Raw genomic sequence first — 72,089 nt, 5'->3', positions numbered from 1 at the left:
CAAAAATCCGATTGGATGCTACATCACACTTTTCAATTTTATTCAATGCAAATAATATGTTATTGTCCATCACTGGCTTGTACACAGTTCCAAATCCCCTAGAACCAATGATGCCAGTGTCATCAAGCATCTCTCTCTTTTTTATAATATGCTTGAATGTGTATGGAAAATCTCCATGCGGTGTAACAAGCTACATTTTGAAAGAGACGTTTTCGTCTATCAAAATCTAGTGTTTGGAAAATTTCCAGAGAAGTAAATGGTTTGTGAATATCACTCCTTAAAGATTTCCTAGAACATAAAAAATGATCAAAGAGAAATTTTTTGTTGATATATCTATAAATATATATATCATTTCAAATTTACAAAGTGAATACCTGTTTGGCTCTTGGGAAGTTGCTCCATATTTCTATATTCCTTTTCCTCTTTGACTTCTTTCTTAGATAAAAATCAGATCCAGAAGAACATAAGGAGAACAAAAAGAGCCACTCCCATTGTAACCATTCCTCCAATCAGATCCATTCAAGTATCGTGCCAATGTCCTGGCATGCTCTGCTGAAATCCAATGGGTTCCATATTATCAGTCTTAAATTTTATTCATAAACATAATGCTTTTACAACATTTATTCCTTTCATTAGGGAGATTTTATTAGATTAGTAGAAAGAATACAAAATTCAAATTACCTAAATGAAATAAATGCATATAATCAGCCTTAAAGTCTATTTATAAACACACTACTTTTACAACATTTTTTCCTTGCATTATGAAGATTTTATTAGATTAATAGAAATAATGCATAATTCAAATCACCTAAATGAAATACATGCATAAAGTATCACTTAAGAATGGTATTTTGGAGATTTTCCTTGTTCAACATCCATAACATTATCCTCATCATCAGACTTGGGTACTAATGTAGGGAACTCAAGCATATTCTTACAAAGCTTTTCATCTTGCAGGACACATAAATCTAGGTTACCTATAAATATGCATATGCTAGTGCCTAGAAGGTACCTTTTTATGCACAAAAGGAGTTAAAGATATTATTTTATCTAATGAAAGTTTATCATGTATGGCCTTTTTGGAACCAGCCTTTTTGGGTGGTACTAGGGGAAGTTGAATTGCTATACATGTTCAGATACTTCATCCTTATATAGAGAGACCAGAGCCTCCAAGAGACCCCTTATCAAATTAGGAGCCGTGTCAACTGTCTTCAAAGACTTCATCTTCACCATCCTTATATTTTTTCCAAGACCAGAGAGTTAGCAATGAGCAACAATTTTTTTATTCTTGTGTAGGGACTTGAAGAAGTGTGCTCATTAATTTCAGTTTTATGTCATGGAAGGTGCCTCAAGCGAAGGAAGGCATGCTCTTATCACACCGTATTGCCGCTATCAAAATTGATATTATATTTTTACAGTTAGTCAAAGTTATTGATGTTAGATTTAGATTATTATTGCATAGTTGGCACAAAGGAAATTGTCAATATACTACCCCGAGGAAGGGCCAAAAGTGGTAGTTCCTAGAGAAGCCCCTTGGATTGATTCCTTGTTTATCAAAAGTGTGGAGAATTTGTTTGCTAGATGTTACTCAATGAACATTATGTTTGCTAGAAACTAGAACCATATGAGTCTTTTGTTTTTTTTTTATAGTCAAAATAATACTGATAGAAGAATTCAATAGTGGGAATGGATGTCCCAATCCTTAGCAATGCCCAAATGAATTGTTGGTGAAAAGTTTTAACATTATTGAGTGGGGTGATATTTGAGTTGGTGTTTAGGCTATCACTCCCTGGCAAATAGAAATGAAAAGTCATATACACTATATTGTGCAAGTATTTATTCTAGGAAATCTCTAGAAGCAGGTGGTTGGTCAAATGGAGAAACCTAGATTTTTTCATGCAATCACAATTGAGATTGGATACATACACGTGGACCAAGTACACTTCAAATCATAGGGCATTCTGGTGGGGTTCCACCTTATTATTTTACCTTTATTCCTTGTTTCCCACTTCAGAGTTGTGTGTTCATGCATCCTAAATTAGAACTTGCATGGCCCACTTTACTGCATTTTCTGCATTCTAGTGTAGTTCACAATCAAATTTTAGCCACTTTTCTTAGCTTATTGCCTTGGTTTTTGGAATTTCCCTGTAAATTCACTTCTTCCAGGATGGTTCATGTCTTTATGCCTCTGTCACGTGCATCAGAATGTGGTTGTTAGCAACTTCCTGTGATTCATGCAGACAACGAAGATATTGGATTTTTGTGCACAATAAGTGTCATGTTTGATTTCATAAAAAGCTTCCCTTTTGGGGGATTCCGTAGTCATTTTAAGGAAATACTTCTCTTACATTCCGGCAGATCTTCTTTGAACTCTATAATGTATTCTTACAAACTCTTGACTGTTGGCTTCTCTTAAATCTGATTTCTCTGTTGCTCTCCCACTTTGCAAGTACTCTATTTTGGCATTGGAGGATAAAAATCAATGTTCTAATGCATATAATAAATATGAATAAACTCGGGCTCATGTGTAGAAGGAAGGCCAACATACCTGGAGCTAAGTATCCAAGTGTGCCTGCAACAATGGTGGTTACATGTGTTTTTCCATCTTCCAAGAGCTTTGCAAGACCTCAGTTTGATACATGTGCCTCCGACCTTTCATCAATGAGTATATTGCTAGACTTTATGTCATGGTGGACAATTCTAGGGTCATAGTCATGATGCAAGTAAGCTAGGCCTCAACCTGCTCCAAGTGCTATATTCAATCAGGCCATCTAGTTTAAATGTGGAGTAGGTGGTTTGCAGTTTGAACAAAATCAGAAACCTTATAAGCAGGCATACATCATGGTTGCAAACTATGGCATCAATAAAAATATTCATCTAATTTTCAAAGTACTAACCATGGATAAATTCATCTAAGCTTCCCATGAGTAAGAAATCATAGATAAGAATTTTAGTTGATGGAGATTTACAATAACCCTGCAAATTAATAATATTCCTGTGTTTAATGCTTCCAAAAATCTCCAACTCCCTCTCAAATATCCGATTGGATGCTACACCACACTTCTATTTTTTATTTTTTTTACTGCAAATAAGTTGTTATTGTCCATCACCAACTTATACACAGTTCCAAATCCCCTAGAACCAATTATGTCAGTGTCATCAAGCATCTCTATATTTTTTATAATATCCTCGAATGTGTATGGAAAAAATCCATGCAATGTAACAAGTTGCGTTTTGAAAAAGACATTTTCACCTATCAAAATCTAGTGTTCGGAAATTTTCTAGAGAAGTAAATGGTTTGTGAATATTACTCCTTAAATCTTTCCTAGAACATAAAAAATGATCAAAGAGAACAATTTTGTTGGTATATATATAAATATATATATCATTTCAAATTTGTAAAGTGAATACTTGTTTGGTTCTTGGGCAGTTGCTCCATCTTTCTATATTCCTTTTCCTCTTTGACTCCTTTCTTAGATAAAAATCAGACCCATAAGAACACAAGAAGAACAAAAGGAGACACTCCCATTTTAACTATTGCTCCAAGCACGAGTCCATTCAAGTACCGTGCCAATGTCCTAACATGCTCTACTGAAATCCAATGGGTTCCATATTATCAGTCTTAATGTTTCTTCATAAACATAATGGTTTTACAACATTTCTTCCTTCCTTGCATTAGGAATATTTTATTAGATTAGTATAAAGAATACAAAATTAAAATTACCTAAATGAAAAAAATGCATATAAACATAAGGAGAACAAAAAGAGCCACTCCCATTGTAACCACTGCTCCAATCAGGAGTCAATTCAAGTACCGTGCCAATGTCCTAGCATGCTATGCTGAAATCCAATGGGTTCCATATAATCAGTCTTAAAGTTTATTCATAAACATAATGCTTTTACAACATTTCTTCCTTCCTTGCATTATGAAGATTTTATTGGATTAATAGAAACAATGCATAATTCAAATCACCTAAATGAAATACATGCATAAAGTATCACTTAAGAATGGTATTTTGGAGATTTTCCTTGTTCAACATCCATGACATTGTCATCATCATCCGACTTGGGTACTAAGGCAGGGAACTCAAGCTTGACTTACAAATCTTTTCAACTTGCAAGCCACATAAATTCAGGTTACCTATAAATCTGCATATGCCAATGCCCAGAAGGTACCCTTTTATGCACAAAAGGAGCTAAATATATTATTTTATCTAATGACAGTTTATCATGTATGGCCTTTTTGGAACCAACCTTTTTGGGTGGTACTGGGGGAAGTTGAATTGTTATACATGTTCAGATACTTCATCCTTATATAGAGATACCAGAGCCTCCAAGAGACCCCTTATCAAATCAGGAGCCTTGTCAACTGTCTTCAGATACTTCATCTGCACCATACTTATATTGTTTCCAAGGCCAGAGAGTCAACCATGAGCAACAAATTTTTGATTCTTGTGCATGAACTTGATGAAGTGTGCTCATGAATTTCAGTTTTATGTCATGGAAGGTGCCTCAAGGGAAGCAAGACATGCTCTTATCACATAATATCACCGCTATCAAAATTGATATTGTATTTTTAAATTTATTGATGTTTTCTTTAGATCGTTATTGCATAGTTGTCACAGAGGAAATTGTCAATATACTACCATGAGGAAGGGCCAAAAATGGTAGATCCTAGAGAAGTCCCTTAGATTGTTTCCTCATTTATCAATAATGTGCATAATTCGTTTGCTAGATGTTACTCAATGACCATTATGTTTGTTAATAGCTATAACCATACGAGGCTTTTTTTTATACTCAAAATAATACTGATAGAGTTCTATTCAATAGTGGGAATGGATGTCCCAATTCTTAGCAATGCCCAAATGAATTGTTGGTGAATTTTTTTAACATTATAGAGTAGGGTGATATTTGAGTTGGTGGTCGGGCTATCACTCCTTGGAAAATATAAATGAAATTTCATATACACTATATTGTGCAAGTGTTTATTCTGGGAAATCTCTAGAAGTAGGTGGTTGGTTAAATGGAGAAACCTAGATTTTTTCATGCAAACACAATTGAGATTGGATAGATACACGTGGAACAAGTACAACTGAAATCACATGGCATTCTAGTGGGGTTCCACCTTATTAGTTTACCTTTTAGCCCTTGTTTCCCATTTGAGAGCTGTGTGTTCATGCATCCTAAGTTAGGCCTTGCAGGGTCCACTTTACTGCATTTTTAAAATTCTAGTGCACTTCACAATCAAATTTTAGCCCCTTTTCTCAGTTTCTTGCCTTGGTTTTTGGAATTTCCCTATAAAGTCACTTCTTCCAGGATGGTTCATGTCTCTATGCCTTTGTCATGTGCATCAGAATGTGGTTGTTAGTAGCTTCCTGTGATTCATGCAGACAACAAAGATATTGGATTTTTGTGCACAAGAAGTGTCATGTTTGATTTCATAAAAAACTTCCCTTTTGGGGGATTCCTTAGTCATTTTAAGGACATACTTCTCTTACATTCCTATAGATCTTCTTTGAACTCTATTATCTATTCTTACAAACTCTTGATTGTTGGCTTCTCTTAAATCTGATTTCTCTCTTGCTCTCCCACTTTGCAAGTACTATATTTTGAAATTAGAGGATAAAAATCAATGTTCTAATGCATATAATAAATATGAATAAACTCGAGCTCATGTGTAAAAGGAAGGAAAACATACCTGGAGTTAAGTATCCAAGTGTGCCCGCAAGAATGGTGGTTACATGTGTTTTTTCATCTTCCAAAAGCTTTGCAAGACCTAAGTCTGATACATGTGCCAACTTTTTATCAGTGAGTATATTGCTAGACTTTATGTCAGGGTGGAAAATTCTAGGGTCACAGTCATGATGCAAGTAAGCTAGGCCTCGACCTGCTCCAAGTGCTATATTCAATAAGGCCATCTAGTTAAATGTGGAGTAGGTGGTTTGCAGTCTGAGCAAGATCAAAAACCTTATAAGCAGGCATACATCATGGTTGAAAACTATGGAATCAATAAAAATATTCATCCAATTTTCAAAGTACTAACCATGGATAAATTCATCTAAGCTTCCCATGAGTAAGAGATCATAGATAAGCTTTTTAGATGGTGGAGGTATATGATAACCCAACAAAATAACAATATTCTTGTGTTTAATGCCTCCCAAAATATCCAACTCCCTCTCAAATATCTGATTGGATGCTACACCACAATTCTCAATTTTATTCATAGCAAATAAGCTGTTATTGTCGAGCAATAGCTTGTACATAGTTCCAAAATCCCTAAGAACCAATGATGTCAGTGTCATCAAGCATCTCTATATTTTTTTATAATATCCTCGAATGTGTATGGAAAATCTCCATGTAATGTAACAAGCTGCATTTTGAAAGAGGCATTTTCATCTATCACAATCTAGTGTTTGGAAAATTGCTAGAGAAGTAAACTGTTTGTGAATATCACTCCTTAAATCTTTCCTAGAACATAAAAAATGATCAAAGAGAACAATATAGTTGATATCTATCTATCTATCTATCTATCTATATATATATAATGTCAAATTTGCAAAGTGAATACTTGTTTGGTTCTTGGGCAGTTGCTCCATCTTTCTATATTCCTTTTCCTCTTTGACTCCTTTCTTAGATAAAAATCAGACCCACAAGAACACAAGGAGAATAGAAAGAGCCACTCCCATTGTAACCATTGCTCCAATTAGGAGTCCATTCAAGTACTGTGCCAATGTCCTAGCATGCTCTATTGAAATCCAATGGGTTCATATTATCAATCTTAAAGTATATTTATAAACATAATGCTTTTATAACATTTCTTCCTTGCATTATGAATATTTTCTTAGATTAGTAGAAAGAATACAAAATTCAAATTACCTAAATGAAATAAATGAATATAATCAATCTTAAAGTCTATTTATAAACATGCTACTTTTACAACATTTCTTCCTTCCTTGCATTATGAAGATTTTATTGGATTAATAGAAAGAATGCATAATTCAAATCACCTAAATGAAATACATGCATAAAGTATCACTTAAGAATGGTATTTTGGAGATTTTCCTTGTTCAACATCCATGACATTGTCATCATCATCAGACTTGGGTACTAATGTAGGGAACTCAAGCATATTCTTACAAAGCTTTTCAACTTGCAGGCGACATAATCTAGGTTACCTATAAATTTTCATATGTCAGTGCCCTAAAGGTACCTTTTTATGCAAAAAAAGAGCTAAAGATATTATTTTATCTAATGGCAGTTTATCATGTATGGCCTTTTTGGAACCATCCTTTTTGGGTGTTACTGGAGGAAGTTGAATTGTTGTACATGTTCAGACACTTCATCCTTATATAGAGAGGCCAGAGCCTCCAAGAGACCCCTTATCAAATCAGGATCCTTGTTAACTGTCTTTAGATACTTCATCTGAACCATCCTTATATTGTTTCCAAGGCGAGAGAGTCATCCATGAGAAACAAATTTGTGATTCTTGTGCAGGGACTTGATGAAGTGTGCTCATGAATTTCATTTTTATGTCATGGAAGGTGCCTCAAGGGAAGGAATGCATGCTCTTATCACACATTACCCCTGCTATCCACTATATTGTGCAAGTATTTATTCTGGGAAATTTCTGGAAGTAGGTGATTGGTCAAATGGAGGAACCTAGATTTTTTCATGCAATCACAATTGAGATTGGAGACATACACGTGGACCAAGTACACTTGAAATCACAGGGAATTTTGGTGGGTTTCCACCTTATTAGTTTACCTTTTAGTCCTTGTTTCCCACTTCAGAGCTGTGTGTTCATGCATCCTAAATTAGGCCTTGTGGGGTCCACTTTATTGCATTTTCTGAATTCTAGTGCAGTTTGCAATCAAATTTTAGCCCCTTTTCTCAGCTTCTTGCCTTGTTTTTTGGAATTTCCCTGTAAATTCACTTCTTCCAGGATGGTTCATGTCTCTATGCCTCTGTCACATGCATCAAAATGTGGTTTTTAGAAACTTCTTGTGATTCACGCAGGCAACAAAGATATTGGATTTTTGTGCACAAGAAGTGTCATGTTTGATTTAATAAAAAGATTCCCTTTTGGGGGATTCCTTAGTCATTTTAAGTACATACTTCTCTTATGCCCTTGCAAATATTCTTTGAACTCTAATAGTTATTCTTACAAACTCTTGACTGTTGGCTTCTCTTAAATCCGATTTCTCTATTGCTCTTTCACTTTGCCCTTGTTTGTCAGACAAGGGACCCACCTCTGTGCAATAATTTGACTACTAATGTTTATGCAGGTGTGCATACTCTACCCCTTTCGTAACATGTTCTTAACTATTAGGAAACAAAAGTGGAAGACAAGCCGCAGATGGCAACAAAAGACACACAATAGAATGTCAAAAACTACAAGACAAAACATTAGACAATGAGCAACTTGGTAGGAAACTGAAACAAATAATAGGAAAAGGGGAGTAGAAGCTGATAACTTTGAAGTATTAATAAAAGGTAAAAAAAAAAACACAATGATCACAGTGGCACATGCCAGGAAGAGAAATACCAACAATGGCACAACAAAAAAGGATCCCTATGATATGTGAATCACAAAATAAGCTTGATTAGGCTGCCATGTCTCCAAGTTCAATGACAAAATCCCAGCTCCATATACAACAATATCTCTTGCAAGAAGAAGAAATGTTTCTGGCTTTGGCTCTCACAATAGTCTGCCATAGATCCCATTAACTCTAATTGTGTCATTTTCAGTCCCTAGAGACTGTGTCTCAACCAGTGCTAATGTTTAACTTCATTCATTCAGGGTGGTGTTTGGTGTTCACAGGATTCTTCATAGCAGAAGTTTTATAGTGGTGGTAGTTATCCCCCTTAAGCAAGAGACACAAATGTATAGTTTTCCTCTAACAGGCATCTATCAGTTCAACTTTGTTATCTCACTAATCCTATCCTACTTGTATTATTTCTATATTGGCATATCTTCCTGTAGTATCCCAGTTTACTAGTGTTCCACATCAGCCTGTAAGTGTCTAGCAATTGAAAATTAAGCACTCTAGTATTCTAGAAGGTTGTAAGAAGGAGTGGACTAAGTCCTTCCTATTTTAGAGTGGTTTAATGAGAAAATGCATAATGGGGTCAATGAATGGAGGTCCAATGATTTGAGGGCTAGGGGCAGATGTTTTGCTCAGGAAAAACATTAAACACAACAATACAAAGCAAAATATTCTTACCCTTGTCTTGGAATGGTTGAGGAAGTTAGAAATGAGGACAAAACATGTAATGACATTAGAGAAATTTCAAGATAAAATTTATTATCTGAGGAACCACAACCTAATCAGCAGACTCATAAGGTTCTCACCATCTGAAAAAACTCTCAGATTGTAAATATCAACACAATGGGCTACAGAGGGTAATATCGATCTAAACCTATGCACACAAGGTTTTTATCCATGCTTAGATACATTGAGAGTTGGCTTAGATATCCATGTTTTCTCATATTAGCATACATGTTATATAACGAAGAATACTCTCCATCAAAATTCTTGAATTCTATAATCACATGCAATTTTGATGTTTTGGAGAATGATCTACTTTCTCTCCTAAATTCCTACAAATAATTGATTTCCCCCCTAAGCAACCATTTTGAGATCTTGGAAACATTATGTCCAGTATCACGTTACATATGTGTAATAAGCAAATATAAATACAATATTTCACATATAACATTCACAAAGAATGCAAACAAACTCTTACAACTGTCTATCCCATTGAAGGATTTGAATATTAACAACAACCACTTTAGAGGCCATGAATATGATATTAAATTAGGTATTTGATAAAGCACTAAAAATTTTCAATTACCTGACTATTGCTGCCATGTTTTGTGCAACTTGTTGGCTACATGTACTACAACCAATATAGAAACATGAAAGTACTACTTGCCAATTCAATTACCTCCCTTGTGGATTCACCGATTGGGAAAAAAACAACACTTGGAGTTACATCATCCAAATCCCCACTTGCCAAACTATGGCCTCCAATGCTTGTCATAGTGTTGGGTCCATCAATAGCATAAGTTTCTATGTTGTTTGAGTTGTAGTTATGAGAGATTTCCACAAAGTTATTTGTGTTGTCATCAACTAGTTTATTCTCTATTGCAGTTTCTTGGAGCTGCAAAGCAAATTCTAGGTTCCAAAGCACATCTCCCATAGCTGGTTGTTAAATTGGCAACTAGGGCCAAACTCCATGTGGGTCATCTTATTTATGGCAAATGATATTTTTATTGGATCCCTCTCGTCGAGAGGTGTAGGATTGATCTAAAGATCATCTGATTCTGATAAGTATTTATGGAGATATGAATTTATTTTAATTATGGATTTATTATCTAGCCGACCAACAACTTATGTAGGCTCAAGAAGCCCAAACGTCATGTCTATTCAACCTATACGTTTTGGTATAAATATAAGAGGATTTGATGTCATTTAGACACACTCTCAAGGTGATCTCCTCTCCACGTCTTGGGTTTTTGGAGAAGGAGAATCACTAAGAATACGCTGGAGCCCTAGCTGCAAATGATGCCCTAATCCTACGCAGGTCAAGAAGACATCTATCCGCTGGCAAATGATTTGTTGTTAATCTATATACGTTGTTCAGGAAGATACATGGTGAAACCCTAACACAACAAGGAGGCCTTACGCAGTTAATACATGGAGAGTATAACGCAGTCATGCTGTTATGAATAATGCAGTCTTGGCAATGACTATACATATACGCTGGCAATGATTATGGATACGCAAGTAATAGAAACACAGTTTTGGCAATGTCAAGAATGTGCCGCAGTCATAAGGAACAACTGAATAGCGTAGGCCTGTTCATGGTGAGACCTATACGCTATGCATGGAATCATATGTATGTAAACGCTGTCAAATGTATGGAGCGCAGAATGTTAGTCACATATATGTATTATATGGAATGCAGTCACATATATGTATGGAACGCAGTCACACAAATGTATGGAACGCAGAACGTCAGTCACATATATGTATTATATGGAACGCAGTCACATATATGTATGGAACGCAGTCACATGATGGAACGCAGTCATATGTATACGCTGTGTATGGAATACAGTCATATCCCTGAGCAAACCCTATACGGAAAATAATGGGACTGTGTGGAGTATTGCGTGGATATGTATATAATGAAGCAACAGAAGGGTATTATGAGCAGCATGATGGGCAACATTATCAACAACATAATGATAATACACATCTGTAAGGATAGCAACATGATGATGATGCATATTAGTATGGGCAGCATTATAAGATCATGAACATGAAGGGCAACATGTAGATCATGGACAGCATGATGTATGGGCAACGTGATGTATGAGATCATGAGCAGCATGATGATGCATGATGCAGCATGATGGTGCTACACGGTAAGGTGCAGCAAATGGACGAGATGCAACACGATGATAGGTGAAGGAGTCACCTTGGAGAATCAGTTGAAGCAGAATGTCTTCAACTGATCTCATCATTATACAAAATGATCTATGCTAGATCTAGATAAGTCAAAGTGTTGACTTCTGTTGTAAATGTACTACCTCTCTCTCTCTCTCTCTCTCTCTCTTTCTCTGCTGAACTTTGAAGAACATAAAAGAAGAATTGATCAAGGGTTTCCCCACACATTGTGGGGTTTGTCCCTAGCTAGCGCCACATCTTGTGTCCTCTTGTCTTGGCTTGTCTTCTGCGATTTATATTTATGTTCTATCTGCAATATACTTTATGCTGATGTGATTACTAACATGGAAAAGAAATTAAATAAATTGCTCTAGCATAGAACATACCTAAAACTAACACTGGTCTTTCAACCCCTTGCTCCAAAAGACACTTTTCAGCTGCCCAGTGCCTCCCCATACTTCTCAAGGGAATCAATAATTATTTTACCTTTCAAATAAGGATCTATAATTTGTTCTAGAATTCCCTTTCTCTGGTAATGCAGTGCCCATTAAGCAATGTTTACCTATTCTCTAAGAAGAGAAGGATTAATAGCAGGTCGAGCACACAACACCTCAAACAACACAATGCCAAATGAATAATATTTTGTGTCCAAGTATCCAGAGCTACCTTTGACCATAGTGCTAACATGAGTATGGCCAAGAGTTGGGCCCATTTTTGATAATCCAAAATTTGAAACTTTTGCAACTAATTTTTCATCAAGAAGTATATTTGTGGTCTTGACATCTCGATGTATGATGGTCTGAGAAGCCCATGAGTGAAGATAATGAAGACCTCAAGAAGCCCCAATATACATTTCTAATATTTGCTTCCATGACAAAGGAGTCAAATTGTTGTTACCATACAAGTGTCCTTGTAGTGGTCCCTTGGCCATGTAATCATAAACTAAAATCATCTCACAATTTTCCTCATAGTAACCAATAAGAAACACCAAATGGTGATGCCTGAGCTTAGAAAGCATCTCTATTTTTACTTGGTATTCATGGATACCTCATTTTTCTAGCGGGTTTCCTCTCCTAACTGCAACCTTTACACCACCACCATCAATCTCTCCTTCATAAACTTTCCCAAAACCACCAACACCAAGAATCCGTGACTCATCAAAGTTTTTGGTAGCCTCTTGTATCTTTGCAATGGTCAAATGTCTGCAAAAAATGGAAGGTGAAAATGACACTTAGCTCCTAGTACCACTCTTTCCAAAAGTAGTTGAAACTTTGCTCCCAATGGTGTGTGAGTTACCACCATAGAGTGGTATGGGAAACCATCTAGGGTTCTTGTCACCAACTGACCCACTACAATGTTGACGAACAAAGTAGTAGAGAGCAAGAAGAAGCACTAGTGTAGCAGTCCCTCCAAGTACCATGTCAAGTACTTTAAGGTATTTGTAGTCAAAAGTATCTAATTTGAAAATTACTAAATTGAACAATTCCAAAACGCATGTCAAAACAACATGGCCTTTAATAGAATAACTCCTTGAAAAATTCATATATTAATGTGTAAAAATAGTTCTCAAAACACGCTTGAATTTAGAAAGATACATCCTTGAGTATAGATCAAATAAATTCTCATCACCCTTGTCATGATGCACTCTTTGAGAAATCAAATTCCAAATAGTTCATGGGTACAATGCTTCTTCTCATTAGCTTATTCACTATTAGGAACTCCAAACTTAGCTCCAACAAAAATTTTTGGGTTCCATCCTAAGCCTATGTTGCGTAGTCTAAGATTAATTCTGGGTGTTTGGGTTCTTTGTTACAATTCATCTAGGCCTCTATCAGGTACTCTCCTTGTCCTCCACTCTATCTTCACAAGTTGTGATCAACTAGTCTTCCTTCATCACAAATTTACCTATCTGAGCAGCTGTTTGTCTTCCTTCAATAATGGCCCAAACAACAAGTGATTGTCCATGTCTATAGTCACCAACAACAAAAACACCATCAATACTCATTGCAAAATCACCAAAGTTGGCTTTGAAATTTGACTTGTTATCCCTTTCCATATCAAGCTTCTCTGCAATAATCTATCAAACCAAATAAAAAACTGAAATTAGAGTGAGGAGGTAAATGGAGGAATTCTAGAAAATATGGTGTGTATGTCCAGTATCTTTTATGCACGGAATATAAATGTTGAAAATATGTGTATTCAATGTTATGGATTGGGAAGGTTGCAACATCACTGAATTACTCAATTTTCTGAAGAAGAAAACATAGTCTAGCAATGACTATTGTCAACTAAATTTAGATTGGACCTGAATCATTAGATTGTGCTTTTTTCAAGCGAAAAAAAAAAATAATTTTATTAAAAAATCATTAGATTGTGCTTATCAATCAAAATTTAAAGTTTTATATCACCTCAACAGCAACTTTGTTGCTTAGAAAAATATAGCTTACATGTTCTGGTCCAAGAAATCCCATTGCTAAGAAAACAAGTTATGCTTCTATAATCTCCTTTGTGCCCTCCATCTCTTTCAATGGAACTTTCCACTCTCATCCTTTTCCCATTTGACCTTGATCAATTCAAGCCCTTTAACATTTCCATTGTCATCAGCTATAAACCTTTTTTTCAACACTTCATATGACCTGGGATCTTTACTGAACTTGGTAATAGCTTCTTGGTGCCCATAATCTACTCGGAAAAACTTAGGCCACTACCAAAAAGTGAACAAAGACCCATAATCATGGAATTGTAGTAGGGTACAACATGCTAGAAAATAATAGATAACTAATTTTTATTTATATGAAGATGAACAAAGAAAAACCTGAGGCCAAGGATTTCGAGGAGCACAAGAATTGGGGGGTTGTGGAAGGAGCTCCAAATTCACAACATTGTTGCATCCATGTCTTATGGTTGTTTCTATACAATCAATTATAGTGTCTCCTCCTCCAATGATAACCACCCTTCTCCCTTTTGCAGAAATAAGCTTTCCATCTTGCAATCCACTGTCCAACAAACTCTTGGTATTTGAATGAAGGAACTCCATAGAAAAATATATTCCCATTAATTTACATCTAGGAACAGGAAGATCCCTGCTCTATATATATATAGATTACACTATACAATAAGGAACTCAACTCCTATGGGAAAAATCTAAATTGAAATCAAATATAGAAGTGTACCTTGGTTTTGTTGCACCACATGCCCAAAGCAGAGCATCATTTTCAACGCGAAGCTTCTCCACAGAGAAAAGAGAGTCAACTGCAACATTTGCATTCACAAAAAAATTAACACCTTCCTCTACCATCAGAACAACACGTCGTTGGACAACATCAAGTTTATAATTTTCCATATTAGGAACTCCATACATCATCATACCTCCAATTCGATCAGCACATTCATAAACAATGACAGAGTGCCCAAATTTATTAAGTTGATCAGAAACAACCAAACCAAATGGCCCACTACCCATTATAGAAACTTTCTTCCTGCACCCAATGACCAATTTATATCAAGATCTAGTTCACCACATCATAGACAACATACAATTTATTTTCAAAATGATAAGCATCATAAGAATGGAATTAAGAATTATAAATGAAAGACACATACCCTGTCCTCTTCTCAGGTGGACGTGGAACCATCCAAACTTCTTCAAAAGCTTTAACAATGATGACACATTCAATACTTTTAATAGATACTATATTTTCAATGATTCCTAGTACACATGCACCTTCACAAGGGGTAGGGCATACACGTCCAGTGAATTTAGGAAAATTATTTGTTTCCAACAACTGGTCAAATGCTTCTTGCCAATGCCCTTGGTGCACTAATTCATTCCACTCAGGTATTTTGTTCCCAAGAGGACATCTATTGTTATCTTGCATGGAGGAAAAGGCCCAAGGAACACAAATTCCTGCATTTCCCATCTCACAATGATTGACATCCCCATCAAACATAAGATAGTCAATAACAATCAAAAGGGATAGTGTTATTGAAATTTAAAAAGAATCTCATGCATAACATGGAGAAACCATGTTCTAAATTATTTTCAATATGTACCTGTATGGATTCTGCATTGCCTTTCTGCACACCCACTTCCTAAACTACACTGTCTGCATATGGGCTTCCATTCTTACCCCATAATCCAGCATGAGTTGAACACTTTTCTCAATACTTTTATCTATATCAAATATCCACCACTTTGAAATTGAATTGAATGTAGTCAAGCAATCCAAAATGTTTGACATAGTTGTGGAAGTAGTCCAATACCTTAGAGTGAGAGGGGAATTGGATAGTTACATGGCTTGGGAATTGAAAATCAGTGAATTCAAAGGCAGGGTGAGGGGTCTGTAGCTTTGTTGAAGAAAATGTTTCTCTCCACACGCCTCCTATTCTTGGTTTTGCTTCAAAGACTATGATATTCAGATTTAGACTTCGTAAATATTTGGTTGCAAGGAGACCACTCATCCCTGTTCCTATGATACAAACCCTTATCTTCCCAAATCCATTCTCATTCTCAGTCTCACCTTCACTAAACAAATTATCATTCCAGGTAGCCATGACTAATGGCTGACTAATGTTAGCACTTCACAAAGCTACAAAGCCATAATACCAGATAACTTGTGATATATCTAATTACAATTACCCAACCTTCCCTTGACGTACATCTCATAGTGACGTTGTTTTATATCTATATCCGCTCACAACAACCACAATTTTCATATTCTCTTATATCTCATTAAATTGCACAATAAAAAAATAACTTATTTACTTGAGTACTTTAAAACTAATTTGCCTTGGAGCAACATAGTCTGTCATGGTCTGGGAAACAAAATCTTCTAAGTATTTTGTTTCATTACAGAGAAAAATTCTTGTAGTTTAAACCAGGTATTGGATAATCTATTCACACTTCAAAAGAAAACTATGAAGTTGTCCATCATCAAGAGGACATGTGAGGATGGAAAAGGTAATGTATTAACATCCATTTTGAACATATTTTTTAAATAAATGATAAAATATAAAGAATGGAAATTCTTGTAAAGGAAAAGTACAACTGTAGGTAGCTTAATCATGTTCATTTTCAATGATTTTTTTTATTAAAAGCACAAATAAAATATCAATCACTGTTTATGTTATAAAGGAAAAGTACATTAAGTCAATATATATCAGGCACTAAAATATATAAAAATTCAAGTACTAAAATACATAATTTTATATGCAACTGATTATTCACAAATTCATAAAAAACGATCATTGATCCAGTACTATTTAATGATAACAATCTAGCACTATCCAATACTCTCAACAACAACAACAACAACAACAACAACATCAACAACATGTTTATGAAAAGAACAAGAAGACCATCTAGATCGATGAATTTTCAAAATACGTCTTCGACCATTGAGTGAAACTCTTTTCCTTCTCCTTCAAATGAACACATCCATCTATTTTATCTTCATACAGAAGGGAGATGTTACTTGTGACATTAATGACATTTACATTTTCATCTTCAGGACCAAGTGTCACTCCATGGATGATAGAAAGTGATTGAATTCGTCCAATGCCAGCAATAGCACTATCATATGGATCTAATATGTTCACTTTGTCACCTACCTAGAGTAGGTCATGCCCTATCGGAGTTAATGGGCACTGTCAAAAACAAAAAAGTATACATAGATATTAGGAAAAAAATAATTACAATTAAATTGCAAAAACATACATAGATATTGAATTAACAAAATAATGTACACTCACTGAGTCAATATCTAAAATACTAGCAAGATTTGGCACCGATTGGGAATGTTCAAGTGCATCAATTTTGTCATATTTTAGAACTCTTGAGGTAATACTTTTTCCTTTAACATCCTATATGTGATTTCATTATGCACAAATCAAATATTACATTAAAACACAATAACATAGCAGAAAATTGTAAATATAATACTAAAACATTAAAATCTGAATAACACTAAAACAAAAACATATAGGTCTTGTAGATATTTTCAAAAAATGTTATTTAATTAGTACATACCTTCACATGTTAATGGCCCTTGTTTGAGTCATTTATCATTCTTGCACTACCTATATTTACAATTTATTCCCATGATTGATAGACATTGCCAATAAAAGAAGGCTTCATGAGTGAAGGGAAATGGAACCAAAACATTAACATATTACAAATTCAAGTGAAGCACTGGTTGCAAGGGAATTATAATTAGCTTACCTCATCTAAAGCATTGTTAAATTCCTTCTTTTTCCATGCAACAACAAGAGGTTTAATGGAGGAGGTTATCGTTGACATTGTCTTTTCCAAACTAGTTATACATTTCATTACATGATTATAATCCTCACTATGGTTTTCAACAGTAGATGAAGCTCCTCTTTTTCTACTCTCAACTTCAATAGATGGCAGAGAAATTTTTATTGTATTTTTTGACATATAATTATGTTTGGAATAAGTCTGCCATATACTGAGCCATTTCACTCATCACTGGTTCTCTATTAGTTCCTTCAACCGACAAATCATTTTCAACGCACAATTAGTTAGATATTCAGAAAAATAAAAATACATAATACGATGTACAATATTCAACAAAAAAATTGTATACTTACAAATATGTGTTGTTTGACTCGCAACCCACCCCGACCCAAAAAATATCTACCTTTCACATGCTCTCTTTTTTTTTTTCACTCTTATACTCTTTGCCAAATACTCTTCAACACACATACTTTCCTTCAAATCTTCCCATTGTTTGGGAGTCAAGCTACTTTCCCTATCTTTTAGATCCAATATTAATTTTCTACATTTATGCCTAAAACTATTCATCAAAATTCTCATTTTGTGCTTGTCATATTTAATGGAAATCCTTCCACCAATAGTCTCAATTTTTTTTTCATGTGTTGGATCACTTGATCAACATTTCTTGGATATTTATCTGCAAAGTTGGATTTGGTAACATCCAAATGAGACCTTATTATTGTGCCCAACTCTATGGCCCACTTGGACGCATTTGGTTTAGGAGGCTCACCATCTTTTACCTCAATCTAGTAAGCCTTCTTCCCTTCTAATTTTCTTTCTTTGGCTTCCCTTTCTGTGGACCTATATAGGCTTTGACTAATTATTTGTCTTTTGACTAAAGCTGATACATCTTCAAAACCAAGACTAGGTGATGAAAAACCACTCATACTTGTGGATAAAGAAGGTGCAGTAGTTCCTAGAACCTTGCTTGGAGGATATGTAATTGGTGTGATTTCTGTGAAGAAGGCTGAACTAGTTTCTCATTGTCCACAATAGGTGTGGCACTAGGTAGCACACAAATCTCCTCAGATGTGCCTTCAAATATTCTCTTTAACTTTAAATAAAGTTCTTGCAACTCTGCTTCTCCAAAATATGCCAATTTTTCACAAACACCTTGGACATGATCATATGATATATCAAGAAGTTGATCATTAGTATCATCAAATTCATCTCCATGTATTGAACTACCAAGGCGTTTGCTTCTACGAGTTGGCAACGATATGTCTTTGCTTGCTTTTTGTTTCTTCTCATTTTCTGTGGAATCCAAGTTTTCCCTATAAAACAAAAAACTTATCAAATTATAATTGAAAGCATATATGGCCTACATCATCAAATATATTATATACAAATTTCATTAAATATGCATAGAAGTGAAAAGTGATGAGGAGTAACTACTTATTCACCAAACCAAGAGATGAAAAATATTCTTCATTTTTTGTGATGCATTCTTTACAAACGCACTCGTATTCTATCAAATTTTCATCATTGTTGAGATCATTTTTACGTTTCAACCCCTTCTTCATAGTAGTTATGTCCTACGTTTCACATTTAAAGAAAAAATATTAGTGTATGGACAAACACCGACTATAAAATATATCTATTCTAGGATCATGTATTATGATCAATGAAAATGAATTAACCTTAAACCAATAAATTCAGAAACAGCTAATGAGAATGAATCAACATCATGATAACTTCAAAAACTAACCAAAATGGGAGTTGTTCCTATTATATTATCAAAACCCTTTCTTCAACACACTACTACTATCATAACATCAGTGGAGACTTGTTAAAATGAATTGAGGTAATTCTAGCACCTCATAGCTATGGTGAACCCTATTAAACTATGGCAGTTAGTATTTCCACTTAAATAACCTTGAATTTGAATATTTATAAATTAAAATCCCAACTTGTATTGTAATCCCTCGTAAAAAACTCTTAATTTATGGCAGTTCAAATAGAAAGAAAAATAAGACATGAACAAGAGCATATTATGTTGATTCTTATTGTGGTTATTGCCTTTGAACTATGTTGCCAACATGTTGGTAGAAGGGACACTTCAATCAACATCAACACCCTATCTAGAAGTATGGATAATAAACAAAAATATAGGAAAATGTTAAAATCATGCATAATTTCTATTTTTTTAAATGCAAAATTTTTTGTAACATTTGCATAGAATTATCACATAATAGAAACATAGCATATTGCAATTGGGAATGTAGATTGGTTGTCTTAGCCATTGTAACGTTATTGAACCTATTATATGTGTGCTAGTGTTAGTACCGTACAACTTAGGTGAAGAGCTCCTGAACCATATTAAGACTTTGAGCCCTTAGTAAACAAAGACTTACATTGATCTTTGAGGTTTGCAAGCTGAAAATCAAATATCCCTCAATAAAAAGATACACATTCCCCAATTAACAACTAAAATAACATTAGAAGCTTCTATTTTTACAAGTTGACTTTCATAATCCAACCCTTAAAATAAAAAATTACAAGTTTTTCCTAGGGAAAAAAACCAACAATAAAAGTTAGAATAAATATTAAAGTTAGCATAACTTCATGTAAGAAATTTCATTGATGGATCTAGTAACCCTCTTTAAGATAAATTGAATCACTTCATGCTACAATAGAGTTACTAGAATGAGACAAAATTCAAATAAATTAAAAAATAAAAGACAAATTTCACACAGAGTTTAATACAACCATTTGGCTAATCCCATGGCCAAAACAATAAAATCCATTTGCATAGTGAAAATTTATGCCATAAAGTCAAGGTGATAAATCATCATCGTGATAATTTGCATGGTCATCAAGATCACAATCCTGATCACTTGTGTATACATTTGCTTGATTTTCTTCATTGTCCTCATACATTATATTGTCCTGACCATGCATTATGTTTTCTATCTTGGTCTCTTCATTGGGAATCAAAGTTTCATCTTCAAATACTCTATTGCTATCTTCAGTTTCTTCCTCCAATGTTTCTTGTAAACTATTACATTGCCCATCAACCATTATATCAACATATTCCATGAATTTCCTTTTTGAGAGGGGCTCTATTTGAATGAAATACAACCATCTTGATCTTGTTACATCATCAATTAAAAACGACTGGTTATTTTGAATATGGGAAACATATGGCTCATTGGTCTTCAGTAAAATTTGGCGTGTATTTGCACGTACAAGTCCATACTCATCACATTGTATTGCAGATAGATTGATCCATTTACATTTTAATAATATAGGATTAGTTTCACCTTAATCGGCTTGAATAATTTCTTGTATAAATCCAACATACAAGTTCTTTTCAGTGTTGTGATGAAATTCAACACTAACAATACAATCACAATTTGCCTTTCCTATGTCCCTTTCTTCCACTCTTAAATGAGTACCATATGCCCACATCTCACTGAAATAAGAAGCCCATATACCTGGAGGTAGTGAAAGCTCAATTTCCTCCTTCAGCGTATCTTGACCTTCTTGTCGTGCATCATTAATTGCATCAACAATCCAATCATCAAATTTTTGGAAAAGAACGATCTCCAATATTCAAATCTTGAAGTGTATGCTTTCGAGATGGATGCATCCATGTTTGAATCTCTTCTTCATATTTTCTACATAGAATATGAACAATAAGAGTGATAATAATTTAGCTATTAAATGAAATTAAATAAGTAAATTATCATGTAAATAATATTTTATCTACGCCACTTATCGAATGATGATGTGTTTTGAAGAACATAGGCATGTATAGCAATTCTTTCCTCATTTGATAGCTTGAAGCGACGTCCATTTCCTTCTAATACTGCACTTGCAACTCTCTGGTCATCATCATCATCCCATACATGCTGATTGACATTGCTAAAATCCTTCATATATTCTGTGCAAAATCCTATGGCCTCGTGCATTAAATATCCCTCACACATGCTACCTTCTCATTTTTCCTTATTACGAACAATTTTTTTTGAAACTTTTATGTATCGTTCTATAGGATACATCCATCTTGTTCTTATTGGGTCACAATGCTCTAGTTCATGTTCTAGATGTATAAGAAGATGCATAGAAATATTGAATATTGCTGGTGGAAATTCTCGTTCCAATAAGCAAAGGACTTCAACAACCTCTCCCCTCAAATTATCAAAGTTTGAAGGATATATCACATGCAAAATCATTCTTTTTAATATTATGCCCAACCTTATAATTGCCAATCTTGGTCCCTTTTCCAAAATTGATATGATTGCAATAGGTAAAATATCCTCAATTATGACATGATAGTCATGGGTCTTGAGGCTTCTTAAGGTATTATTGTCTGTTTGGCATCTAAAATTACCACTTACATATCCAATAGGAAATCAAGTTCGAGACATCAACTTTAAGAATTGTGCACGTTGATCATTTGTCCACACATAAGGAGAAATAGGTTTTCTGAATTTCCCATTACCATATTTTTCAACCCAAAGATTTCGACGAATATTTAGTTGTTGAAGGTCTAGGCGTGATGACACTGTATCATTTGCAACAAAAACAGTTTCTATAATAGCAAAAAATATGTTTTTCTTAGTATGCATAAAGTAAAAAATATGTCTAATGGTTATATGCTTAAAGTATGGAAATTTATAGAATATGCACACTCTTTTTACACCACTATCATTAAGTGGATCATTTTTACTACCACAAATGCCACCATTTTCAATAAATTGCATTCCTTTTTCTCCATTCTCAATAATGTAATCACTTGTTATTGTCGGTGGTGCTTCATGATTCTCTTCCTTACCATTGAAACATGACTTTTGTCAACAATATGGATGCTCCATTTTGAGGTAAGCATGATGTCCACAATAAATAAACTTGTGCAAACTACTTGAGTGCCTCACAACACCCTTAAAGATGCAAGCCGAACATCCATGGTATCCATGAACATTGAGACCAATCAAAGTGCCATATGCAGGAAGATTGTGGATTGTAAACAATAAAGAAGCTAGTAAAGTGAATTGAATTGAATTACCATCCCTTAAAAATTGAATTTCTTCAATTCCTTTCCACAATTCCACTAGCGCGTCAAATAATGGCTCTAAATAAACATCAACTATATCTAAAGTCATACTTTCTTTACCTGGTATAATCAATGACAACATCAAGAAAAATGGCTTGGCTGCTAACCATGGAGGCAAGTTATAATTTATTAAAAACACTGGCCAAGTTGACCATTTAGTGCTTTGATATGAGAAAGGGTTCACCCCATCTAGAGCTAAACCCAAACTTATATTGTGAGGATCTTGGGCAAAATCAAGTGATTTGTTGTCAAATTCCTTCAAAATATTAGAATCGGCCACAAATCATTATTTTCCATCGGTGCTCTTATTTTAGGCATGCCATTGCATTAGCTCGGCAATGTCTTGAAATTTGTACATTCGAAGCAACTTTGGGATTAGTGGAAAGTGATGAAGAGCCCTTCTCGGAGTTGAATTTGATTTCAACCTTGGTCTAGACCTCCGTTGTTCACATTTTGGACATTCAACCTCACTTGCAATATTTTTGTGAAATAATACACAACCATTCACACATGTGTGAATGTTTTCATACCCTAAGCCTAGCTTAGTGATTTTCACTTTACATGCTCTTTGTTTTGTTGGCAATGTGGAGTCGGGTGGTAACAACCGGTGTAAAAATGCCAATAACTCATCAACACTCTCATTTTTCCAACCATGCACCACTTGCAAGTTTATAATTAAAAGGATTGTTGTTAAATGACTTAAATTGTAAATACCATACGTAGGTTTTAAATCACCCTCCATCAACTTCTGCCATTCATCCTTGAAACCCTCATTCAACATTCTATCAACTTCAATCCCTTCATCAAAGGTTCCTACCTTTTCATTTGTGTTTTTTTCCTCTTCATCTATGTCTAGTGCCTCTACATCTCTCATGTTATGCAATTCTATCCTATCTGGATAACAATTTTGAGGGAAAGGGCTTATACCGCTATGCCCATATTTTAGCATATGTTGAAAAATCACACTTCTTTTTCTCATCTTCCCACCACGACAATCATTACATGGACATGCATATTTAAGCAAGATCTTCTCATCAACTATTCTCTCATCATGTGCATGGTATTCATCCGTTGTCAAAATTGGGCGTTGACTCATCTTCAATTTTCTACATTCAAAGATGAAACTGATATGTTAACTCTTTACTTTCAACTCTTTTTAGAACTTTGTTTGTAAAAGAGAAGTTTCAGCTCCCATTTGAGCACAAATGTCAATTGTGCAAACTTTTTAGAAACAACATATAGGAAGAGAAGACTACACATTTTTTACCAGTGTGAACACACCCATACACAACAATCACACAATCAAACAACAAAAGAAAGTCATATTTGAGAGAAAGCATGTGGATCAACACTTGTTTGAGGATTTTTTTTTTTTTTTTTTTTTTTTTGTATTTACACCTTTTGAATTCAGATCTATCAACATGATAATGAAATGTTTTGGTTAATATATTAGCATTCTTAAGGGCACATCCCTTGCATCCATTTTTAAACACTCATTAAAACAGTGAGGAGAAGAACACACCAATGGGAGTTGCCTTAGCAACAAATAAGATACATCACTCAGTTGCAAGGGAGGAACTGATGTAGTGGTAGTTACATCTATGCACTCTCTCCTTTAGAGCATATTTTTGACATCTTCCAAGTGTTCATTCCTAGAAAATGAGGACACTCCACTTGAGGGAGTCTCTTACCTATTCATGGCAGCATGACGAGTTACAAATTATCACCTTTTTTTTCACTTAAAGGGAATACATTATGTTTTTCGCCACTTGCATGGAGGGCACATAGTGAAGTATTTATACCACATTCTCTCCTTATTCCTAGCATGCAAGAGGGCACATCATTTGGAGATTTACATTATTTTTCTAAGCTTGAATAAGTTCACCCTAGTAGAAAATATGCCTTTGGAGTCATATTTGCTATTCCTATCTTCATCTATAATTATGAGACTGGTATTTGATACTCATTCAATACCTTCACAAATTGTAATAATATTACCTAGGATAAAATATCTCTTAATAAACTCCATCTGATCAAGGAAAAAGGTTCAGGCTGCCCTACTCTTGATTATAAGACACCTTAAAAAGTGTGATAGGTCGACAATTTCTCACTATGTTTATCTTGTTGTCTATCTTGAAACTTGTGTAGTTTATCTTGTTGTTGAAGTGAGACACCTTGTATGTGTCTCAAACAATTGATTTGTCTACAATATACTCAAAATTACCCCACATTTCCTTAAATGGCTGTGTGACTATTCAACGAGGAAATTTTCCTCCAAGTACCATTATGGCATAATCATATAGAAAAAAATAGTCATATGATGTAAATGCACAGACAATCCCAAACCTTCCTCTCAAAGAAGCAACACGGTTTTGTGGATACAAGTTAGATGAGATTGGAAAGCATCCAATATTGTCAAATCCATGCTTTTCTGAAAATAATTTGATGACCAAGAAGCCACAAAAAAATAATGTTGATGTTAGTTGGCCCCCAACAGCTTGGACTAGAGTTGTAACATCTAGAGATGAGTCATAGAAACATTTAGCAAATTCAGACATAGCTCAAGATGGTGTGAGACTAGACAAATATTTATTGTTATAGACAACACTCATATATCTCATCCAAACATTTTGAAGTGGATTGATGAAAAACGTGTAACAAAGATGGATTTGATGTTTCACTTGTTTTAGTCATTTTTGTTTACTAATAATTTTTCTCAAGTCAATGAGCTGGCTGGAAAAGGGCCTTATATTATAGAAACTAAGATAAAATCATGTTTCTGGTTAAAATACAAATATGGGAATTCCTTTGAAACCTTTCCACACACCCATTTCTTCATAGGAACTCATAGGGAAACCCTCTAAATTTCTTAAAGACAATAATGCATTGCACTCTCGTAGCTTTGTAGATGAAAACATAATTAAGCTTTAAGTTAATTCAAATCTATCTTATCTTGTCAATTTTGAGGAGGCTCTCGTCTATGACTCAGATGGTTCTAACAAAGAGCAAGGTACAATTCCCCATGCACATTTGTCCACAAGCCATTGTAGCAAAAATCATGAAAGTATGAACATCTTAAGACATAAACTACTCAAGGCATGTATGGTCATATGTGAAGAAGATATTGGACAATTAGAAGAAGGTTGTTCTTTAGTAGCCCTACAAACACAAGATTTATTAAACCTACTTAAAATTGATAAAAGGAGTGTCGAGAACGCTCAAATTTCAGACCTACAACAACAATCACCATTCAATAATCAAGAAATGCATAAATTATTGAGTTGGAAATTAAACCTCATAAGCCTTATTTCATGCATTTTGAAGGTGCTCATATTTATGATTCAGATGAAGATCAGGCTACAAGTACATACCTTAGACAACCATAAGAAGAAAACTATGCCTAGAAAATAAAGGTAAGAAGCTTTCAACAATTTGACCATATGCATTTCCTTTCATAGAGAAATCAATATTTTTTCAAAAATCCCAAAGCTGAAGTATCAAGTAATAATGATGGCTACCTTGTAGAAGAAGATATTTTCAGCTGGCACAAGGAATTCTATATTAAATTTTTTCATGATACATTTCACCAAGTTGTTACAAAAGTCCAAGAATATGTTGAAGCTTCTAATCAAGATTATCTTTTCTCTCATGCTTTTTGTGACCCTGTAGAAAATTATATGTACTATTTGAGAAGCCTGGAGATAAGACTCTTCTTACAACCAATTTCTTTTTCTGGTTATGTATCGAATCATGTTAATCAATTTCTTTTTCCAAATTTTAAAACAAACTCCAACTAGAAAACTAGGGGGAGGAGCAAAAGGAAAATATTTTTTGGAAGTAGAGGAAGAAGTTAGCCATGGCCTTCAATCTTGTTAGCACATGACATGGAAGCTCTATCTAGATTGTTAAGAATATTCTCATGTTTTGACTGCTCTTCTGCCACTAACTTTATCTCCAACATTGTTTCACCAGAAATTAATGTCCAATGTGCTAATAGTTTCTATTCTTACAAAGATATCGTCTTATGATTAAACAATTATCATTTCTAAGATAACAATCATGAGTTTTATAGATGGGTTGTTGTGCTAGAAGTTTCTATTCTTGAATCTGTCGGAACCCTACATAGTCAAAGTTTCCTCATGCACATACCTACAACTGAAATTACTTTTGTTGGTTTCAGAATTTTAAACTGCTGCCATCTCGCGCTTTCATTTTTTGTTGCAACCTTCCTGCTTACTTGAGCTTTCTAGATTTTAACAATAAAGTTTGGATTATTTTCCTAAATGGGTTTAGGTTTCTCATTAGGCTTAGTTTCTTGTGTTAATATTTTCTTACAGTTTGAGTCCCTTGAACGTTTATGATGAAAATATTTATCAATAAAATCATAGGCATAAATAAATATAATCTCAGTGGTACTCTCATGTGGCAGTTCAACTTCAACTACTTATAGTGGATTTTCATTTTCTTCCAAGCTATTCCTTACACCGTGTATGTATGTATATAAAGAAGATGATAAACTTGAGGCATCAGATACGAAATGAAATAATTCTATATCCAAGCTACATTCCAATTCCAGGTACTAAACCCATGGTTTTTCATTATGGGATTGAGTTTGGTGTTGGCAATTGGAAATTTGACAATTTTGTTTGGAGAGACACAAATATGACAAATGTGTGTTTGAAGTTGTTTCCAGAACTACCTAATACTTCTACACTGACATCAACAGATGACAACAACTTGATAAGGGACAAAATAAGCATTGAGTGTGTTAGGACATTAAATGAGGCTCCGCGTTTACATCATGTAAGAAGGAATTGTCCTGATTTTAATTCTGAACAGATCTTTGATAAAAATATTGTACATTTCAAAACTCCACTAGCTTTATTTGATCAAGGCCAGATTAAAAACAATTTTTTTGAAGATTTGAAACAAATCTTGTTGGATAAAACAGAGTCTTGTGACAATGTAAATCATGATAAAAGTGATGAAATTCTAAAGATAACAAAGGAAAATAATAAAAACTTTATTGTTAAAATATGGAAATATCGACAAAAAAAATTATCTGGAAAGATCAAGTAAGTAGGAAGGTTGCAACAAAAATGAAAGCAGGAGATGACAGTTGTTTAAAATTATGCAACCAGCAAAAACTGTTTCAGTTGTAGGTAACATGGTATAACAGGGTTCCTTACACTGCGTATGTATGTATATAAAGAAGATGATAAACTTGAGGTAGCAGATATGAAATGTCATAATGCTATATCTGGGCCACATTCTGATTCCAAGTACTAAATCCAGGGTTTTTCATTATGGGATTGAGTTTGGTGTTGGAAATTGAAAATTTGACAAGGTTGTTTGGAGAGACACAAATATGACAAATGTGTGCTGTAATTTGTTTCCAGAACCACCTAATACTTCTACACTGACATCAATAGATGACAACAACTTGAGAAGGGAAAAAATAAGCATCTAATGTGTTAGGACATTAAATGAGGCTCCATGTTTACATCATGTAAGAAGGAATTGTCCTGATTTGCATTCTAAACAGATCTTTGACAAAAATATTGTACATGTCCAAACTCCACCAATTCTATTTGATCAGGATTAGATTAAAAACAAAATTTTGAATATTTGAAACAAATCCCGTTGGATAAAACAGAGTCTTACGATAATGTAAATCATGTGTAAAGTGATGAAATTCTGAAGATAACAAAGGAAAAGAATAAAAAATTTATTGTTAAAATATGAAAAGATCGATAAATATATATATATATATATATATATATATATATATATATCTGGAAAGATCAAGTAAGCAGGAAGGTTGCAGCAAAAAATGAAAGCGGGAGATGGCACCAATTTAAAATTCTTCAACCAACAAAAGTTGTTTCAGTTGTAGGTATGTGCATGAGGCAACTTTGACTCTGTAGTGTGACCACAGGTTCAGAGCTATTTTTATTTAAGGGTTTGAGTTTGAAGGTCCAATGTTCAAACAATACCTATGTGCAAAAATATGGATTTAGTTAGTATCTGATTGAGTGTTAATGAATAGACATTATTGTTAGGATATTTGCACACTTAGGAGTTGGCTAAGATCAACCTGCTCTAATATTTTTTAGATAAAGTGTGCTTCTCGAACAATTATCACATAAGCATGGTGAGAAAAGTAGTACATCGTGAGTGGGCCTAACAATTGAGAACATTTCTTCCATCCTGGAGATCAAAGGTTTGAATCCAGAGGGAATAGGGTCTGTAAACCACCATAGACTGAGCAAAAAAAAATCACCCCATGAAGGTTTGGCTGAGGCATTGGAGATAGAGATTGATTGCCAAAATTATGTGCAGGACTTGGATTACGGGAGATACCATTCAGGTGCATGCGTTGTCACTGGTATGGACATCTTGCCAATGATTTCCTTCTGAAATTTTCCAAGACAGAATGACGAAGGGGTCCCTTCTCCCAAAAACAAGGTTATCTCTGGAACAAACATTAGTAACTTATGTTGGATTTTGTTCTGGAGAAAATATTTATACCTTCATGAAGCAAAATTGAAAATATTTCAATTTCTAAATTCATTCAGACTAAAGGAATTGATGGAGTTGAAAAGCTTTCAATTCTCAATGCATTCAAACCAAAGGAATCAATGGTATAAATCTTGAGTTTCCATATGATGATGCAGCTTCGTATAAAGTCATAGAAGGATATAACTCTTTGCCCAATCCTACAAAACCCACTCTACTCTACATTCATTGCTAGTCGATCTCTTAGAAAAAGAAAATAAAAAAACTCGGGCGATACCTTAGCAAAAGAAAATCAGAAAGCGTAGAGCGAACACTGATCCAAGGGATCAGTAAAGTGTTCAAAAGTGCTCGAAACCTACACTAGAGTGTAGATATCGGTGAATTGAATCCAATGCAACTTGAATCGTTGAAAATTGATATCGTATGCTCTCGATATCGCGTTTTGATCGTTTTCCCAAACGGGTAAAAAAATTTCAAGTTTGACAGGATGATTGTACATTTTTGGGCCAATGGCAAGCTTCCACTTGGTCACTTCAGATTGGTTCAAAATTTCTTGAATCTATTTGGTTTGAATATTTTAGTATTATATGGGTTGACTAGGATTTTATGGGTCTAATGGTTGGAAGCCACGTGGGCCAATGGATGGTTGCCACATGGCCTCCTAGTGGCATTTAAAAATTTGTTTAAGGGCCGAAGGAACCGCATCATGGTCGAACACCAGATCTATGTCCAAGCATCAAGGCACATTACTACTACACCACAAGATGTGACTTAACCATATAAGTCCCCGTGTTATATTTGAATGGTGAGAAAAATGTGTATGGGGTTGGGTCAGGGCTAAGCCCCAGCCCCGATCCCCGTGCCCATAGAACCATGGGGTGGGACCAAGGGCCAAGGCTGAGGGTCCAACCCTTAAGCACGGGAAGGGGGGCCATCCCCAGGCCACATGGTCATTAATGTGACCATACCCTATAACAAAAGGGTGTGCGTGTGCGTGTGGATTTAGGCCCAAGATCTGGGTTTTATGCGCCCATTTTAACTGGTGGCTAGTTCGTTGGGGGCCCGGCTGACGGGGGCAGGCGGTTAGGCCTAGCCTCTGGGCACGTGGACCACATACGACCAAAATTTTTGGAAACAGGGGGTTAGAGGACATTTAAAGCATCTAACAATTTGCACCATCAGGCGTGATTGTAGGCGAAATTTGAGCTCTGGTTCTTGGTTTGGGGTGCTCAAGCTAGGTTTGGGGTGGATTGTAGAACCGTTAGCTATGGAAAATTGGAAAAACTTGGAAGAAGCATAAATATCTCAGTTTTTGGCCAAATGAGGTGCAAAAAGAGCCCAGATGGGGGTTTTTGATAGTTTTGAAGCCATTGGAGACATAATATTTACATTCTAAGCACTGTAAATCCATTTAAACACAAATTTGAGAACTTAATGAAAGAGGCCCATCATTGGAAGCTAGACCAAGAGATGTAGCCCAGGAGAGGGGTGAACTCCTTTATCATTTTTGTTGTTATGTGTTTATGATATGGTATATTGTATCAATTTTATGCTTATAAGTAAGTTTAAAAACTACAATTTTATGTGTTTTGCAAAGTGATATATTGCCTACAATACATAAAACTTTACTTGCAATTTTTACTATCACCTTCAAGTTTACATTATAGATCATTTTGGTATCAAAGCTCAAGGTTATTGTGAAGGTTTGATGTTTTTTGCAAGCATTTTTGTGATGCTTACAAGGTTGAAGCTTAAAGGGGGAGAATGAGAACTTGTGGAGCCAATATCTCAAATGTTTCAAGGAGAACAAACACACCTCAAGCTTAAATAGTCATGGAACATGAAGAAAGTCCTGAAGGGATGTTTGAAGATGAAAAAAATTTAAGAAAATATTTCTTTGAGATGTATGAAATGGTAAAGGTTCTTTATGAAGAGAGGATTTCAAGGTTGTATGGAGAGAGCTCAAAACCTCCAAAATGAGATGGAGGAAAAGGAGACAAGCATCCAAAAGGGATGGGAGGGAATGGTGACAAACCACCACCTTCCCCTCCATCCTCATCCTTATATTCATCCTCATCTTCTTCTACTTCTTCAACCCTTTCAAAAACACCTCCAAATTACCCAAAGGGAAATGGTAAAACTCCTTTGATAAATCTCGACATAAAGTTTGGATTGCCTATGTATAATGGGTAGGTAAATGCTAAGAAATTGGATAATTGGGTTCATCAGATTGAAGTGTATTATAGGATACAAAGAATCAAGGATGATCAGACCAAAATTCATTTTGCTTCTATTAGATTGGAAGGTGCAACACTTATTTGGTGGGAGGAAAAAACTCAAGAGGACATGAAGAAACATGGTAAGGTTTTATCCTCTTGGAATGATTTTGTTGTTGCAATAAGAAGGCAATTTTATTCATTAGCATACATGCAAAAAGCTATTATGGATTGGAAAAACTTTAGGCAAGTTAAAGGTCAAAATGTGCAAATATATACTCAAGAATTTAGAAAAAGAGCTTTGATTTTGGGTATAGATTTATCCTCTCAAGACACTCTACTCAAATACATTGGAGGATTGCATAGTTATTTGAGACATGTAATTCTCATGTTTAACCCTACAAAACTAGATGAAGTTTGTGTACAGACAACTCATTTAGAAGAAAGAGGGAAGAATGTTCCTCAAGAGGGCATCAAAAATCCATTTAAGAGTGAGACCAAGGAAAGGGGAAATTCAAAGGAAAATGAAAAAATAATGCTTCAGTCAAGAGAGAGGGAGAAAAACTCGCATGTAGGCATTGTTCAAAAGAATGTCATGATGAAGACCACCATTGGAAACTTCATCCTGAAATGAGACCCAAAACATTTAACAACAAAGGGAAACAAAAGATTGCTGCAACTACACACCATGATTTAGGATCCGATTCTGGGGATGAAGCAAAGATCACAACCATGGGATTCAAAGGTAATGACTTTATTGCAAGTACTAGTTCTTCAAGCAGCCTCAATGAAACTCAACATGAAAAATAAAGAATAAAGCTTTTCCACATTAGTGTCATTTCAAAACATAACAAGATAGATACATTATTTGATAGTCGATCACAAGAAAAACTTATTTCAAAAGACATTGTTAATAAATTGAATTTGGAAACCACTCCACATCCTAAACCTTATGCTTTAGGATGGATATGTGACAATTCAAAATTGCATGTGATAAAAAGGTGTAAATTGAGATTTGCCATCAATACAAGTTTTATAGATGAGGTATAGCTTGATGTCATTCCACTTGAAATTGTGGTATTGTTTTGGGAATCCCATATCTATATGATAAGGGAGCCATCTTTCATCGCCATGAGAACAAATATCGCTTGTTTAAGGATGGGGTTGAGTACATTGTTAGAGCATATAGCAAGAAGTTGAATTTATCACTTGTGAATTCTAAACAAATGAAGAGGCTTGTTAATGCTAGTAAGAACTTTGTACTCTTGATGATTAAACCAAAAGAGAACGTTGAAAATGAAGCCTTCAAAGGATGTGATGCAAAGTTTTAATTTGATTTATATGAGGCTGTTAACACCTATGATGAGATGTTTTAGGAAACCAAAGGATTGCCTCCTAAACGAGGAATCCAACATGAGATCCAATTGCAACAAGATTGTCCTCTTCCAAACATTGGCATGTACAAGATGTTAGTCATGGAGAATGCAGAAATCAAGAAACAAATCCAAGAGTTGCTTGATAAAAGGGTCATAAAACTAAGCACATCACCATGTGGGTCACATATTGTTTTAGTACCAAAGAAAGATGGTACATGGTGCATGTGTGTATATTTTAAAGCCTTGAACAAGATTACAGTAAAAAATTGTTACCCTCTTCCTTGAATTGATGATTTTCTTGATCAGTTGAAAGATGTTGTGTATTTCACTAAGTTGGACTTGAGAAGTGGCTATCATTAGATTAGGATTGCTGAAGGAGACATATGGAAGAAAACCTTCAAAACAAATCAAGATTTGTTTGAATGGTTAGTTATGCCTTTTTGTCTTTGTAATGCTCCTGCAACATTCATGAGAGTTATGAATGCTGTCTTAAGGCCTCTTCTTGATGATTTTGTGATTTTCTAGTTAGATGACATATTGATATTCAGTAAAACCCGTGAAGAACATGTCTAACATGCTAGGAAACTCTTAGCTGTCTTAAAGAAAGAAAAGTTGTTTCTAAAGATGTCTAAATGTGAATTTGGAAAGACCTCATTAGTGTATTTGGGACATATTGTTGGAGGGGGTGAATTTTGAGGCTCCATCCTAGGGTCCTCTAACAAAAACTAAATTTCTCTAATTTTAAATACAATGAAACGGAAAATAACTTATTTCTAACTAAAAATTTAATCGATGATAATTTATCATTAAAATTTATTTCCCACAATTAAATAGTATGCATTTCATTTCAATCCCTTACATGAGTAATCTATAAACATAGGAATACCTGTTCCGATAGCCTAGTTGAGATGCCCCTGAGTTCCTAATCCTACTGGGATGCTCCTCTTGACTACCGACTGGATTTACCTCCCAGCCAACTAGGAAGTATTTCCTAGCCCAGGAAACCTCCACAAATTCCCTAGCCCTCCAAGCCCAAGTTCAACTAGATGTAGTGTGTCCAAGTTAAACAAATACTCTCCTTCTCTCCCTTCTCTTTTCTCCACCTTCCTCTCAAAACAAAATCCTCCAAAACCACAACCACAACCAAAACCAAAACCAAGACCAAGGATCCCCTCTTCTCCCATCATCCTTCCCCTTTTATGCCCCCTTCTCTTCTCCACCTCAACCACCTATCATTAATGTCATAACTACCCACTAATCCTTACATTTGACTTATCTTCTCCCAAGTAAATTTGAGAGGACATTTTGGAGATGAGATATGATTATATAATTTGGTAATTAATTGGAGAGGACCATGTCTTCTCCCAGGTAAATTTGAGAGGACATTTTGGAGATGAGAAATGAATATATAATTTGGTAATTAATTGGAGAGGACCATGTCTTCTCCCAAGTAAATTTGAGAGGAAAATTTGGGGATGAGATATGAATATATAATTTGGTACTTAATTGGAGAGGACCATGTCTTCCCCCAAGTAAATTTGAGAGGACATTTTGGGGATGAGATATGAATATATAATTTGGTAATTAATTGGGGAGGACCATCTCTTCTCCCAAGTAAATTTGAGAGGACATTTTGGGGATATGGATATTTAAATTGGAATTTATGGAAGGAGACCATATCCTATCAAAATTTAAATTTGAGGAGGTACGTTGGGAATTGAATAATAACAAGATTTATATCAATAATAAATTTACAATTTCACCAATGTAGGTATGTACCAATATTTCTTGATAATTATAAGTCAATATTTTAAGGAAATTTAAACACTAGTAAAATTTGCATGATAAGATTAAGTAGGGCATTACATACACTCCTCCTTCAGAAAACTTCATCCTGAAGTTAGAGTGTAAAAGATACAAGGAGTTCGAAGCAGTTTGGCAATAAGGCATAACAAAATAGAGAGAGAGTTATAGTAGTAAAATTTGATAAGTCAGACAATGACATCGCGTTCCATCAAGAGTCTCCAACTGATCTATATCCTCCTATCCTTCCTGACCTACTTCCATTCCCACCCTATCCATCCTCTACTGCTATATACGGTGGCATCGACTATACCAATCTAACCACTAATAAAACCAATATGGCAGAAGCGTTGACTATATCGACCTAACTTCCCGAGAAGCAACTGGCAATCTGTTAGGCCCCTATACTACTAGTGTAACCCCTTATTGTTATTAGTATAACCCACTTATTATATTGATGTACCCATGTAGTGCCCATATTGTTACTATTATGCCACATAGAAGCCCACCATTGTTACTGTTGTGCCCTACAATATTATTGTTATGTAGGCTTTGATTGTATTGGGACCACTTAGACTCCTATATATAGAAAGGAGGTATTTCATTTGTATCATCCAAGAATTGTTCATTTATGTAATGTAAAGGAGGTTGCCCCCTCGAAGAGGCTGAATTCTAAGGCGTTGATCTCTCTTTTCTATCTTTTCTTGAGCTGGTTTCATAACATTTGGTATCAGAGCTTTGAATTCTAGGGTTTCGCTGCTCCAAACAGGTCATCGTGGAATTTTCGCTATAACTTTTTTTCTGTGCCGTTTCAGAAGTCGCAAAAGAAACCCATTTGAGAAGAATTGGCGCTGAACCTTGGGTTCGAATTTCAGATCTTTTCGCGCGATATTTTCGGAGATATGATCTGTGGAAGTTTGTCTTTTTGCAGACTCCTGAATTACACTCAAAACAGGTGACCTGGGGAAAATCGTCATAACTTTCTTTCTGAGCATCTGATTGAAATTTCGTAAGAAGGTACAGAAAGAGGACGGACTGTAGTTTCGGTTTATATATTTTGCAGAGTCAAAGGTTGAAACAGTGACACGTGGCAATTCATACAAGTTCGCTCTACTGAACTAGTCTATAATCAGGTCACTGCGGGAGATTGTGCATAACGTTTTCTTGGAGAATCCAATTTGGATCAGACTTGTGGCATTGGAGAGAGGACACAGAGGGCTACTACAGGTCACAAGTTCAGAACTTAAAGATCCGAAAGTACAGAGTTACAGTCGTTTCAAGGTAGAGCTCCTAAAATCAAGAAAAAGCAAGATGAGGAAGTTTGATGGCAAGGATCCGGTAAACTGGATACTTCAGATGGAGCAATATTTTGATATACATGGTGTACAAGTGTTACAAAAGGTATGTATTGCATCTTCATATTTAGAACCAGATCAATTTTTATGGTACAAAGGGCTTTGTTCTCGTAAAAAACTTGTTACGTGGTCAATTTTCACGGAGGAAATGATAGCACATTATGAGGATATAAAGAGCAACACCTTCTTTAGAGCAACACCACAACAATTGGAAAGAGTAAAAGGGCTTTGTGACATAATGGAAAGCAAAATTATGGAAACCAGGAAGCATACCCCTCACAACTATAAAGATGGAAGTGTTGTTTCTCCCAGCTTTCCACAACCTACAAGGGTTACACCACAACAATTGGAAGAAAAAAGAGAAAAAGGGCTTTGTTACAATTGTGATAGCAAATGCACTAAAGGTCATAGGTGTGCTGAGAAGAAATTATTTTACATAGAATATGAAGAGGAGGAAGAAAAGGATCAAGAAACATCAAAAGAAGAGGATATACGTCAGGACACCACCCCAGAGAAAGAAGAAATGAATCAGACCATATCTTGTAAAGCATTGGCAAGAATTACCACTCCTCAAACTCTCAAGATAGAAGGACATATCAAGAAGAAAAAGGTGCAAGAAGTGAAAGATCACATTGAGAAAGAAGAAATGAATCCAACCATATCTTGCAATTCAATGGATGAAATTACCACTCCTCAAACTATCAAGATAGAAGGACACATCAAGAAGAAAAATGTTCAAGAAGTGAAAGATCACATCAAGCATCAAGAAATGAATCCGACCATATCTTGTAAAGGACTGGAAGAAATTACCACTCCTCAAAAGATAGAAGGACATATCAAGAAGAAAAAGGTTCAAGTAGAGAAAGATCATATCGAGCATCAACAACAAGTTCTCCAACTTTTAAAGGATAACGCCACTTCAGTGCAAAATCAAATGAAACAACAGATAGATCAACATCGTAGTGAAAAATGTTTTGATGTGAGTGATTGGGTATTTTTACTGCTACATCTCACGCAAGCTATTTATGAGAAGGAAATGTTGGCAATACTACATGCACTTAAAAAATGGCGACCTTACCGAATGGGAAGACGCTTCAAGGATGAGGATGTGGAAGCATTGTTTTGTGCTATTTATATTATCCAACCAAATTGGATAACGAAGCAACAGATGAATGGAGGAAGAACGAAGAAGTATGGCCACTTATTCAAAAGTTGCAAAAGATCCCAATTCAAGCAATATTGCTAGAAATTGAAGAGGAAGGAAAAATCATATTGGAACCTGGAGCAGTCACAGAAACAAGAACCCGACAGCTACGAAATCGATCAATTTTAGAGTATCTCATCAAGTGGAAGAACTTACCCGCTGAATATTCCACATGGGAGGACAAGAATTTTATATAGAAGCATCAAGAACTACTCAAGCGTTGAGGACAACGCTTTTTGAAGGAGAGGGGCATGTTAGGCCCCTATACTACTTGTGTAACCCCTTATTGTTATTAGTATAACCCACTTATTATATTGATGTACCCATGTAGTGCCCATATTGTTACTATTATGCCACATAGAAGCCCACCATTGTTACTGTTGTGCCCTACAATATTATTGTTATGTAGGCTTTGATTGTATTGGGACCACTTAGACTCCTATATATAGAAAGGAGGTATTTCATTTGTATCATCCAAGAATTGTTCATTTATGTAATGTAAAGGAGGTTGCCCCCTCGAAGAGGCTGAATTCTAAGGCGTTGATCTCTCTTTTCTATCTTTTCTTGAGCTGGTTTCATAACACAATCGTCATCACACATCTAGGGGAGCGTGTCCACCACTGCCCTCCCACGATTCTAGGTTTGGAGATTACACGGTGGGAAATACCTCCACCCCTCCTCACAACTAGGGTCAACGCCCTAATATGGACCACACTACAACGCTGGTTGGATACTTGTCATCGAATACTCTAGTCAGGTAGTCTTGTCACCTGTCATTCATATTTTACCCATGTCATAAGAGTGCATATCCAGTGGATACAAAATGTAATAGAAAAATGTACATTATACCTTTCCTCATGAGAAGTATCGACCTTCCCCCAATGGAAGAGTACATCTTGGCTATCATATAGTTCTTTCCAATCTACGGGTTAGCTCTCATTCATGCAATTATATAACAACAAGATATATATAGATAAGCGATCTTAAACATCATGTTATTAAGTCTAGTACCCACGTGTCAGTCTTGCAGTTCATACTGGAAATAAATCATAATTTCACCGTGTCATTCATTAAATAAATCATATCCACTTGAGCCATACATGAAACAACAATAATTCTGATAAGTCATGCACTAGATAATTCATCACCAAGTAAGTCATACATTAGGCCATACATCAAACATTTCCATCATCAATACCAAATCCATCTAATGATTCATATAAGTAGTTTCACATGTCCAACTAAATGCATCAATATTACATAGCATTCATAAATAAATAACATGGAACTGTAAAATAGAGCCTCAACATAGGTAGCTATCTAAGTCAAAATGGGCATCACAGATGCTTGAAAAGTGAGGGGTAGTCACGACGTATAGTCTCTGCATCCTCCCAGGTAGCAGATCCTAGGCTATACTTGTCCCACTGGACCTTAACCTGGTCCACCATGCGACATCTAAGCTGCCGAACTCTACGGTACAATATGCGTAATGGTTTGACTACTATGGTTCCCATGTCCGAGACCTGCAATTTCCTCCAATCCAGTTTGTGAGATTCATCAAAAACATAATTTCATAAAATAGATACAAGAAAAAAATCATGAGTTTTATGCAAATGGGGTGGCAGTACAAGATGATAGGAAACTGGTCCAATCTTCTCCTTGATCCTAAAAGGTCTTATGAATCGAGGTGACAACTTCGTCCCTTTCCCAAACCGAATGGTTCTTTTGTTGGGTTGGATACGAATAAAAACTTGGTCCCCTACTTCATAATTGTGATCAATCCTATGTGAATCAACATAACTCATCTGTCTATCTTGAGCTTCCTTTAAACTTTGTCGAATCTGTTTTACTTGTTCCTCCATTTCTTGAACTAATTCTGGCCCAACTATTACTCAATCCTCCAACTTTTCCCAACTCAATGGCGTCCTACATGACCTTCCATATAGAGCTTGATAAGGGGGCATCCCGATTGAACTGTGGTAACTGTTATTATAGGAAAACTCTACCAATGGTAAGTACCTTTCCCACTGAGTCTGATTATCCATGACGTACATCCTAAGCATGTTTTCCATAACCTGATTTACTCTTTTAGTCTGCCCATCTATTTCTGGATGACATGCAGTGCTCAGGTTCAATTGAGTCCCTAGTGCTGACTGCAAACTTGTCCAAAACCTAGATGTAAATCGAGAGTCTCTATCAGAAATGATCTTTGTGGGTAACTCGTGTAGTTGAATAACTTCACTTATAAAAACTCGTGCCACATCAGTAACATCGTATATGTCTCTTACTGGAATGAAATGGGAACTTTTGGTCAATTTATCAACTATAACCAATATAGCATTGTGCCTCTGGGACGCGAGTGACAAACCCACAATAAAATCCATAGAAATTACCTCCCATTTAGACATAGGGATGTCATGTGGTTGTAGGAGTCCTGCTGGATGGCGATGATCAACTTTCACTTGTTGACGTTCAAGACATTTGGTGACAAACTGGACTATGTCGTCCTTCATGCCTACCCAAAAGAAGAGTTTCTTCATGTCTGCGTACATCTTCTTCACTCTAGGATGTGCACAATAGAGTGCTCTATGTGACTCTTTAAGGATGGTCCTTCTTATAACCCCTTCCTTAGGTATGTACATTCTCCCTTGAAATATCAATAGTACATCTGGTTCAAGGACATATCCCTCAAACTTTGGTTCTATCTGCTTCCCACTCTGGAGTGTTGAGATAACCTTTAGATACCAACTATCTTCAAAGATTTTCTCCAACACACATTCCCTCAAATTTACCTTTAAGGCTACTAGGGAGAAGGTTCATGGTCTCCTGCTTAGTGCATCAACCACCACATTCTCCTTTTCCTTGATGTATGATATCTCAAAATCATACTCACTCATGAATTTTCTCCACTGCCTTTGTTTAGCATTCAAATCCCTTTGAGTGAAGAGATGCTTCAGGCTTTGATGATCTGTTCTTAACTCAAATCTTCTCCCAACAAGGTAGTGTCTCCACAGTTTCAAAGCTAACATCATTGCTGCTAATTCTAAGTCATGGGTAGCATACAACTCTTCATGTTTCTTCAAATTTCTAGATGCATAAGCTATTAATCCACCTTCTTGCATTAATACTACACCCAATCCTTGCTTCTAAGCATCGGTGCAGACATTGGAGTCTTTTTCCATGTCTGGTACTCAAAGGATCGATGCACTAGTTAGTAACCTCTTTAGTTTTGTGAAGGGAATGTCACATTCATATGCCCATTCATACCTGACCCCCTTTTGGTGTAATGTGGTGATGGGTTTTGCAATCCTCGAAAACCCTTCCACAAACCTGCGATAATACCCTGCTAGCCCCATAAAACTATGCACCTCATGAGCATTTTTCGGTACTAGCCAATCCATTATGGCCTTCACCTTTTCCGGGTCAATTGAAATCCCTTCTCCTGAAATGATGTGCCCAAGGTAATGAACTTTCTTCTAAAAGAAGGAACATTTTGACAATTTTCCATGCAATTGATTTTCCCTTAAGAAAGTTAATACAACCCTTAGGTGCTTTTCATGCTCCTTTTCATTCTTGGAATACACAAGAATGTCATCCAGAAAGACTTGCACAAATTGGTCCAAATACTTCTTGAACACACCATTCATGAGGCTCATGAATACTGCTGGTGCATTGGTCAAACCAAATGGAACAACTACGAACTCATAGTGCCCAAACTGAGTTCGAAATGTAGTTTTTGAGATGTCCTCTTCCTTAATCCTCAATTGGTGGTATCCAGATCGTAGATCAATCTTTGAGAAAACTATTGCTCCCTTCATTTGATCAAATAGGTCATCTATTCGAGGTATCAGGTACCTATTCTTTATTGTGGCTCTATTCAAGTCCCTATAATCTATGCATAGCCATAAGGAACCATCCTTCTTCTTGACAAAAATCACTGGTGCACCCCAAGATGAAATACTAGGTCTGATAAATCCCAAGTCTAGGAGCTCTTTTAACTGCATCTGCAACTCACAAAGTTCCGGAGTTGTCATCCTATAGGGTGTCTTAGATATTGGTTTTGCACCAGGTTTTAGGTCGATTTTGAAATCAATCTCCCTTATAGGAGGTAATCCAGGAAATTCCTTAGGAAAAACATCCTTGAATTCTAACAAAATTGGGTGTTGATCTAGGGAGGGTCCTTTCTGGTCACTTACAGTCTCGACCACATATAGCTTGCAACCTTGACAGAGAAAACATTTTACCTTCATCCTGGATATGAATCATAGCAACACTCCTCTCTTGATTCCAAAAATCTCAATTGGCCTACCTTCATCATCTAAACAAATCAACTTCTTCTTGAAACAGTCTACCAAAGCTCGATGAGCTTCTAGCCAGTCCATTCCAATAATTACATCATACGTCCCCAATGCTATGATGTATGCCTTCAACTTAGTCATACACACCCTGAGGTTTACCTGACATTGGTCAACACTAGGTCCTACTGCTTGTTTTATCCTAGAAGCCATCTCAACTTGCTTAAAGTCATTGTGCTCATAGGCTACCAACCCACATTTTTCTAATGCAACTGGTGAAATGAAATTATCTGTAGCACTTGAATCATTTTTTTTTTAACTTTTACTTTGTTTATCATACCTGAGGTTTCTACCACAACAGTCTGGTGTTCAACTTGCTGGTTATCAACTGCTGCATAGATTCGATGGTGGCTACTTGCCTCCCCCATTGGTGCTTTTCCTTCTCTATAGTTGTTACCAGTTTGTAACTCAGGGCAGTCACACTGGTAATGAGGTCCCCTGCATCCCCAACAAGTGATGCGTGGTAGACCTTGAACCGAATGTTGTGGAGTTCTTTGGAAAGAGTTCCTTCCCTTGGGACCCCTACCCCTACTTGTTGCTCCTCACGTATGACCTTGATTTTCATGTGCCCTTGAAGTTGCGGGTGAAGCTGCACTAGTAACCATTGAAATCCCCACTGTCGGTGCTCTGGGTACAACCCTGTTTCCATATGGTGGTGGCCTCAAACTTCCTCCCCTGGGGAAGGTACAAGGGGCCTTCCCCATAAACCTTGGTTGGCGTGGAAAAATGGTTTTGTTTCCACCCTTTAAGTCTAAGTGTTCTTCGACATAACGAGCATGTTCCACAACTTCTGCAACTAAGGATGGTTTCCACATCTGCACCATTGCCCTAATCTTAGGGTTCAATCCATAAATAAAACGATCTACTTGGCGCTGGTTAGTATCCATGTAGGAGACATACTTGACCAATTCCATGAATCTAATTTCATATTATTCTACCGTACAATTTCCCTGTACCAAGGCATGGAAGGCTCCTACCTGTTGTTCTTCATAATATGCTAGTAGGTACTTTTTCCTGAATCTCTCCTCAAATAAATCCCAAGTAACTGTGTCCAGAGTGAGGTGTAGTTGATGCTCTAAGTTACCCCACCAATTTAGAGCACTATCTCTGAGTTGGAATATTGTTATTTTAGCTTTTGAATTGGAAATATAATCCCTTAGTGTGAAGCACCTTCTCATTCCTTCTAACCAAGCTTCTGCACGTTCACTGGCACGACCTCTAGCAAACTATGGGAGCTTAACTTTTTGGAGCTCCCTAGTAATTTCCTCAATTGGAGGTCCTCTATCAAATTATCTTGATCCCTCAAGATTTCCTAACCCTGATGGAGGGTGCTCCACTTCCACTTCATTTGTTTGGCGCCCTTTTAAGGTCTCATTAATTGCTTCTAGGGAACGCAAGATGAGAGTCAACTCTGGTGAAGGTAATGGGTCATTTGTAGGAGGTCCTTGTGATGATCCTCCTTGACCTTGATTTCTTCGCGTCCTCACCATTTTGAATTGTTCAAATATCTATATGATATGTAAGACTTATTAGCACAACTTAGGGCCTTGCCAATTCTTACTCGGCTCACACATGTTTTGCATAATGATAGATGCAAGTTTTCCTTTTGTTATACTTGTAAATGACTATTTCTAATATTGAGATGATAATCGTGGGTCTACTAAATCCTCTCCCATTGCTATCTAAGCAAGTGCTACCACGCACTGCTAGTCACCCTCAAATATCTTTAGATATCCCTAAACAACCATCCTAAATCCATCTTAAATATTTTGAGCGTTCACATAAACATTAGCTTACCATTTTAATCACATTATTATACTAGGTGTCCTCTAGAAATTCCATCAACAATGTTAGATTAGTTTTCAAAGTGGATGCCTAGCTGTCTCAATCGACTCCATATTGACACTATTGTTAGATGTATACTATCCAATTGATGTATATAGAATGGCTAGTGCTACATGCTTTAAGATAATAGTATTGTATATTGTATGTGATTCTAACATACAAATCTATTGTTGTTCACATTTGACAACTTTAATGTATTAAAATCTACTAAGAGAAAAGAGAAATATGTTTTGTGCAATGCAATGGACTCCATATTATATGAGTATATTTTAGAGTATGAATGAGACCAATTACCAAATTCCTCTAGATACAAAGAGGAAAACATTAACATCCCAAAATCAAACTCCATTACCATGTCAATGCCATTGCATTCTGTAATATTTATCCTCAACTCTAACTAATTGAAACTCAGAAAATGTATAGTTTATAATGAAGCCATGGGCGTCTTTCATGAATGAGGACTCCTATTGGATCCAAATGTGTATGACAAGGTTCTAAAGAGATGTATTTTATTGAATAATTTGTCAAGCAATGATGTGTACATACTCTAATATTTTTTTTTTGTATTCAAATTTGTAATCGAAAACACATATTCTTAACTATTACGCCTAGAAAAACTAAAATCCAAACCCTTTGCAGGATAATCCTGCTTATTCATCTGTCATGCAATAATTTGTCAATCCTAATGATTTAGTTGCAAAGGACATTGTTGTGCGATTGAACAACCCAAGAGGAGTTCACTTTTGTCGGGAAAGTCCTCGAGAATGGATGAAGTGCATGCTTGTGTGGTAACATGTGGTGGATTATGTCCGGGAGTAAATACTGTCATACAAGAAATTGCATGTGGATTACATAATATGTATGGAGTTCATGAGATCATCAAGATTGAGGGAGGATACAAAGAGTTTTATGCTCGCAATACCATTCCATTAACACCGAAGATTGTGAATGATATTCACAAACGTGGAGGCACTATTCTTGGCACTTCAAGGGGTGGTCACGAGACATCAAAAATAGTTGACAACATTCAAGACCATGGCATTAATCAGGTTTATATAATTGGAGGGGATGGAACCCAAAGAGGAGCAGTTGTTATTTATGAGGAAATCTGGAAGCGTGGTTTGAAAGTTGCAGTTGCGGGAATCCCCAAAACTATTGACAACGATATTGCAAGGAAGCCCAACGGGCTATAAATGCAGCACATGTAGAAGCAGAGAGTGTTAAGAATGACATAGGCCTTGTCAAGCTCATGGGTCGCTACAGTGGGTACATTGCCATGTATGCCACACTTGCAAGCCGGGATGTGGATTGTTGTCTAATCCAGAATCACCATTTTACCTTGAAGGTGAAGGCGTCCTTTATGAATTTGTTGAAAAACGCTTGAAGGAAAATGGACACATGGTTATAGTTGTAGCTGAAGGCGCTAGACAGGAACTTGTTGATGAGAGTGTGCAAAATATGGATTCACGTGATGCCTCAGGAAATCGGTTACTTCTTGATGTTGGCTTATGGCTCTCTGAGAACTCAAAGATTATCTAACTGGTTTAATACCCTATGCTTGCTGGGCTAGTCGTGTACCTTTGTTGAAGGAGTCGTGGGCACTTATCTATCTTTGTCGGGTATTATTTCAAAGAGAAATGGAAATGACATACTTGGAGTTGAGTCCCTTCTTCATTGGCTAGGTGTGAGGCATTCTTTTAGAGTAGAGACCAGTACCTGGGCAATACATTTGAACTAATGACAACCAGGAGAGTTTTCTAAGTTATTGGGAGCTGGCATAAAGTGTTGGGCCTGCGTAATATCTCCTCGTATCATTTTTCTCAAGCCAAATATGAGATTGTCACCACAAATGGACTGAAATTGTTGTATGTACCTTTTCTAATGGGTGTCACTAAATATTAGAATTTAGGTCAAATGGTTCCCTTGGATGAAATTATAAGATTGAAAGAGAAGTATAAGTTCAGAGTATTGGTTGATGAAAGCAACTCATTTGGTGTGCTGGGTAAAACTGGAAGAGGTCTTACAGAACATTATGGAATTATGATTCAAAAAATTGATATTATAACTATTGGTATGGGGTATGCTTTGGCAACTACTGGAGGATTTTGTACAGGAAGTGCAAAAGTTGTTGATCACCAGCGTCTCCATGGTGCAGGTTACTGCTTTTCCGCATCCTTGCCACCTTGTCTAGCAAGTGCTACAATTAGAGCAATTGATGTTTTGGAAGAAAGTCATGAGCTTCTTGTCAGATTACAAGAAAATGTTACTCTTCTATGGAACGGTTTGTCACAAGTACGAAGTCTAAAAGTTATGAGTAATTCCTTGTCACCATTGGTCTTTCTACAACTGGAAAATACATCCGGTTCATTTAAGAGTGACTCAATGATGCTTCAAGATATTTTTGATCGTATGCTCGAGCTGGATTTGAATTGGATGTTTATATGGGGAATGTATTGATAGACATGTATGCTAAATGTGCGAATTTAGAGAATGCGCGCCAAATGTTTGACAAAATGTCTCAAAGGGATGTGGTTTCATGGACAACAATGATAGCAAGAAGCGCAGTTAGTGAACCCAGAAAGTATGTATCTATTGTTTGAATTATCCAAAAGGAAAAATAGCATGAAAAATTCTATTGGATACATAGATACGCTATACAAGAATCTACCCATGAGTTGTTAAATTTCTACTATCAAAGAACTGAGTGTTGGAGAACTGTGTGTTGGAGTTAGGCGTGTTATGCGTCAGCAGACTAACATGCCATCATCAGTTTTATCTAGTCACAACATGCATCTTGGTGTCATTGCGACTGCATCACATGTTGTTTCAACTCAGACTATTTTTAGCGTTTATTACAAACCTATGTATGCTGTTTGAAAATTAGATGGGATTATGTTTTATTACTGCAATTGTCATCCTTGGGAACTTGCTAACAAGGGTGTGTGGAGTATTAATCTATTTAAATGCCATTCATAGTTCAGAGGTATAATTATTCTGGAGATTTTTTAAACAATTCGGTGAAAATTGATCTGGAAAATGTTTGATGTTGTCATGAGATAATAAGAGGATAGATGTGCCATGCTTTTAAGAGCTGATGAGTTCATATTACCAAATACTGAACTTGATGGGTATTTTCTCTTATCAGAAATAATATATGGTTCTAGTCCTTGCTTTTGTCGAGTTTGATGTGCTTAATATGAGCATCTTGTAGACTTAACGAGAAGATATTGTTTATGACTATATTCTGTTGCCATATTTTTTTATTTGGCTTGTCTGTAAGATAGTAATGGCTCTCTTTTGTAGGACAAGTCCGTTAGAGTTTATTATTCCTTATGATGAATACATGGAGGTAGTGAATAGCAGTCCCTCTGTTTCCATGAGGTTCGAGATGCGTTTTTAAGGAGAAGAGTCTCCTGAGTGGAGGTTTATTGGTACAATTATTGGCATGGGTGAGGTTGATAATGTGAGATGGCCAGATTCAAAGTGGAGATCACTTAAGGTCCAGTGGGATGAAACATCAGTGGTCCCTCGACCAGAGAGGGTTTCACCATGGGAAATTGAGATGTTTGTAGCTTCATCTGCAACACTTAATCCTTTGCCAGCACCAAGGACTAAGAAGCCTCGGCCCAATTTGGTGTCCTCATCTCAGGAATTAATGATACATGGATAGGTAGACTACAGCAATGGGGTTGAGGTTGGCCACGAATTTTAGTATGCTGAAGCAAGTGCATAGGGCCTATAAAGTCTTGAAGAGATGAAACTTAGCTCTGATACAATGTGTGAGGCTCCATCCTAGGGTCCTCTAACAAAAACTAAATTTATCTAATTTTAAATAAAATAAAATGGAAAATAACTTATTTCTAACTAAACATTTAATCGATGATAATTTACCATTAAAATTTATTTCCCACAATTAAATAGTAAGAATTTCATTTCAATCACTTACATGAGTAATCTATAAACAGAGGAATACCTATTCTAATAGCCTAGTTGAGATGCCCCTGAGCTCCTGATCCTGTTGGGATGCTCCTCTTGACTACTGAATGGATTTACCTCCCAGCCAACTAGGAAGTATTTCCTAGCCTAGGAAACCTCCACAGGTTCCCTAGCCCTCTGAGCCCAAGTCCAACTAGATGTAGTGTGTCCAAGTTAAACAAATACTCTCCTTCTCTCCCTTCTCTTTTCTCCACCTTCCTCTCAAAACAAAATCCTCCAAAACCACAACCAAAACCAAAACCAAAACCAAGACCAAGGATCCCCTCTCCTCCCATCATCCTTCCCCTTTTATGCTCCCTTCTCTTCTCCACCTCAACCACCTATCATTAATGTCATAACTACCCCCTCATCCTTACATTTGACTTATCCTCTCCAAAGTAAATTTGAGAGGACATTTTGGGGATGAGATATGAATATATAATTTGGTAATTAATTGGAGAGGACCATGTCTTCTCCCAAGTAAATTTGAGAGGACATTTTGGGGATGAGATATGAATATATAATTTGGTAATTAATTGGAGAGGACCATGTCTTCTCCCAAGTAAATTTGAGAGGACGTTTTGGGGATGAGATATGAATATATAATTTGTTAATTAATTGGAGAGGACCATGTCTTCCCCCAAGTAAATTTGAGAGGACATTTTAGGGATGAGATATGAATATATAATTTGGTAATTAATTGGAGAGGACCATGTCTTCTCCTAAGTAAATTTGAGAGGACATTTTGGGGATATGGATACTTAAGTTGGAATAAATGGAAGGAGACCACATCCTATCAAAATTTAAATTTGAGGAGGTAAGTTGGGAATTGAATAATAATAAGATTTATATCAGTAATAAATTTACAGTTTCACCAATGTAGGTATGTACCAAATTTTCTTGATAATTATAAGTCAATATTTTAAGGAAATTTAAACACTAGTAAAATTTGCATGACAAGATTAAGTAGGGAATTGAAGATAGATCCCTCAAAGGTCAAAGTAATTGTAGATTGGCCTAAGACCAATAATGTAACTGAGATTAGAAGCTTTTTGGGAGCAGCCCAATATTGGAGAAAGTTCATTTCTAACGTTTCTTCAATTACAGCTCCATTACATGCCTTGACAAGTATAAAGCAAGTTTTTTAGTGGGGAGGCAAGCAACAGAAATCCTTCGATGCATTGACAGAGAGAATCAACAGAGCTCCAATTGGGAGTGGTCTTGATGCAACATGGTAAGTCCATATGTTACCATTATGAAACCTTAAATGGTGCACTAGTTAACTATCCTACATATGAAAATGAATTGTATGCATTGGTGCAAAGTGTGAAAAAGTGGAAATGCTATTTGATGGGAAAGGAAACTATCATTCAAACTGATCATCAACCATTGCAATACTTTCAATCACAAACTAAGCTACAACAAGCAAGGCAATTTAGATGGATGGGTTTCTTGCAGAAATTCCACTTGGTGATAAGGTATAAGAAATGTATCTATAATAAGGTTTCTGACATGATTTCTAGACCAATTTCTAGTGCTACAGTTATTCTTAAGAATAATTATATCATGCATGAGATTTTTGTTGAACAATATGCTTTAGATGATGAATTTAAATATGTATATGCAACTTTGTGTCAAGGAAACCAAGTAGAGGAATTGGATTACCATGTGCATGATAAAATTTTGTATCATCTTGGAAAGTTATTCATTCCATAGGGTGAAAGAGTCAACATCATAAGGGAAGCACATACTTCTCTTATTGCTGGCCATTTTGGTGAAGGCAAGATAGTGGCACAATTACAAAGGTATTGTTATTGGTCTAGAATGAATGAAAGTGTGTCACGATATGTAAGAGGATGTTCTTTATGTGCTACAAGTAAGCCTAGCAATAGAAAGTTAGGATTGTATACTCCACTTCTAATTCCTTCCCGTCCTTGGGAAAGTGTTTCTATGGACTTTGTAGGAGGACTGCCTATGTCTAGAAAAAAACATGATTATCTTTATGTTGTGGTGGATCGTTTAAAAAATATGTGTATTTTGATAACTTGTAAGAAGCAAGTTACAGCTGAAAAGACTACAAAAATGTTCTTTCAACATGTAAGGGTACTTTTTGGGTTACCGAAATCCATTATTTCTGATCAAGATTCTCAATTTTTTGGGAACTTTTGGTCAAGATTATGGGGACTCATGGACACCAAGTTGAAAAAGGGTACATCATTCCATCCTGTTATAGACATATTTGGGCACTACAACCCCAATCACATATGTTAATAAACCAAGGGCTCTCAAACCCCTAAAATTGTTGTTTCATACCCTAAAAGATCAAGGTCAACTTATTACATCATTTCCCAGAAGTTCTCCTTGAAAAACTGCTCAGAACTGGTCAAAAATGGACCATATAGACTGCTCCATGCTGAGGGTGTGATGAATCTCACCTGCTACACACAAAGGGTGCGATGCATACTGAAAAGCCCTTCTGTAGGGTGCGATGAGCGAGAGCAGACAAATGGCAGAGGCAGTTTGCTAGGTGGAAACTCAGAGAATCTTCTAGAAACTACTCATATGACACTTGCCTCTCTGAATTCACCCAATGATGAGTAAGAGATCATGAAATCTCCAAGTGGAACCAATAACTATCAGTGAAATGACACTAATCAAAATCCTGGAAGCTGAATCACTCCCCTGCAAACATCTATATATGGATCCCTCATCCTAGAGATCCAGAGGCTGGAATTTTGTAATTTGTAAGGAAGTGCTGTTGGTTTCTCTTTGAAACATTGTATTGTTGGGTGATCTAGCTTTTCATGAGCTGAAGAGGGCTTTCATGCTCGGAGGATGGCGTTGGATTAGATAGTTGGGTTGTAATCCTCTCTTCTACTACTTCTATCAATAAATCTATTTGAGTTTTCCTCTATATACCTGTATATTTATGAATCTTGTATTTGTGTATGCATTTGTATGGTTAAGGTACATCTGATTCTACATTGTTTATGGTTATAGATCTCTATTCTTTGATGGTATTTTGCTGCTTTGACTCTACAATTGTTCTTTGAAGTAGGAAAAGTGAGAAAGGAGTGGCGAAGCTCTATCAAAGGAGAGAGGAAACAAGCAAGGAGCCAAAAGAAAGACTGAGGTTGGTACTCTCTGCTTCTCTCTCATCTATCTCTCATAAAGGAAAACACAAGTTACTTTGAATTGTTTGTTTCTAAGATAGCTACCCGTCTTAGTGGGACTAGCATCTCTAAATGGACATTAGTTTTCCTAGAAACAAAATGGTGACTCCGCTGGGGAGTGAACAGTTTGTTTGTTTGTTACTATTGTTTGCTTTATAAACTACAGACGGAGCCTGAAGTTAAGCTAGCTAGCCTTCGAACTGCTTTTGCTATGCAACTGCAAAGTAGATCAATGCTGCTTCAGTCAATCTCCGGGTTGGTTTATGAACTGAACATCTGACTTGCGAACATCCTAAGTGCCCTGGTGGTAGATCAATAACCTCATTAGATCAGCCCCTATACTTTGTGTTTACTGTCTATCATAAGCTCAACCTAAATCCCTGAACTTAGCTGCAAACTGTGGGTGAAAACCAAGCTCAGTCTTGTCCCTGGATCATCGCACTGTCTCTCATTGGCAGTCTGGATGCCTCACACCTCCTATGTGCTGCAGGTGAAATGCATCCCTATTTTCCTTAAGGACAGGTGCGATGATTGAATGAGACTATTTCTACCTCCAGATTTTGGGTTTTTCTTCATTGTTTTAAGTTCTATTCAGTAGTTTTGCTGTCTATGATCAGTATATCACTGTTGAAACCTTCTTCCTTCACATTATTCAGCCTCCATTGATAAGGAATTGTGAATTTTCTTTTATGTATTTTTCATCATTTACATTCCTCCTTTGCAAACAATAGCTTAATCGAATTGTCGGCTTTTGATTCGAAAGTGTCGCAACTATCGTTTTTAGTCAAGAAAAAGAGTGTCGTAAAGTCTTCCTCTTTTAGATAGTCGATTACACTTTTGCCATTGTATTTTATTTGAATTATCAATTCTTTGAAGTGTCGAAAACAATTTTCCATTCGAAAGAGAAAGTGTCGTCTTAGTCTTCCTTTCGTTTTTGAAAAGAAATTGTTAAAGTGTCGCTTCGAGGAAAAGTAGTTTAGATTTGTACTTAATTTTTCTTTTTTCCATTCTCACATTAAAGGAACTGAAAAACAAATACATGCATGTGCATTTGCATTTAGACTACATGCAGAAATTGATTTAGGAAAAGTGCATTTAGTGTGTGCTCTCTGCTCTATGTTGAAAGAATCATATTTTTCTTTCCTTAGTAGCTAGGATTTTCATTGCTAAAAAAAATAAACGACTGTTTATCATTTTAGATTGCATATTTAGGAGTTGTACATCTACATCACGCGGTGAACCTTGAAAGGCAAAGTTCTTAAGAAAGATCAACTACAAAATAAACCTCAATGAACATAAAAACGCTTTGGAACCTAACGCACAACATCTAGAAGTCTAGGCTAGAGACGTATTCCAGCATCGTAAAGCCTGGTAACTATCGTTTTCATCGTAGGTTGGGTGATTCCTCCTCTTTGATACGATAAGTGCCAGTACGGACTTGTGCTCCCACGTATCGTCGAGTATATATTGGGAGACCACAATAGGCTAATATCCTTTATCCTTAGGAAGCCGTGTCTACCGCCCTATTGATCGCAATGCACTGAACACAACATTCGGGAAGATTGACTGCCGTACGTAAAGTCCTTGGTAATTTCTCTATAATTTACCACTGAGGTGTATATTGTAGTTTTGCGATTGGTTTGGTAATCCCTCTGTCTATATTTCCAGAGTAATCACTTTCGTTCATTTTTAGACTCCTTAAAAGAAAAGGTCCATATGAGCACTTGTCACTTCAGGCTCATTAAAAATTGAAGGCGACTAGAGTCATCTTTAGCTTTTTCTCGACTCTTAAAATTTGAAAAAGTAAGTTGTGTCAAAGTGTCATAAAATTTATTTTATTCGAAATAACATCACTGTTCCCTCGTTGGTCATAGGTTGAGAAAATGGAGTCCACCAATCAAGGATTTCCCCTTGGGGGGAATCCTAGTCCTTTCTCCTCTTGGGGAGATATTGGTGCTCCACACATGGCTACATTGTCCCTTCCAGGACTCACAATTTGCTTGCCAGTATGGCTATTCTCAACCTCTGTCATTCAAAACACCGTAATTCCTCAGCAATCAAATAAGCAACTAGATGATATTGAAGTTGCTCCCCCACCTTCCACTTCGTTTGTTTCTCCCTCTCCTTCTTCTTCTTCGCTTGGTGAAACTAGTAACACTAAAAACCAAGTCACTGAGAATAAGAAGAAAGGGAAGGAGAAGAAGAAGAAGAAGAAGAAGAAGAAGCCAACGACGAAAGGGGGCAACCATGCATCGTCTGGCGAAAATCCACACACTGCACCATCCAAACCCAAATCTCTGTGTGTCATTTGCAAAGGAGACCACTATCATTGAGATTGTCCCTGCATCCCGTGGATCTTGAGAGACTGGTCTCCCCGCTTGCACAATCTGGTGTCTTCAACCTCTATCGATCATGTTGAGAGTACACCGTCAACTAGTGAAAATGAAGTCAATGGGAAAAAAGGAAGATCTAAGTTTCCTTGTAGGTTGTGTGAAGGCGATCATGCCCTCCACCATTGTCCTTTCCTGGACGAAGCTAAAAGAGTCTTGGATAACCGTCCTGATTCACCGTAACGACTTCCTCCTGGATACAAGAAACTCTTGTCAAGTCCATTGCTAGTTGAAAATCTGACTGACACACCTCTGTTGTCGATTGAAATGCCTATCATTGAAGATAAACCCTCTGAGTCCACACTGGACCAAATTCAACAGGTCGAGATGGCAGTCGACCCAGTTTTGTCTTCAGAAGGTCCACCTTCAGATGATATAGTCTCCAAAGAGAATGAGAACGACACCGTTCAAATTCTTTTTGTTAACACAAAATCTGATGAACATGGGGGCAATCTACCCATTCCTCTACCACAGGAGGGAAGTTCCTCAGTTCAAGAGATTCATCCGACTGTTTATTCGGTCCCTCCGCCAAGCAATCTAATCGTTTCCTTTGACTGGAATCTACTAGTGAGACCCCACCTACCATCTAATGTACCATTCCGAATCATAGTACAAGCTTACAGAATGATCATGGCTGGTACTATCATAGATGAAGGGGCTTCTGTGAGTATCCTTTCCTCAACTTCTTGGAAAGCGCTTGGTTCGCCATCGCTTCTGCTTGAGATTCAAAATTTGTCAAGCTTCAATAAAGGAACCAGTCAACCATTAGGGATCCTTCCAAATTTTCCTATAACTTTGAGAAGGAAAATCGTTCATCTGAACGTGATGGTAGTCCAAGGGCCTCTAGATTACAATCTACTCCTTGGGCATGACTACATTTATAGCATGGGAGCTATTGTTTCCTCACTCTTTCGGGTGATGTGTTTCCCGTATGAAGGCAGAATGGTCCAGCTCGTTGACCAGCTTTCATTCCCCGGTTCAAACACGGCTACTAGTCAAATGCCATCCCTAAATGGTATTTTTGCATAAGGAATGTCTCATCAACCTCCAGTCCGTCCACCTAATGATTGCGAGTGATTTGGTGAATGTGACGAACCCAGGGGGCATGCGCCCTGGTCTGCTTCGGTAGGAAAACCCCAGATATAAGGTAGGTTTCCTCGTAGGATATATGACTAGTCTGACACACCTGTCCGTTTAGGATATGGGATCAGTCTGGAATAAAACTTCCTCGTTGAAGGTTATGTGATTGGCAGTGGATCCACACCTTTCACCTTTGTCTGTTTCGATGGACAGAGCCAAAGAAATGTTTTGTCTGCAACGTGGACAAAACAACCTTGCTTTAATGCAAGAACTTCCATATGGTAATCTGGAAACTTTATTTTTCTTTATACCTAGGGGCATGCAAACCTTTTGTATGCAAGTGAAAAGCGACTAGCGTAACTCTAACCCCGTAATTTTTACTAACTTCAATTGCTTAAGTTAGGTGATTGGTCTGATCCACCATTCATCTTTGCCGGGACCGGTGGTGACGGCAAAGCAAAGGAAAAGTTTTGTATGAAACTATCCTACCTAACCTCGGTAGTTCATTAACCCTTAGGACAATAGTTGGTCGTTCCTAGCCTGCATACAAAAGGCTCCAGAGCAAAGTTTCGCATGGGGCAAGCTCCCTAAAAAATGAACCTACTAATGAGAGACATCCTTAATAGATGACTGGCACGAGCAATGTTTCCGCAAAGTTCAAGCTCGTTAAAAAATAAACCCAACAATGAGCATATGTTCCCCCAGAGTTCAAGCTCATTAAAAAATGAACCCACCTTCGGTAAATAACCTTTGTGATCACATTGCTATCAGCTTTTGAGCCTTGGTCATGTTCTTACCATCACCTCCACCTTTTTAGCTGATCATACGCCTCCACTTGATTGTTTACCCTTTTGAGGAACAATTGTGACGAGTGATTCTATTAGCCACCTTCTTTACACTGTCGTGATTGAAAAGTTCCAAACTTACCTGGAACTAGTTGCTATCTGAAAACATCACTCGTTCCTAAAAAACGAGTCTCCTTTAAGCTCTTTTTAGACTAGTAAAATATGAAAATATTGCTGAGCAATTGGCCTCTCCAGCTCGTTAAAGTGATTGGAAGTGCCATCCCTCTATATTTTAATCTTTTTGGACCTGAGGGATCATTACACAAAAAGATCGAGCGCTTGTCTTTTTCGGCTCGCTAAAGTGATCGGAAAAGTCATCCCTTTCGTATTATTTTATACTTTTTCAGACTTAAAGGATTATACTACAAAAAAGGACTACTGGAGTTTTCTTTCCGTCTCTTTTCAGGCTCTCTAAAACCGAAAAGGACCAAGTTATCTTTGTCGTTAAACTCATTAAAACAATAGCGACAAACTTGTCCATACGGACAAGAGCGAGTTTCACTGTCGCTAGGCTCGCTAAAACATAGCGACAGGTTTGCCTGAAGGGCAAATTATAGAACAAGCATATGTTATCCTCCTCAAGCTTGACAAAAATAAAGAGGTACTAGTCAGCAATGACTAGGGAAAAAGGGAAGAAAACTTGAAGAATTTCATTGGTAGCAGGTCGCTCTTGAACATGACACTTTCACTCCATCAACATGATTGAGTCAGGTGGGGTTATTCCATTCACAGGTCATATCACCATTGGTCCTCCGTACCATCCATTTTGGGGTTAACGCTACCAATCCATTCCAGTGTCGTTGATATGTTCAAGAGAAGTTGCTCATAGAAGTCACCAACCCAGCTAACACCTCATCCGCTGCAATACCTTCGCGCTCCATTTTTCATGATCGCCACCCTGAACCTTGTGTCATCAGATCATTTTCACCTCCACAAAATCATTTGCTCCATTCCGTGTCGTAGATATGGGATTCATTAAGGCCCTCCTACGGCGGGTCACTTCTTGTCGACATCAGCTCATTATCCAAGAAGTCAACTTAGGAACAACCCTTTCAGTACTTTGAAGCTTGCATGCCTCAATGGCAAGTTTCTCACTTCCGGCGACAGGTTTGCATCAATGGCCTTCGACCGGAAGATTTTACGTGGTGTTTGACATCGACTCATATATTCACACCATGTGAATTGTATTGTAGTACCTTGAGGGTCATTATCATTATTGATGATTCCTCTCGCACCTGTTAACAACTTACATCATGGGCTGGTAATCAGGCGACGTCTTTCCATGTTCGACACCAGAACATCTTTTCACATGGATCGACTTGTACATCGGGCGAAGATTGAACGAGTTTGAACAACCCGGATCTAGTTTCATCCATCTGGGTTGCGATACATTCAGGAAAATAAAAACATCAAATGTACTCCATGGCTGCAGAGATAATCATCCAAGCTAAGGGATGATGGCTCTACCAAAATCATCACTCTGCCACACAGACGATTGTCTGTCCTATGTACATGAAAATGAATTTATAAATTTGAGCATGGGAATGCCCATATCAGCTAGATCATGAAAATAATATGAAGATAATGTATTGTATTGTATTTTATATAGGTCACCTTCCAGTTCGAAAAACCTCGGATCCTCATGATAAAGCATTTCACCTGACATCAGAAGATTTATGACCTCATGCTTTAGGGGGCAATTGTTATATACATATTTGGGCACTGCAATCCCAATCATATATGTCAATAAACCAAGGGCTCTCAAACCCCTAAAAGTGTTGTTTCATACCCTAAAAGATCAAGGTCAACTGATTACATCATTTCCCAGAAGTTCTCCCTGAAAAACTGCTCAGAACTGGTCAAAACTGGACCATACAGACTACTCCATGCTAAGGGTGCGAAGCATCTCACCTGCTACACACAAAGGGTTCGATGCATACTGAAAAACCCTTCTGTAGGGTGCGATGAGCGAGAGCAGACAAATGACAGAGGCAGTTTGCTAGGTGGAAACTTATAGAATCTTCTAGAAACTGCTCATATGACACTTGCCTCTCTGAATTCGCCCAGGGATGAGTAAGAGATCATGAAATATCCAAGTGGAACTAAGAACTATTAATGAAATGACACTAATCAAAATCCTGGAAGTTGACTCACTCCCCTGCAAACATCTATATATGGATCCCTCATCCTAGAGATCCAGAGGATGGAATTTTTTAATTTGTAAGGAAGTGTTGTTGGTTTCTCTTTGAGACATTGTATTGTTGGGTGATCTAGATTTTCATGAGGTGAAGAGGGCTTTCATGTTGGAAGGATGGCGCTGGATCAGGCAGCTGGGTTGTAATCCTCTCTTCTACTACTTCTATCAATAAAGCTATTTGAGTTTTCCTCCATATGCCTATATATTTCTGAATCTTGTATTTGTGTATGCATTTATATGGCTAATGTACATCTGATTCTACATTGTTTATGGTTATAGATCTCTATGCTTTGATGGTATTTTGTTGCTTTGACTCTACAAGTGTTCTTTGAAGTAGGACAAGTGAGAAAGGAGTGGCGAAGCTCTATCAAAGGAGAGAGGAAACAAGCAAGGAGACAAACGAAAGACTGAGGTTGGTACTCTCTGCTTCTCTCTCATCTATCTCTCATAAAGGAAAACACAAGTTACTTTGAATTGTTTGTTTCTAAGATAGCTACCCGTCTTAGTGGGATGAGCATCTCTAAATGGACACTAGTTTTCCTGGAAACACATCCACGAACCGATGGTGAGACATAAGTGGTGAATAGAACGATATTACATCTTCTTCATGGTTATTGCAGCAAACATACTAAACTTTGGGATGAACACTTACACTACATTCAACATTGTTATAACCAGACAAAACATTCATCAACTCAAACATCTCCATTTGAGGCATGCTTTAGTTACTTACCAAAATATTATTTAGATTTTATCTTTGGGAAATATGTTGCTATTGATGGTCATAGTGACATTGATAAGGCCAAGCAATTCATTGAACAAGTTCAATTGGGGCATCAAATGGTTCAAGAACAGTTGGAAAAGAGCCTAGCCAAGTACAAGACAAGGCATGATGAGCATTGTGTGGACCATAGTTTTAAGGTTGGAGATGAAGTTTGGCTTTACATTAGCAAGGAGAGGCTTAAAGGAGAAGGTAAAAAATTGAAACCAATAAGGTATGGACCTTTCAAGATTCTAGAAAAGATTGGTAATAATGCCTTTCGGTTGGATTTGCCTCCATATATGCAAATGTATGCAGCTGTTAATGTTGAGAACTTGAGATTATATGAGTCTCCTTTGATTGATGATAAAGGAGAGCATGTTCAAATTCCTTCAATAGAATACTTCTCTCTAGAATTTCTTGAAGAATTGCAATAGGATATTATCCATGACAAAAGAATGAGAATTTCAAAATGAGGGAATGTGGAGTACCATCATGTGGGACTCAAAGGCACAAATCCAAGAAAATTCAAATGGATTGAGTTTGGAAGGGTGAGGGAACTATACCCTCATTTGTTTGTTGATTGAAAGTAGTCTTTTGGAGGTCCAAAAGCTTCCAATGGGGTTGAGTGGTCCAAGGGATCAGTAAAGTGATAAAAATTAAAAGTGTTCAAAAGTGCTCAAAACATATACCATAGTGTAGATCTTGGTTACCCGAATCCAATGAAACTTGAATCATTTAAAGCCGATGTTGTATGCTCCCGATACCGCGTTCTGATCGTTTTCCCAAACAAGAAAAAAATTACAGGTTTCACAGGTTGATTGTACATTTTTTGGAGAATGGTAGGCTGCCACTTGGCCACTCTAGATTGGTTCAAAATTTCTTGAATTTGACTGGTTCAAATATTGTATTATTATATGGGATGACTGTGATTTTATGAGTCTAATGGTGTGAAGCCACGTGGGCTAATGGATGGCTGCCACATGGCCTCTTAGTGGCATTTCAAAATTTGTTTAAGGGTCGAAGGGATCGCAACGGGGTTGAACACCAGACCTTTTTCCAAGCATCAAGGCACATTATCACTACAACACTAGGTGTGACTTAACCACATAAGTCCTCGCATTCTATTTGAATGGTGCACAAAATGTATATGGGGGTTGGGCAGGGACTAAGCCACAACCTTGGTACCCGCGCCCACAGAACTACAGGGTAGGAACAAGGGATAGGGCTTAGTCCTAGCCCCAAGTGATAGCCCTATCGACCAATACGACCGCAGTGGGAGGCTTAACAGAGGGGTCAGCCCCTAAGCACGGGAAGGGGGGCTAACCCTAGGCCACATGGTCATTAACGTGACCACGCCCTCCAAAAAAAAGGTGTGCGCATAGATTTAGGCCCAAGATCCAGGTTTTATGTGCCCATTGTGACTGTTGGCCAGTTCATTGGGGGCCTGGCCCATAGGGGCGGGTGGTTAGCCCTATCCCCTAGGCATGTGGCCCCCATACAACCAAAATTTTTGGAGACAGGGGGTTAGAGGAAATTTAAAGTGTCCGACAATTTTCACCATCAGGCATGATTGTAGGTAGAATTTGTGTGTTGGTTCTGGGTTTGAGGCACTCAAGAATTGTAGAACAATTACTTGTGGAAAATTGGAAAACTTGGGATAAGCATAAATTTCTTGGTTTTTGGCCAAATGAGGTGCAGAAAGAGCCTAGATGGGGGTTTTTGAAAGTTATGAAGCCATTGGAGACATAATATTTACATTATGATCACTGTAAATCCTTGTAAACAAAAATTGTAGCACTTAATGAAAGAGGCCCATCATTGGAAGCTAGACCAGGAGATGTAGCTCAGGAGGGGTGAACTCTATCATTTTTGTTGTTATGTGTTTCTGACATAGTATATTGTCTTTTTTTTATGCTTATAACTAAGTTTAAAAACCATAATTTTATGTGTTTTGCAAAGTGATACATTTCCTACAATACATAAAATTTTACTTGCAATTTTTACTATCACCTTCAAGTTTACATTATAGATCAAACACAAGCTTTCCTTTTGCAATAACATGTAGTAAAAATGCATGAAAATAGAAAAATATAAACCTATAAACCCAACTAACATGTGATTCCAACTCCAAAATTGCAGACTTCAATTGTGAATTAGCTATTGCCCCCCTCTTCAAAAGCCTCCAAGTTCTCTCCAATGCTCTTCTATCCATGACAGAGGCTGTAATTATATAGAAAATTTTGCAAGCCCTAAAACTATCTAACCATATCACAAATTTCTCTCGAATATCTAAAAATATACCAAAATCCTCAAGCCAACAGCAAAAATTTGGCGCGAAAGAGCCATCTTCATGGACAAAACATCTAATTTTCATGGAGAGTTTAGAACCAGGGTAAACCTAGAGTGAATCTCTTCATCACAGTAAGAATAACCAATTTTCATGGAAACATGGTTGTTAGTAAGTTTTCGCACGGCAAGAATCTTTGGTTTTCGTTCTTGGGGCTTTCATACCCAATTTTCACCGAAGATGGGCTTTCATAGCTAGTTTTCTACTCCATTTAAACGACTTACCTTATGTATCAATTATTAAAAATAATTAAATGATTAACAATTTGATTATGCTTAGTCACCTTGAGAGAGTTCCCCTGCCTTTTGGTCCCCCGTCTTTTCGTTATTGTGAGCCTATGTTTCCTTTAGTGAGCCTTCTATCCTTTTTGGGGACCATCCCTTTGAGGTTTCCACATTTTTTCTATTTTGTTTTCAAATTTTATTATAGTGTTCTATTTTATTTAGAGTTAAATGAGTCTATTATAGTTTTTGTTATTTTTATTTTAAATTTGATTAACATCAATGCTTAGTCACCATCCTCAAACACTTTTGTGTTTTTTCTTGAAATGAGCTTCATTTCATCACTTATTTTATCTATCCACTATTCACTATTAAAAACATCTAAATTATTAACAAAGGTTCATATACCATTAAAAATTTAACAATTTGTTTTCTTTGAAATGAGCTTCATTTCATCACTTTATCTATCCACTATTAAAAACAATTAAATCATTAACAAAGGTTCATATACCATTAAAAAATTAACAAAATTAAATCATTAAAAATGTTCATATACCATTAAAAAATTAAATTATAACTAGGGATGAGATCTTTTTTTAATCATATATATATATATATATATAGGATTGGTTCTTAAAAGTATATTATTTTAGATAATTTGAGAAGGTGGCAACATAAACAACTCTTTTTATTGTCCCTCCTTCCAAAGAGAATATAAAACTACTATATATTGTAAAATTATACTCTATATTGTATAAAAGTGTTATAATTTTAGCAGTATAGACGGATTCATGACCCCTTTAAGGGGGTCATTGAATCCATCTACCTAAATTTTAACATTGCAGACGAGGGTCTATAAATTTTAACACTATAGATGGACTCAGAGACCCCTTTGTCTCTAAATTTAACACTTTAGATGGATTCAAAGAAGGCGTCTCTGAATCCATCTGCATTGTTAAATTTAATTTAGAGACAAAAGGGTATTCATAATTTTAACACTATAGATGGATTCAGAGACCCCCTTGTCTCTAAAGTTTAACACTGTAGATGGATTTAGAGACCCCTGTAGTGAAATGTAACACTTCGGTATCAAAATTGCAATTTTCCATTTCTGGAGTGACACAATTAAAAATTACTAACATAAATAACTAATTCATATACTTGTTGTACTTGTTATTTGGTCATATTTTTATTCTTGGATTATATTAGTCATTTACGTTAATCATTATTAATTTTGTCACTTATTATCAAGTCATATATTTTAATCCTAGGCTAAATTAGTCATTCAAGTTAGTCGCTTTTAGTTTAGTTATTTATTATCTAGTCATATATTTTATCCCTAGACTAAATTAGTCATTTAAATTAGCCATTTTTAGTTCGGTCACTAAAAATTGCTCAAATTTAGTAGTAATTCACTTGAAATAATTGCGGTGACTAACTGTTTTAGTCATCTAGACATTAATTTCATCATTTTCTACTAGTGATGGCTTAGAGCAGCTTTGCGTGATCAACCAAAGGAGGCCATAAGGTCCTCATCCATACCAACAAGGTATGTAGGGTGCACAATATCCTTCTTTCAATCCAAATCAGAATGCATCCTTCTAGCCTTGGTATCATAAAACTCACTCATCTTGGTTCATTCCCTCCCCTTGGTCCTATACTCCTTAGTACCCTCCTTAGCCTGTCAATCCACCTTTCTAGCCATATCAACCTCAACCCCCTCAATGGGAAAACCCTTCACAAGAATGGAGGCATTAGGTAGCCCAACCTCCTACCTTAATGTCTCCTCCACCTAAACCAAAACTACCCCAAAATAACCCACCGGCTGAAACAACCTCATATGCATACCCAACAAAATCTAAACACGAAAAATAAGCATACACATTAGGTTTATAGTGGGGAGCATCCTATCCTGCTTATGTTGTTTAAATCCAAGAGCTCAACCTCAGGTATGGGAAGGTACTTCCAAATTCTCACCAACCTTCTCCAACTGAAGATCTTGAATAAGAGATGGAAGAAAACACCCCTAAATCCAATATACCTCCATATCCTGAAAGTTTGGTCCAACCTAAACAACACACCCCAAGAGAGGCTAAACTTTTGGGAGAATTGAAGAAATTGTGGGTTAAGATACCCCTTCTCTAGGCCATCAAAGATGTCCCCATTTACAATAATATTATTAGGGAAGAATGTTTCAAGAGGCTTGGGAGAAGAAAAAGAGATGCCCCCACTATCAATGTTATTGGGTAGTTGTTTGATCTAATGATGGGGAGAGTAATCTCCCCAAAGTACTTGGATATTGGTAGCCTAGTAGTGGATGTGAACATTAACAATATTGTATTCTCCAACACCTTGATTTACCTTGGGGTTGAAATCAATGTCACAACTAAGGAAACCATATTGAAGCTCAACCTCCAAGGAGCCTTGAGGAAGACCACTACAGTGCTATAACTTGCATATAGATCCACAGTATCCCACAAGAGATTTATTGAGTATGTGAGGGTCTCCATAGTCTCCTGGGAATATTCCACAGATTTCCTTGTCCTCCAACCCAAAACCTAATTTAATAGGTACCTGTTGTAGCAGCTACAACCACCCTCCAAAATTTTGGCTTGCACCCAATTAGCCTCCCTTAAGAGTTTCACTTGATGGCTACACACACTTGGGTTCAATCCGTGAGCTCGTGTGATTCTTTGCACCCACCTTGCTTGATCATTTCACACAAGTTTTTTCATGTTGATGTCAATGTCATGCTTGCAACCATGTTTTGGTTATACTCAAGGTCTTCGCTTTGTGTGTACTTGTTGTGTTTGCTACGTAAAACATCTGTCATACTCACACACAGAGTCACATACACTATCGTGCAAGCATCGTCACGGTCGACCAATGATCAATCACAAGTGTCGTGCTTATCGCTTACACTGTTGGTCAGTCATGTTGAGCATGTGTGTCTGGATGGTTTGAGTCATCTCGTCGTCTAGTCATGTAAGTGTGTGTTTTCAAGATCACGTATGCATCTTTCACTCATTCACACACTTAGTCACTTTGTTGAAGTTCTGACGACCAGATTCCCCTCTGACAGTCAGACCATCACCCTGCCATCGACTCAATTGAATGTCACCCAGAACAACGCAGAAGCACCAAGCAAGCCATTTCAAGCTAGCTGTCTGCAAGAAAATTAATGAACCTTCATGATGGTCAACCGAAGAGTTTGACTCGATAGCCACCCTGGGACTGACTCCCCTAAAAAATTGTGCAGAGGTTGTAGACCTTACCTGCTCCACTAATTGAGAAAATTGCACAAACAGGCCGAACAGACACCTAGTGCTTGTCCCTGTCTCTCTTAGAAAAGTGCGTAGTTTTTCCAACCAGTGCTCCTAACAGTTGAGCAATTGCTCACCCAGAAAATTGCGCAGTTTTCATGAGCAAGTCCTCTGCTGGCCAACAGTCTGCTCAGCTTAGAAACTACACAGAGGTGACCAGCAGGCCAGCCTCCTAGCATCAACACAGTTTTATCGCCAGCAGCTCCCAGCAACCAACTGACAGTTCCCCTAAGGAATTACATAATTTTTGCTGCCAAGCTCCAACAACTAACTGCCAGTTCCCTCAAGAATTGCGCAGTTTTTTTTGCCAGTGACCCAACAGTGTTATGCCAATTCCCCTCAGGAATTGCGCAGTTTTGGTTTCCAGGATCCTGCTGCCTGCTTGTTCTGAAAACTGTGCAAATTTCGCTTGCCCCGCCTTCTCGCAACTCGAACTGTTCCTCCCAAAAATTGCGCAGTTTTTCCCTCCAGCTGAGCCAGACCTTGCGGACAGTTACTGTTGATCCGGATTTCCCATATTCATCACCCAACCACTCCTGTGCAGTTTTCATTAGCAGTGTCCAGAGCCTCCATCCCAGCTCACAACCTTGTCTCCTCTCCCGGTCACCTGCATCTGAAACGATCATGCATCATGGTAGACTAGGAGGTTTTTGGATTTGATGCCATCTCGTCATCAGTGATTGCAGATAAAAGTACACAAACAAACATGGTGCAATGATAGATGGGATGACGAAGGGAGCACATGCAAAAGGACATGTTCGCTAATGGATGAACAAACGATGCATGTAAGGATATGTGCTCACGAACAGATAAACATGCAAAATGTGTTCAGGCATGGACAGATGGAATAACATGCACTTTTCGTGGACGGACGAACCTGTCAAGCCTTCCAACATACAAGCAAGGAGAAACGTGTGAATGCAACATCAAGTGAACCCAACGACCATCGAAGACTCCGTGCATGTTGCCATGTGGAGGTGAAGCTATGACACACCATGAGGACATCCATCACCAGCAACACTGCAGCTCGACATGCACACCAACAACAGCATGAATGTACCATCACTGTCATGTCGAGTCTTGTCATGAGTCATGTTTTCCACATCTCTACTGTGGGCCATACTGTCAATCAATGTAATGTAACATGGAAGTCCAAGAGACCCACTTGTTATATGAAGAGTCATGTAAAGTTGAAAATTCATGGAAGTCAAACAATCATGAGGGTAGTCGAACAACCACAAGGGTCAGTTTCACCCTTGGCTATAAATACCCCCTCATTTGTACATGCAAAGGAATTTTCACCTCAACTCCTCCCACATAGCCTTGAGAGTCTGTAATCTTTTCTTTGAGGAGTAAGTAGTGGCTCCAATGCCCCGCACACAGGGTTAGTGATGTATGGTGTAACGATGTGTCTTGGAACTTTCGCTTAATTTAGAATCCTGCTAACAGGCCAGCACGTTTTCACACATGTATTGTAACTATTGTAAGACTAATCTTGAACACTTGTAATGCATGTTGCTTTAACCTGTGTTTAACACTTGAACTAATTCACTTGTTGTAATACATATATGTTAATGAAAATGTGTTGTATATGCTATTAATGATGTCTCGCTCGTGTTGACTACTCTCCCAGACATTAGACAAACCTTTTACATAAAACTTGTTATAACAACCGTTGCACTCACACGGACTCATCCACTAAGTGTTATACATGTTATATTCCCTTGTGTGTTGTGACTGCCGCATTCGTGTGGACTGTTCCTTCGGAAGCTGTGCACGTCCTGTTGTGTTGTGTGTTCCTAACAGAGTTGGGGCTTCCCCCAACTGACTTGGGACTCACTCCCACCATCTCCCTCTATGGTGAAAGAACCATTGACACAAGTGACACTGATAATCACTAGGCACGCAAACCTCACTTCTCAAAAGACAAAGCATACCACTCTCCTGTGCTGACAAGTAAGAGTTGAGGCAAATCTTTAAGATAATGGCAACCGAGCCATCATACCGGATGGGACTCCCACACCAAATGGTGTGAGGTATAGTTGGGAATTCATATTGGGGGTATCCCTTAAATGTTGGCAGGTCCAGCACCATCAACATTTTTAGCGATAGAAGGAGGGTAACAAGTTGTTTATGGCTGAACGTCCTCTCACACTCACTCATCAACCATCTGGTCAAGGCAGTAACTCGCACTCCCTCTCACCTACGCGTGACTTTGTAGTTGGTTACTTCTCACCTCCCAGGACTAAACACAAGATTCTGTATCATCACCTTGGATCCATCCATCCCATCGCCTGCCAGTTCGCGAAAGCAGGCAGACTGATCCTAGGAATACAACATCTTCCATACACATCAAGGAAGCAAAAAGCCACTCCCATAGGGGTTGTTGTATCATCAGTGGAAGAAGCAGTTCTTGCCACACTTGAAGGTCTAGCAGAAGCTATTGAAGATGGAGAGGAACCTCTGGTCTTTCGACAAGGAGAATGAGACACCCTTGTGATCTTGGGATCAAACTCCGGTACAGGAGGCAAAGGGGAAGGCAGTGGAGGAGGTGGAGGCGGAGATGAACCAACGGACTTAGAGCCATAACCGTCAAATTCTGAAAGATAGGGGGAGGATGAAGAAGAAGAAGAGATGGCTGACCCAAATCTGGAATGGATGACTCAGGGACCATTGGCTCTCTCAGCTGTTTTGCAGAAGATTTCAAAGCGAGCAGAGAGAATGAACATCAAGTTCAACCCTTACAACACGGTGAAGGCAAAAGACCATTTGGACAACTTCTACCTACAACTGCAGACCCTTGAGGTACAACATTTTGACGTAGCTTGTAGATTGTTTCCATGTACCTTGGATGGTTGCACAACTGCATGGTATCACATCCTTCCACCAAAATCCATACAGAACTAGGGTGCATTCAAATGCATGTTCCTTGAAAAGTTTACTGACAACAAGACCCCAGCTATGTTACTAAAAGAATTAGGAAGCCTAAAAATGGAGGTGAAAGAAAAGGTGAAAGACTTCAACCAGAGGTTTACACGCATATTGAACAAATTTTTAGCGGACACCAAACCTCATGACTCCATCATTGTTTATTACTACATGTCCACACTGCCGACCAACATTGCTTAGTTCGTCAAGCGAGCTGTGAAACCAACGCTTTTGGAAAACTACGAAGAGGCTATTGTTGTAGAGAAATACCTGCGTGTGATTGGAGTCATCAAGGATGATGAATCAGCAAAGGACTCCAAAGATGTGAGCAGGAAGTCCCAAGTGATGGCGAGAAAGGTGTAGAGACAAAGAAGAAAATGATATTGAAATTGTCACTCGCCTTGTCAAAAAACTTGACAGAAGAAGTGTCTGAGCTTAAACAACAGAAAACATACACATCTGCAAGAATCCATTTTCTTAGATAGAGACATGGAAGAGGCTCATCATGCAACAACTGGTTCGCTCAAAAAACTACGCAAAGCTCTCTGTTCAATGTAAAACAGTGCGCAGATCCAGAGTTCTATTCATTCCACAAAGAACATCACCCTGAGAACTTCTGTTCGGACTGGAAGCGAGTCAAAAAATTGATTTGAATCCATACATTCAATGTATAAAATAATATGCAGGAGAAGCTGGATGAAAGAGATAATGACGAAGGTATTGCACCTGATGAAGCATCAAGTTCTGGGCATGTGGTGAACACATATCAGTGATCGCAAGCAATGCCAAAGACGAACACTGAGAAACAACCCACAAAGAAAAATGATAGTTACAATCTTAGGAGCAAAGAGGCTTCCCTTACAATTGGGAAAGCATAAGAAAAGATGAGATTGCTATTGAGGAAGGTCGATCCACCAGCCACCCCAAAGTAGAAAACAAAAAACAAATCATGGAAGATAGCGGCGGACAAGAGTATGTCCATGAGCAACAAACTTTAGAACACTTCGCCGGACAACATGAACATCAGTCCTGCCCCGGACACCTCGGTGAGCCTACCACCTCTAGACTACAACATTGTAGATGACATGAAGAAAACTCGGGTGAACATCAGTTTGTTCAAGTTAGTTAAGATCTAGAGTCAGCGAGACATCTTGTTATGTGGGGGACAGATAGCAATGGACAGCGCAACCTCTACTAGCAAGGGAGAAATCACACCTCCCAGATCACTTTCTACTGTTCTCAACGCACTTCGGATGGGAGAAGAAAACTAGAGTTACCCTCCATTCCTTCTATCATTTGAAATTTTTAACTGCAATGTTCACAATTGCTTGGTTGATTCTGGCGCGGCAGCCAATGTCATGCCACTCTCCATTGCAAAAAAGATCAATGCACAATGGAGCAAGACATCCACGTGAATCATGCAACTTGATCGAACATCAGTACCAACCATTGGTGAATTGCGAGATGTGACCATCCGACTATCTCATGATGGTCGAGTCCACAAATGCATCAATATAGTTGTTATGGACATACCGGAAGCATATGGTCTACTACTCAGTAGAGACTAGTCCAACAAGTTGGACGGATATTTTGCTACAGATTGGTCCGACATGTGGCTTCCGTACAAGGGCAAATGCAACCAAATCTAGGGATTGTCCAAGAGGTATATGAAGCGCAATGTCACTCCCCTTAATGAAAAGAATGAACTGTTGGCCTTCGAAGAACTCATGTTTGGCAACTGCCTCCTGGAAACAACATTGGGGTGTTATCCTTCACGGCCAGCTCCAACCCCACTAGACATGTAGTTGGGACTCCTTCCTTGACCAAATGATGGTAATGAAACATTTACAGTGCATTGTACCAATAGTAGCAGTAGCAGTAGCAGCAGCAGTAGAAATAGTGCTAGCACGTCAAACGGTCCATGTACAGACAAGTTGTGGACCATGTACTTTGAAGGATCAAAGTCACAGGATGACTCAGGAGCCGGCAGTGTCTTGATCAACCCATACATAAGAAAGCATCTGGTTTTGAGTCTCTTGGAGTTCGAGCGCACAAAAAACATTGTTGAGTATGAAGCACTTGTGTTAGGCTTGTAGAAATCCATCAGCCTCAATGTGGTCACGCTCAAAGTGTTAGGTGATTCAGAGATAGTGGTACGACAGGTAAGTAACACCATTCATTGTTTTTCATCGCATCTCAAAAGTTACTAGCAAGAGGTACGGCAGCTAATCTCTAAATTTCAAGCATTTAACATCATTGTTGTACCACATACGCATAATGCAGCTGCCAATTCTCTGGCAAACACAACTTCAAGAATGTCACCGATTAGGGATAGATTTACTATTGAAATTTTGTACAAACCATCTATCCCAAATAACATAACTAATTTATGCATGTTTAATGATGATCAACAGATACTTCATTTCATGGACAATGATGACGTCTTCAAAGATGCAACGATAGATGATAATGAGCACGAGCGCTCTGTGCAAGCAGAAGATGGTAATAGGAAAGACCACCTTATCACAAAGAGTGTGGCAACATTGGAAAAGCTTTATGACTTGCAAGAAAATTTTTAGGGGCCAAGGAACAACAAGACCCACAGTTCCACCATGATGCATGAATTGATCAACCTAGGAATAGAACAAGATCCAAAGTTTGTCAATCTTGGTACGTGTTGCACACAGCAAGAGTGGCAAGCCTTTGTCCGCTTGTTCAAACAGTACCAAGATGTGTTCGCATGGATGTATGATGATCTAAAAACCTATGACATGCGAATCATCCAACACATCATTCCGATCAAAGAAGGGGTCAAGCCATATCAGCAGAAGCTGAGAAAAGTACATCCATCACTTGAACCCCTCATACAGAAAGAGCTTACTAAGCTATTGGATGCATGGATCATATAAAAAGTTCGTCATTCCACGTGGGTTTCAAACCTTGTTCCTGTACGCAAGAAGTCTGGGGAAATCCGCTTGTGTGTTGATTTCCAGAACGTGAACTGCGCCTCAGACAAAGACAACTACCCCGTGTCGTCTATGGACCACATTCTGTAAACAGTATCTGGGGCATAGATGTTTTCTCTTCTCGATGGTTTTTCAAGATACAATCAGGTTTTGGTAGTAGAACTTGACAGACTAAAGACTACCTTCTGTAACACGTGGGCTTCGTTCGCTTATAGACAAATGTCATTTGGGCTTGTAAATGCAGGCACAACCTTTCAGCGTGCCATGGACATCGCTTTTCACGGACTCATCAGACAGAGCATAGTGGTATACCTCAATGACGTGACTGTGTTCTCAAGAAGACAAGAGGACCACATACACCATCTAAAGAAAATCTTTGAGCGATGCCGAAGATACAAGATTTCCTTGAATACCAAAAAGAGCGTATTCGTAGAGTCTGAGGGGAATCTTCTCAGACACATTGTTGCCAAAAGCAGGATCAAGGTGGATCTAGACCAGGTTCAGACTATTACATAGATTCCTCACCCAGTTAACAAGAAAGATATGCAGTCCTTCTTGGGAAAGATTAGCTTCCTCCGGAAGTTCATCTCGGATTATGAGCAGATAGTCAAGCACATGTAGGACATGATCAAGAAAGATACAGTCTACAACTGGGGCAAGAAGGAAAAGTTTTCATTCACATAGATCAAGCAGGCTATTACAGAAGCGCATGCACTCTACAACCTAGACTTCAAGAAGGATTTCCTGCTATATGCCTTTGCCTTTGATAATTCGCTCACTGCAGTACTCACTTAGAAGGACGAGATGAACAATGAACACCCAATCTTCTTCATGAGCGCAAGCATGCAGGGACCAGAACTCAACTACCCTGCCATTGACAAGCAAGCATATACAGTTTACACGGCGGTGAAACACTTCAAGCCCTACTTACTGAAGAACCACTGCACAATCTTCGTCCCTCACCCAGCAGTTCGTACATTGCTTGTACAACAAGAACTAGGTGAACAACGTACGAACTGGAGGACAGGCTTGCAAGAGTATGACCTTGAAATAAAGCCAGTTCACACAATCAAAGGACATGGGCTTTGCAGACTCACAGCTGAAGCAGTACACGCACCGGAGAGTGAAGAAGAGCTCACCAGCTAGGAGCAGGAAATTGAGATGTATGATATAAGGTGAGCAACACCCACTGAAGATGGAACCTCTTGGTATGCATATGTGCACTAGTACCTTGAGCACGGCACCATACCCTCTCACTTTTCCATTAGACAGAAGAGGGCATTATGCCTCAAAGCCTTAGCATATCAGCTGGTGCACAAAGTTATTTATAGGAAGCATAGTAATGGAGTTTTTCTCAAGTGCCTGGAGGCACATGAATCAGAGAACGTACTACAAGATCTGCATTACGGACCCACTGGGGGTCACTTTTCGGGAAACACCACTGTGCACAAAGTTATGCGAGCCGATTTCTATTGGCCCACATTATTCAAGGATGCACATGCTTACACTTGCAAGTGGCCGGTCTGTTAGCGATGCGCTAGTAGGACACAAAGATCAGCAGGCCAACTGCAGGCTGTTGCAGTGACCGAACCATTCCAACAGTGGGGCCTGGACATCATTGGGGAAATCTTACCACATTCGTCAAAGAAACCCTGCTACATTCTAATAGCAATTGATTAGTTCATGCGGTGGACAGAAGCAATTCCGCTTAAACAAGTGAATGGTTAGGAGGTCATAAGATTCCTCCAGTAGAAAATCATCTCACGCTTCAACTTTCCGGTATCACTTGTTTTTGATAATGAAACGTACTTTTCGTATTTGAAACTTTATGATTTTTCATTACAGAATGGTATTGAGCTGAAACACTCATCTAACTATTACCTGCAAGGAAACGGTCTTGCAGAATCCACGAATAAAAACTTCATCCGCATAATAAAAAAGATCATTTTCTCTGAGTAGCGCAATTGGAATACCGCCCTGAAGAATGCATTATGGGCTGACCGTGTAACACCCAAGACCTCTATGAATACCTCACCATACTCCTTGGTTTATGGTAAAGAAGCCACCCTCCCACCCAATATCTACTTGCCTACACTTCAACTTTCCCAAGGATCCCAAGGCAAGCCTTGCCAGCTAGTTTAGTGTAGGATGGATGCTCTCCACAAGCTTCAGGAAGAAAGGATGAAAGAAAAAGAAAAATTCACACTCCACCAGAACTATATCAAGAGATGGTTCGATAAGAAGTTTGTAGAAAAAGCCAACTTTGGTGTTGGTGACTTAGTTCTGAAATGGAACAAGCCCATGAAGACAAAGGAAAAAATACAAAGTTCCAGTCCCTGTGGATTGGTCCGAACACAGTCCAGGAGAAGCTTGGACCACACACGTACCGTCTGCAATC

General features: G+C 37.4%; 3 pseudogenes; 2 read left to right on the top strand and 1 right to left on the bottom strand.

The window, feature by feature from the left end:
- Positions 1 to 13,287: 13,287 nt before the first annotated feature.
- On the bottom strand, positions 13,288 to 15,376 carry LOC149144079 (glutamate synthase [NADH], amyloplastic-like; annotated as a pseudogene).
- Positions 15,377 to 44,340: 28,964 nt separating this feature from the next.
- On the top strand, positions 44,341 to 45,022 carry LOC149144078 (ATP-dependent 6-phosphofructokinase 3 pseudogene; annotated as a pseudogene).
- Positions 45,023 to 45,397: 375 nt separating this feature from the next.
- Positions 45,398 to 45,940, top strand: LOC149144077 (long chain base biosynthesis protein 1 pseudogene; annotated as a pseudogene).
- Positions 45,941 to 72,089: the final 26,149 nt, after the last annotated feature.

Source organism: Pinus tabuliformis, chromosome X (genome assembly GCF_031772625.1).
Source record: "Pinus tabuliformis cultivar Carrire ecotype Pingquan chromosome X, CPIR1, whole genome shotgun sequence".
Lineage (NCBI taxonomy): Eukaryota > Viridiplantae > Streptophyta > Pinopsida > Pinales > Pinaceae > Pinus > Pinus tabuliformis.
This window is presented reverse-complemented; position numbering and strand designations above follow the sequence as displayed.